The 65,050-nt window shown below is 46.1% G+C and overlaps 3 protein-coding genes across 3 annotated transcripts in view; all 3 read right to left on the reverse strand.

Annotated features, from left to right (window-relative positions):
• Positions 1-32,420: 32,420 nt before the first annotated feature.
• On the reverse strand, positions 32,421-41,671 carry LOC138771669 (Golgi apparatus membrane protein TVP23 homolog B-like). The gene is made up of 7 exons (XM_069951545.1): positions 41,593-41,671; positions 40,330-40,412; positions 39,553-39,697; positions 35,700-35,789; positions 35,486-35,614; positions 32,974-33,102; positions 32,421-32,812 (listed from the first exon to the last, which is right to left on the reverse strand). Exons 1-7 carry the CDS (start codon positions 41,602-41,604, stop codon positions 32,780-32,782), a joined length of 621 nt encoding a protein of 206 aa, XP_069807646.1. The 5' UTR covers positions 41,605-41,671; the 3' UTR covers positions 32,421-32,779.
• Positions 41,672-44,275: 2,604 nt separating this feature from the next.
• LOC138772079 (F-box and WD repeat domain containing protein 10B-like) lies at positions 44,276-58,246 on the reverse strand. The gene is made up of 13 exons (XM_069952190.1): positions 57,639-58,246; positions 55,047-55,223; positions 54,831-54,958; positions 54,082-54,201; positions 52,974-53,083; positions 52,687-52,890; positions 50,684-50,805; positions 50,235-50,383; positions 49,176-49,318; positions 47,659-47,817; positions 47,283-47,575; positions 47,001-47,180; positions 44,276-45,757 (listed from the first exon to the last, which is right to left on the reverse strand). Exons 1-13 carry the CDS (start codon positions 58,147-58,149, stop codon positions 44,883-44,885), a joined length of 3,171 nt encoding a protein of 1,056 aa, XP_069808291.1. The 5' UTR covers positions 58,150-58,246; the 3' UTR covers positions 44,276-44,882.
• A 5,466-nt stretch (positions 58,247-63,712) lies between these two features.
• The window catches only part of LOC138772337 (cytochrome P450 2F2-like), an 8,188-nt gene continuing 6,850 nt past the window's right edge, over positions 63,713-65,050 (reverse strand). The window contains exon 9 of the mRNA XM_069952660.1: positions 63,713-64,812. Within this exon, the coding sequence (XP_069808761.1) occupies positions 64,634-64,812 (179 nt within the window). The 3' untranslated portion in view covers positions 63,713-64,633. The remainder of the gene's footprint in view (positions 64,813-65,050) is intronic.

Here is a 65,050-nt window from a genome sequence, read left to right on the forward strand (position 1 = left end):
GTGGGATGTGCCCAGGGTGGCGGAGGATTGGCTGTATACACTGTATACCACTGACTGGACACTATGGGGGAGATTTATCAAACATGGTGTAAAGTAGAGCTGGCTCAGTTGCCCCCTAGCAACCAATCAGATTCCACCTTTCATTCCTCACAGACTCTTTCGAAAATGAAAGGTGGAATCTGATTGGTTGCTAGGGGCGACTGAGCCAGTTTCACTTTACACCATGTTTGATAAATCTCCCCCTATGGCTCTATCTAGATATTGGAGATTGCCCTCTGAGTATTGTTACTGCCCATATAGTGCCATAGCTTGGCTGTACATGGCACAGTATGGTACTATAGTCTGGTAAGGTGGGAGCACAATATGGCACTATGTGGACGTTACATGGTTCTTCATGGCACTTTTTGGCTGTATGTGGGCATAGTATGTCACTTGGTTCTGTTGGCCCAGTTTGGGTGTATATGGGCACAGTGTGGTGCTGAGTATTGTTTGGCACTTTATGAGCACAGTTTGGCAGTATGTTGGCATTACTTGGCTCTTTGTTGGCCCAGCTTGGCATTGTTTGGGGGTATGAGGGCATAATGTAGTGCTCTCTGGGTATTGTTTGGCACTATATGAGCATTAATTAGCTTTATGTTTGCACAGTTTGGTTGTGTATAGGATTAGTAAGGCACTCTCTGGGTACTGTTTGATACTTTGTGAGCACATTATGGCACTCTATGGGCATTAATTGGCTTTATGTTGAACCAGTTTGGCTGTATGTGGGCATAGTAGGATGTACTCTGGGCATTGTTTGGCACTTTGTGGGCACAGTATGGCACTATATGGGCATTAATTGTCTTTTTCTTGGCGCAGTTTGGCACTGTGTGGGTGTATGTGGGCATGGCGTGGTGCTCTCTGGGTATAGATTGGCACTTTGTGAGCACAGTATGGCACTATGGCATTAATTGTCTTTACCTTGACCTAGTTTGGCACTGTGTGGGTGTATGTGGACATAGTAGGGTACTCTCTGGGTATAGATTGGCACTTTGTGAGCACAGTTTGGCACTATATGGGCATTACTTCTCTCTGAGTGGTCTAAGCCTAGCACTGTTTGTGTGTATGTGGGCATAGTGTGGTGCTCTTTGGGCACTGTTTGGTACTTGGCGCTATGTGGCTACTGTTTGACTATAGGGTAAGGCACTGTATAGTTATTGAGTTTATTTGGGAAAAGTATGGGTCTTAGTTGGTAATGCATGGTCACTGTGGGCACTGTCAAGCTTACAATCTCTCTGCTGCTGTATCGCTGTACTTGTAATGTTCTGTTCATGAACCAGGAAGATCAGGATGAACACAGTTACTGATCCCACTAACATCCATGACCCTGGAATCGTCTCTTTAAGAAAAAAAAAATAGTATTTCTGAGAAATGCATAAAATCAAAGTAAATGACATCTGGGCACCAAAATAGCAAAACATAAAGCAAGAAGGCACAAGGAGCGGCTTTATGTGCTCTATAATTGGGACGAGGGACGACAATGGCGCTTGTGTCCGGCCAGAGAAAATGGAGATGTCCTGTGAAAAAGCCGCGGGCCAACATTGGAGCAAGTGTATTGGACTCCTACTGGCCCCCTACGCTGGAAATTAGCCGCATTCCAGACGGGGCCCACAGGAAAACAACAAGAAGCCTTCAGCACACGCTCCAGTGTAACGGCAGGAACGTATGAGGAGTCGTCAGCGTGTAAAATAATAATGTATAGAAAATAGTCACATCTGATCACTGGGTATCAAGTATTTACCCCACATTGTGCCCCCACACATTAGTCAGGTGCTTCCTTTGTGATCCCACACAGCAGTTAGGCACCCCCTATGTGACCTCATACAGAAGTTCTGCCCCCCTTTTGAACCCCCACACATTAGTTAGGCGCTTCCTTTGTGACCCCACACAGCAGTTAGGCAGCCCCTATGTGCCCTCATACAGATGTTATGCTTCCCTTTGAGACCCCACCCAGCAGTGAGGCAGCCCCTTGGTGCCATCATACAACAGAAGTAGATTAAATGCCCCCTGTGCGGTCCATCCATCCTACCCCCGCCCTCTAACTGCTGCCCCCACAATAGAAGACATGGCCCCCTGACTGAAGTGCTGCTCCTACCATTGTAGACGTGGCCCCCTGACTGCAGTGCTGCCCCCGCCATAGTAGACATGGCCCCCTGACGACAGTGCTGCCCTCACCATAGTAGACATGGCCCCCTGACTGCAGTGCTGCCCCCATCATAGTAGACGGCCCCCATGATTAATATGAAAACATAAAATAAAAAAACTAACTCACCTCCTACACGCTCCTACACGCTACTACAGCTGGCTGCTGGTAATCTTCGTGCGGTAGGTCCTGGTCCTCTTCTGGCACAGGTAGTGCGGGCTGCAGAGATGGAGTGTAAATTCTGTGTGCTCCTTAAAGGCACACACGCACTCAGCCAGGACTGGTATCCCAGATTACTGAGATGGCGATGTGCTGAGTAGTAGTTAATACTTGGTATGATGTGGGTGGTTTGGATGGCCACGGGCCCCCCAGCATCCTTGGTCGGCGACCCAAACCAGCCATATTATAATCCACCACTGATAGGCACTCCCTTTGTGCCCCAAACCCAGTAGTGAGGCCCTCTTTTGAGCCACCACACAGCTGTTAGGCCTCTCTCTTTGTGCCCTAAACCCTGTTTCCGTGCCAAGCAGCCGGGTCATCCTCCTACTGTTAACCTGGCGCAGATGGCGTAAGTCTGTGACATCATCACCACCTGCCCGAGGGCACTTAAGTGCTCACATGCTCCTGATCCCATGTAGGCTGCAGGCCTAAATTAGCTTGTGGCCTACAACATTAGGTTACAAGAGACGCCTCTCTGCTCTGTCATAGTTTTCAACAGAGGAAAGTGGGGCTAGTGATGGTGCCAGTATGCCCCCCCCCCTTGAGATCCTGAAACCACAAACCTTCACAATGACTCGTTGCACCCCCACGATAAAGCTTGAATGAAGGAAGCAAGAACAGAAGTACATAGACCTGGTTATTAACCATTCACAGCTCCTTACATGTGGTTGGGGTTGTACCAGGTTCAGCTGCAGTACCATGAATGGCCTCTACCAGAAGTACAGCACTGTTCCTGGTAAACAGTAAAAAGACCATGGAGTTCGCTCCCATCTGATCTGCAGGGGTTTCAGTTGTCTCACCCCTCAATCAGATACTGATGGCCTCTCCTTGATCCATTAATGATATGGTCTTGGAAAACACCTTTAACAATCTTTTTGTACATTCTTTTTATTGAAAAAAGAAGGCAAAGCTCCTTCTTCTTACAATACAGGTAAAAGTACAACAGTCAACAGTGAGCAAACAAATAGTAAAGACAGAAACCGGTATCTCCAGTTATAACATGACAAAGGGAAATCCCTTTAAGAGTTTTCAAGTTGGGCTCTAAGCTCCCCCTAGTGGTGAGTGCGAGCAGGCAGAATTTTATCATCAGAGACAACCCCTTTTACTGGAGTGATCAGCTGATCTTCTTGGGTCCTTCTCCCAGCAACCACAACTAATTTTGGTAGGAAGACCATGGTCTTCCCTCACAATAGTAGACATGGCAGTTGCAGAAATGGCGTTGCAGGGAAAATGTAGTTACATAGCGCCTACTAAAAAAAAGAAAAAGGTATTCTTTAGGTGGTGAAATGATTCATGGGAAGGTGCAAAGTAATTCTCCTCCAAAAGGAAAAAAAAGTGTGCTCCTCACTGCCACCTATTGAACAGATTGGATATAGCATCCCTTTAAATCAAGGTAACTCTCCCTTCAAGAAGGGCTTCTGGCTTGGCTATAATTCTTGTTCTCTGGGGAGATATATCACAACGGAGGTGTCACTTATGTCCAACTTACTTCCCTTCCCCATTTGCAGCAACATGCATGCTCGGCCAAGGTAAATGCGCATCTACATGGTGGAAACCAGTGTCAGACTGGGTGATCTGGGGCCCACCAGAGGAAATGATCCTGGGGGCCTGCCAATGAAGAACCAGTGAGAAACGACATGTCAGTCACAGTGTTAGTGCAGGTTCTAAAGCTGGGGGCCCACCGGAGGATTCTCCGGTCCTCTGGTGGGCCAGTCCGACACTGGTGGAAACAGGAAGAGAAGCTGTGGATGGAATGAGCTTTTTGGCTGCAGCCATTGAAGGTGTATGGGCCCCTAAAGGCTCAGACTCCTTTTGTCTCCAGATCTATGCACACTTCTATATATACTCTACCTGCCCCGGGGCTCGGCCTAGTCACCACATCAGGAAATAATTTCCATCTGTTCTCTATAAAACCTGGTTAACCCCTTTAGCTAAAGGTCCTTGGAATAAACCTATTGAAATAAGAGCCAGGGGACGGGGGCTGTAAAGGGTTAAAATCATGACTTCTATGAAAGTGAATGGGGGCTAAGCCACAAGTTATAGAACTGTAACAATGTCGGGATGCAACAATGTAACGTATAAGGTCACCTCCATGGTGGCTGCATTGGTTGCCACCCAATATAACTGAGAGCAGAAGAGGTTTTCTACCTGGAATTCTGAATTTGGGGACAAAGAGGTCTCATAAAGGTCCGATAAAGAATTTTAGGGGGAGGGGCGGGGGGGGTTGCAGAGTTAAAAAGTTCTAATGGAAATGCCCCTTGAAGGGATTGCATTTTTTTTAAGTTTAGTTTCTACGTTACTCGATATTCTATATGTTACGTTCCAAATTTTTGGATATTTTTGGCTGTTTATTTGGATCTGGGAAAAGTTCCAGGCCATCTGGAGAGGATGCAAGAGCATTGGGTGCCAGGTTATAGGAGGCCTGCTATACTGTACTGTACTGTATGTTATTCATCAATAATATTTACAGTTATTACAAATAATAAATATGCCTGATAAGGAACATAAAACAATATAAAGAAAGTAAAAATATTAACTGAAAATATCTAAAATTTAACAATGAAAAAAAAGAAAAAATTCTTATATAAAACTGCCTAAAATGTGTGTGTGTGTATATATGTATATATATATATATATGTAGAAAATAAATTCCAAAAAAGCTATAAATAAAATACTGATAATTTTCTCTACCGTGAAATTCATTTCGAGTAGATGGAAATCACTTTGTGCAGGATATTATGTGATATTACATGTGGTTGCGGCGCCTCCCACGGGAAGGGGGGCCCCACATGGCTTTCATTAACCATGCGACTTCCAAATGAAAGCTGAGAGCTGAGAACAGATGGGGGCCGATCTCCTTACATCTATTATCTTATTAAAACACACACATTTTATATAATTTAATAAACCTGGATTATTACATTGTACGAGGAGACCTCCGGAGATTAGTCAGGGGACTATATGGGCATACAGTAGCAGCCGACCACTGGGTTAGTTCTCTGGATGGTCACATGACTTTGCCGTGGCCCATAAATTTTCCTATTAGGGGTTAAGAGGTTAATCTATGGGAGACTATAGGCAAAAGGTTGTTTTAGGGGCCCTAACAATGACCAAATAATACAGCCATCACCATAATAATGCCATATAGTGGCCAATAATGCTAGTTACATACATGGCCAAAATAATACAGCAGACAGTGTCCAAGTAACAATGCAGTATCCAAAAACAAATAGTTTCATACAGTGCCCAAATAATACCAGGCTATATTATATACAAATAGTAGTGCCATACGGTGCACATGTAATACAGCATACATTTTCCGAGAAACAATGTCATAAACAAATAGTTTCATACAGTGCAAGAAATACCAGACTATACTATACACAAATAGTAGAGCCATACAGTGCTCAAGTTATACAGTATACAGTGTCTAAACAACAATACCAGACTGTGCTATACACAAATAATAGTGCCATATACTGCCCAAATAATACAACATACAGTGTCCCAACAATGATGTCAGACCATAGTGTACACAAATAATACTAAATAATGCAGCATACAGTGTCCAGACAACAATACCAGACTATACTGTACATGAATAATAGTGTCATATACTGCACAGGTAATACAGCATACAGTGTCCAAACAATACTGCCATGACAGACATCAGAGTGCCACCCTGTGACCATCTCATAAGCATACAGTAACCAAATAACAATATCGGCCTATACATGAAAAAAAGTGCCATACATTGCACAAAAAATGTCCAAATAACAAAACAGTGATCAAATAATAAGTACCGTCCTCAAATAACAATACCAGCCTATAGACAAATATAGTTGTCATACAGTGCACAAATAACAGTGCCATGGCATATGCAAATAAGAGTGCCATACAATGGCCAATTACAACAGTCCTATATGGTGCCTAGATAATACGGCATACAAGGCTCAGATAATAGTGCCGCCCCAAACGTTCCAATAATGCAAATAATAATTGTACACAAAATGACATAAAAATACTGTTATCATGCAGAATACAAAGAATATCACCATACACTACCCAATGGGGCGTAATAAGCCCACTATACAGTGTCCCAGTGATAGAGTACTCAACAGTAGTGCTATGAAATACCACCAATACAGTGTCCAAACAACACTACCATACAGTAGTGTGCTATATAGTGCCCAAAACAGCTGCAGCACACTATAAGTAGCAGTCATTCTGTAATCGCTATGGTTAACATAGTAGGGATGAACTACAAGTACCAGCTGCATGCTATAAGAAAGTATTTTATGTGAAAAGTTTTCCTTACGTCTAGTCCCATTTCCAGGTAGATTTAGGATCTTAAAAATTCCTCCACCGAGTAAATCTAGAATTTCTAAAAAAAAAATCTAGAGTTTCGGAGTTTGCGTCTGAATACAAGAGTGTTCTTGATGTCATGGATGTCTGGTCAATGTCAGACGGCTGCTCTGTATGGCGAGTCCTATAGTCCTATAAACCTGTCCCGTGTCACTAACTCATTGTCAGGCCTCTGTAAATCAGGCCGACCTCTCCATGTGATCAATCCCACCCTGTGTACGCTCATGACCGGCACACACCAGCTGTGTAACAGCGAAGAGGGGGGTGAAGACTTTACAGCCGCACTAATCTACAGAAAACAAAATGTAACGCCACCAAATCTATATACCACCGGTCACAACAACAACAACAACCAGGGTCGCTATACACCTGCCTGGCTTTGTTAGATTAACACTTATTTTTCTGGCCAGTCGCAGCATAGCACATACTCCTCTCTGCTATACTGTGACATAGTGCTGCACTGATGGTTTACATAGTAATATAGATGGCAGGCGAAGGAAGAAGAGGTTACTGATGCACTGGATTTGATAAAGTGCTTTGAGAGCAGAACTGAAAAAAAAAACAGGAACATGGGGAGATTACGCTGCCATAAATGACAGCTGCCCTGATCTTTATGGGTTGTCAGAGATGAGACGGAAGCCTTGATTTACCTTTAAAAGGGTAGTTCACAAAAAAATTCTTCAAATAAATGGTGCCAGAAAGTGCCAGAGATTTTTAATTCACTTATATTAAAAAAAATCCTCAATTCTACCAGTACTTATCAGCTGCTGTATGTCCTGCAGGAAGTGTTGTTTTCTTTCCAGTCTGACACAGTGCTCTTCGCTGTCACCTCTGTCCATATCAGGAACTGTCCAGAGCAGGAGAAAATCCCTATAGAAAACTTCTCCTGCTCTTCAGAATAGAAAGAATACACCACTTACAGCAGCTGATAAGTACTGGAAGACTTGAGAATTTTGGTGAACTACCCCTTTGAGGAACAGTATTGATCTTTAGAAGCCAGCAAGGCTCAGCTTTCTCTCTCTCTCTCACTCCTGCAAACAGCACATGGTAAATCCAAACACCACTTCCTGTGATATGTCCTGATCCGCCTGTTACTAGAGACAGATTTCTCCTGAAGCAAGGCATAGACGACAGACTGTGAAGAAGTGAGAAGTGGTCTTTAGAGCGGTGTATCTGGGGTAAGGAGTCCTTTTTGGTAATGAAGCGATTTACAGTCAGTTCCTGAGATTTCTTCTCTTCCCTCCATCAGTGGTGAGTGGAACCACAGCGAGACAGCCACAAAGTGGAGACCGTGTAACGTTATAGATCAGGATCACTGAGCCGAGGACTATAGTGAATAAAAGTCACCAACACTGTTGACTTCATAACCGCAGAGACCAAACCTCATCTACAATTCACATCAGCACAAAGATGGTGCTTGATGAGTACTTCATGACCATGGTTTCCTTGGCTAAGCAGCTGCATGCAAGCCTTTCATCACCAAGCACAATGCTAAGCGTCAGATGGAGGGGTGTAAAGCTGGCAGAGGAGACATGTTCTATGAGGTGACAGATCACACTTCTCTATCTTGCGTCTGATGGAGGAGTCTGGGGTTGGTAGGAGGACCTGCCTGACTACATTGTGCTAGATGTAATGTAAGCTGAAGGAGGGATAATACTATGGGGGGCTCCTCAGGGGTGGGGCTAGGCTCCTTTGTTCAGTTTGGTTTCTGCCTTTTCTCCTCCTCCATGTCTGCCCCCCAGTGCACACAGGGAGGTCGGGATAGGCTATAATAGAGATTGTGAGCTCGGCCTCTCCCCAGCATCAGTGTCTGACCTCATGTGGTGGACCACCGGATGATGTTGTGCTGGTGGTTGTGATACAGCTTAGCCAGAGGTGGAAATGTTGGAAAGCCAATGCTAGTCTAGCACACAGGTGAGGTGGTACACCTGATTCTATGTTATGGCTGACTGTATCCCTCTGAAGTGGTCGGTGACCTGCCAGGCTGTGATGGGTATCTTGGGCTCCTGACACGGTAGTCCGGAGTGGCAATTGACCCACCCGGACTATCGGTACCGCCACCCACAGAAAAGGGAAAATGACCCAGGTGTGTAGGGCCAGGTGCCAGGCCCTTGGTTAACCACAGCAGGGATGCCTACTCTGTGCGTCTTCCTCCCACGAGAATCTGTGTAAGACTGCACCTCACTTCCTCCCACCAAATGACTACTTCCTACAAGGGTGTGTAAGGGCCCCTGTGAGTGGTGGAAAGGAATGTGTGCGAAGAGAAAGAATAGTGATAGGCAGAAGAGAAATAAGTATCTCCATTGGTCAAAAGAATACATAATACAGAAGGAACAGTAACCCTTGGTTCACTACAGCTGTGCAATATATGAGTTCACATACAAAACACTGACATCTAGTGGTGAAATTAATAAATACCTTCATCACCCCTTAGCTTTGAGCAAAAGGGCTTTTGCGACAGATGTGACATTAGAAACACCTGTGGTGGGACGCGACACTCACAATTGCTCTTTGGGTAAAAATTGTGCCCACACCCATCTATCTATCTATCTATCTATCTATCTATCTATCTATCTATCTCCTATCTATCTATCTATCTATCTATCTATCTATCTATCTATCTATCTCCTATCTATCTATCTATCTTTGCCCTCTGGATGTCTTCCCTCCCCCGTAGTTTGCACTAGATGAATAGGAGGAGAAGGCTTCCCCGGTACTTGATCCGTGTGTTTTCCTGTGTGTACATCTCTAGCCAAGGCCGGGGCCCTTTCTAATTTTAGGAGCCAGGCTGGTGGTGGAGATAAGGATGTGACTTCTGCTGCTTTGTAAACAGAGTCGGGCGCTCAGGCCAGGAGTCATTGGAGGGCCAGCCCATTACTACTGACAGGAGTGGTGGTGAGATGTTACAGGGAGAGGTTACACAGAGGAAGGGGGTCATCAATCAGATGGGCCTGTCCTCCCTATCCTTTCTATTCTTGAGCAAGATCAATGTGGCTCTTGGGCCAGATCCCAGGGATGGAGCTATAGAGATCCTACTGACTCCAGTCAGGGATGAAGTTATAGAGGGGGAAGAAGTAAAACATGAGTCCCAGGGTTCAAATGCCCCTGTGCCACATAGAAGACATTATTATAAGGGGCACATGATAAGTGAGGCCGAGATGATGCACGAGAGCCGAAGACCTTTGGTTGGAACTTAAAGAGACTCTGTCAGTAGGTTTATGGTGTCCTATCTCAGATCAGCATAAACTAGTGACAGAGAAGCGGAACAGAATGATGCGTCACTTATATTGTTCTGTGCAGCTGATCCAGAGATCTCCTGACTAACATAGACAATAAGTAGTCCTCTCCATTATGTGTGTGAGCTCAGTAGTCCTAGATATCCATGAGAAGCAGAAAACTGCCCACAAGCTGCTGATTGGCAGTTATCTATCCATGCTGTGTATAGGCAGCAACTGTCAATCAGCAGCTGGAGGGCGGGGAGAGGGGTGTGGCAAAAATCCTATTCTCCTGCATATTAGGAGAACAGCTGAACAGAATGGTGTAAGCAATACATCGATCTGTTTAGCATTTCTGTCACTAGTTTATGCTGCCCTCATTTAAGGTGGAATAAACCTAGTGACAAATTCCCTTTAAGCTTTATCAACGGTCTTTAAAGCCACGGGCTGCTCAGCCAAACACTGGCCGTGATGAGGTCCCATCTCGTGACACTATAAATGTTTCGTGACACTATAAACACTCCATTCTTCTCTATAAGTAGGCAGTAGTATAGTAGTTTTGTCCAGGAGTGAGAGGGGTCGGCACCACTGCTATAGCAGCATAATAAATGAGCAATCAGCAAAAAGATTGTGTCTGAACAGACTCCTCGGGTGGTGCACACACGGAGGTAAGGCAGTCTCTAATAGTAAAAATAATGAGACATATGGCACTCACCGAAAAGTAGTGGGGTCTTCTATTTATTTGTGGACACAAAGTGCAGGCAAAGAAGGGGGAAGATGGCAAGCGGGCAAGTCTAGAGAGGCAACGGTTTCGCGCTACAGGTGCGCTTTGTCAAGCCCAGTGCTATCTTCCCCCTTCCTTGCCTGCACTTTGTGTCCACGTGTAAACAGAAGACCCCACTACTTTTGGGTGAGTGCCATACGTCTCGTTCTTTTTACTATTATAGTAGTTATATTCTTGTATATAGGAGCAGTATTGTATTAGATATATTCTTGTATATAGGAGCAGTATTATAGTAGTTATATTCTTGTATATAGGAGCAGTATTATAGTAGTTATATTCTTGTATATAGGAGCAGTATTATAGTAGTTATATTCCTGTATATAGGAGCAGTATTATAGCAGTTATATCCTTGTATATAGGAGGCAGTATTATAGTAGTTATATTCTTGTATATAGGAGCAGTATTATAATAGTTATATTCTTGTATATAGGAGCAGTATTATAGTAGTTTTATTCTTATATATAGGAGCAGTATTAGAGTAGTTATATTCTTGTATATAGGAGGCAGTATTATAGTAGTTATATCCTTGTATATAGGGGGCAGTATTATAGTAGTTATATTCTTGTATATAGGAGCAGTATTATAGTAGTTATATTCCTGTATATAGGGGGCAGTATTATAGTAGTTATATTCTTGTATATAGGGGGCAGTATTATAGTAGTTATATTCTTGTATATAGGAGCAGTATTATAGTAGTTATATTCCTGTATATAGGATCAGTATTATAGTAGTTATATTCTTATACGTAGGAGGCAGTATTATAGTAGTTATATTCTTATACGTAGGAGGCAGTATTACAGTTGATACAATATATTGTGCATAGGTATCACATAAAATATATACTGTTCTTCATCCTGAGATATAACATATAAAACATTGTCTATAACAACAAGTCACTTATTATATAAAAAGTTACTATATGTCACACAAATGATCAATGCACCATTGCCACCAATACTAGCTGGTTGTGGAGTTGCCCTTTAAGCGGGTGACACTTCCCACATCCCAGCCAGTGTTAGATAAGAGAAGTGACCCGTTCTGCACACATTTGGAGAGGAGCGCCGTTTTCTGATGGATCCAGCAGTTGACATTCAGACGGTCTGTGGGACTTCTCAGTCTCTGCCAAGGATTTGACAAAGACGCCATTCTGCTGTCGCGCAGCATCTCAGATGCCAGTAACCTATAGACAGTGAAGACATTGAGGAAAATGCGACCTTGCAGAAAGGAGGGGGCTCCACTCGTCGTCTTCACATTCACAAGCATCCTGAATATTACACGCTATATACTGGGGGGGTGGTCAGCAGATAATAGCCCATATGGGCATGAGAATTAGTAATAGAGATTGATGGCATGTGAGCATTATCTTGGGGTCAAGGTGCAATGGTGCCGTGTTGAAGGGCCGCTCTCTTATTAATCAAAACATGGCTGCAACATAGCGTCTCCTATTGTAGCTTCAATGTGAATGAACCGCAGTACCTCGCACAACCTGTGTGGCGCCGTTTTTGCACACAAATATTACACATGAATCGCCGCCCAAGGCTCAAAACTCATATAATGTGAGTCCTTTTATCATTTGGTAATGGGGTTTGAGCATTTCCAGTACAAGGGGTCATGGTCTTCTAGCTGGCGGTCAAAAAGGATTTTTTAAATTCCTGAATTCTCTGGTAAGGGCCAGTTCACATCACCCTACACCCCCAATTCAAGACCCTAGATTCCTATTATAGGAATGACCACTGACAAGACCCTCAGGTCAGTTTCTTTTTTAACTATAAAAGGACCACAGACATTCCATTTTACCCCATGTGCTCCCATAAAATTGGTACAAATTTTATTTGAAATGGTACGTCGGTGTTATTTTTATTATTATTATTATTATTATTATTATTATTATTATTATTATTATTATTATTATTATGTGTTCATATTATTTATTATTATTATTATATACCTGCAAAGACCTTACAGTATCGTCAATGGAAATTACATGCAATGTCCTATTTTCCCCTGATGAAGCTGTACGTATAGCGGTGAAACATGATGGGGTGGGGGCTTTGCTAATATATTTAACAGAACTGATTGCGGCAATTGGTTTTTCATAGTACTGACTATAACTGCAGGTACTTGGCACTTACCATATGTAAACTGTATAGTCAATCCTGATGGGTTTTTAAAGAGAAAGGCTGTTTTAAATGAAAGTTAAGAATTACCAACGGTGGGACCAATCTAGACTGGGCCTTCTAGCAGATAGTGAGACAGTCTCTGGGCTATGTGTGCCCCTAAGAAGAGTACTTTTTTTAGTGTATGTCCTATAAACAACGTAAGGTGTAGACTAGAGATGTGCAAACTTTGGATATTTTCCGGTTCATCTGAACCCGAACTGTCTGCATTTGATTATCGGTGGCTTAAGAAGTTGGATGCAGCCTTAAAGGCTGCCTGGAAAACATGGATAGAGGCAAGCCATAGGCTGTTTTCCAGGACTCCCAAGGGCTGCATCCAACTTCTTCAGCCAACGGTAATCAAATGCTGAGGGTTCGTGTTTTAACGAATCTGAGCTTTATTGAAGTTTTCTCATCTCTAGGATTGGGGAATACAGGGTTTGGAGCAGGGATGAAGAGAGTAGAATAGGGAAATTGGCACCAGCCACATGGATAGATGCTGGATCTATGTGTATAGAAGGGTAGAACGGTAAGGACAAAGGGGAAGGACTAGATAAGAAACAAGTGGGTACAAGTTTTTTGGACAGGTGACAGAGGAAGTGATCTCCAACTCTGGTCGGGATCACAAATGGCTATTTTGGCCATTTGGAGACACATTGGCATGACTAGCCCTAAAGGTGGGCAGCAAGTTGGGACGGACTAGTGGTGAAGTTAAGCGACACAAAGTAGTGTTGAGCGAACTTACCGGAAGTTTGGCTACGTTCTTCTGAACCCAAACCCTCTTCTTTTGACTCCTAATGTCTGAAGAAGTTGGATGCCGCCCTACAACTGCCTGGAGAACTTCAGAACTCCAACTTCATCCAACTTCTTCATCCACTGGGAGTCAAATGCTTTGGCAAGTTCCCGCAACACTGTCACCAAGGTGACGTTATAATATTTCACAAAAATCCAAAATGGCGGAAATCAGGGCACCGCCTCCAACAATAGACATCAGACCCAGTGGTCGAGCCTTAATTATTAGTTATCACCGACGTACAAGGACCACTATAGGGCATATAAAATATAACTTCAGTCACATTAGCCTACTTTGTGTATTTATTAATATTTCTGCCTTGGAAGGGTTTACTGTTTGAACATCTCATCGACCCACATTGGCTCAAAAATGTCTCGAAGAAACCAGACTAACCCGGAGTATCATTGATTCCGCTCGGGCTTGGGTTCTGTAATAAGGCAGGTGGTTCTATGGCTACGTAGATAAACTTTTCTGAGCAGAAAAAAAAAAAGGACAATTCCTTGAATCATATTTCTGCCGGGATTGTTTATGTGGTGTGGATGTTTGAGAGGGAGAGGACATCTCATTCCCAGATAAGAGGAGTATACGTGTGAGCCGTAGAGGAGGGGGGGCTCTTTGGCACGGGACCTTTGTTCGCGGCTTCCTGTTTCCTTTCCGAAGCAGGCTGGGTCCTGTTTATATTTCGCCTGAGATGGGAGATGTGTGTGCTGGCTGCAGCTTACCCAGGAAGCCAACCTGGGTAGTGCCATGGAAATTCCAGCGCCCATGGCAGAACATTTAAATCAAATGCCAGGCAGGTGGTCAGACGTGACTCCCAGGACTTCCGATCTTCACAGGATCTCATACCACCCACATACGTGGTCAAGCCAAAGGTGTTACTCCACATCATCTTAACTCCAATGATGACTCTATTGCTATAGTAACACGGCAACTGTATCATTGATTACTCATTGCTGCCAATATTCAAAAATGTTTCCAGGGAAATCCTTCCGTATATGACGCTGCAGATTGGTACCCACATCTCATCTTATTAGGAGTGTCCAGAGAACTCATGGAAAGTCTAGGATTGAAGAACAATTCTGGGCGACACTGATTAGACCACTCATGATTCAGTACTCAGCTATTGTGAGTATTTCAGAATGAAGCACAGGAGTACTGGCAAGGAGCTTCTCTAGCCAATTCAGTCAAGGAACAAAGCTACTATAATCTAATTATATACCAACATCCTGGCGTTGTTTTTTAAATGTAGCTGAGAGGCATTAGTATGAGCCATAGGTGTGATGTGCAGCCACTTCTTTTTCTCTATTTTTGCAAAGTGATAAGGCCAGGATATGCAATTTTACCTACCTGCACCGTACCTATATGACTACACATATATATAGGCCTCTTGCTCAGAAGCTCCAGCACATTAGAGAGTCCCTGATAGGGTTAACGTATAGTTGGAACATTTCTTACCTTGGAAAACTTCTGATATGGACACTAGAAAGAATGTTTTGTCTAAAGAACTATTTCACTCAGAGACATGTTTATCAGCGTTCAAGGCCATTCTCAGAGGAAAGTTGACTATCTGTTACAGTGGGAATAATGTGAAAGTATCATTGCAAAGAATGTATTGTTCTAACCTTTTTGAATAATAATAATGAATACTAATATAGATGCCATTGCGCATGACTGAATATCTAAATCACTAGCACCGCCTCATCTATGCCTTATTAGCATTTGTTGCCACCCTATATTTTATCTGTCTATAAAATGTGATTACCATAATAAAACTTGGGCCATTTTCTCCAGGCTTATAATCATGATACAATGTCTTATCTGTGTCCTTGACTTATAAGTGACGAGTGGTAATACTGCAGATTACAACTCTAGATATAATTAAAAAAACATCCTTTACCTGGGTTTTTGTCTTCTCTCCATAGAGAGAGGTCAACATATAAATTTAACCTTAACAAAAGTTACTATAATACTACTCCTATATACAAGAATATAACTACTATAATACTGCTCCTATATACAAGAATATAACTACTATAATACTGCTCCTATATACAAGAATATAACTACTATAATACTGCTCATATATACAGGAATATAACTACTATAATACTGCTCCTATATACAGGAATATAACTACTATAATACTGCTCCTATATACAGGAATATAACTACTATAATACTGCCCCCTATATACAGGAATATAACTACTATAATACTGCTCCTATATACAAGAATATAACTACTATAATACTGCTCCTATATACAAGAATATAACTACTATAATACTGCTCCTATATACAGGAATATAACTACTATAATACTGCTCCTATATACAAGAATATAACTACTATAATACTGCTTCTATATACAAGAATATAACTACTATAATACTGCTCCTATATACAGGAATATAACTTCTATAATTCTGCCCCCTATATACAGGAATATAACTACTATAATACTGCCCCTATATACAAGAATATAACTACAATAATACTGTTCCTATATACAGGAATATAACTACTAAAAAACTGCTCCTATATACAAGAATATAACTACTATAATACTGGTCCTATATACAAGAATTTAACTACTATAATACTGCCCCCTATATACAGGAATATAACTACTATAATACTGCCCCTATATACAAGAATATAACTACTATAATACTGCTCCTATATACAAGAATATAACTACTATAATACTGCTCCTATATACAAGAATATAACTACTATAATACTGCTCCTATATACAAGAATATAACTACTATAATACTGCTCCTATATGCAGGAATATAACTACTATAATACTGCTCCTATATACAGGAATATAACTACTATAATACTGCCCCTATATACAAGAATATAACTACTATAATACTGCCTCCTATATACAAGAATATAACTACTATAATACTGCCCCTATATACAAGAATATAAATACTATAATACTTCCTCCTATATACAAGAATATAACTACTATAATAATGCCTCCTATATACAAGAATATAACTACTTTAATAACTCACAGTGTTGGCAGTGGATGTGAACCTGTATTTGCTGGGTCCCCTGCAGGCCCGGCTCTGGGTGGTAAATAGAGAGGTGAGGTTAGTGAGAGTGTAGACAGGCGGTGGAACCTTGATGTCTCCTTTGTTGTATACTTTGTGCATCTGGAATAACACAATACAAGGGGATGATCTCTCCTCCAGTCTTACTGGCTCGGAGACAGGTTTGATGTAACTTGCAGCCTCCTAAATGTTCTTATGCAATTACAGCCAGACAAGACATGGCAGCCACAAGGGGAATTCATCAGATCCTGTGTTAGAGGATATGACCCTTTTATCCAGCACTGTCTGTACATAGGTTAAATATGGATTGTAATTGAGTAGTTTTACATTAGTATTTGAGTAACCAATGAGAATCGAGGGGGCAGGTTGTGGGCTGGAGGTTACATGTGGAAAGATACTATGATACGTACGGAGGGGGCAGGTTGTGGGCTGGAGGTTACATGTGGAAAGATACTGTGATACGTACGGAGGGGGCAGGTTGACCATTCGTTTGGCAATGGATAGCCAGTAAAGAGACGGGCAGTGTGGGAGACACCTGGGCAGCAGACTGAAGGGTGGGATGGGGAGGAGCTAATGTTGGAAGGGACACAGAGGGGGATCGTGCAGTAGCCCACACGGCAGATGAGTTTTTTGTTGGTTTTTTTTTTTTTCAAAATTGAGAAAATAGCTAAATCAAGAACTGGTTTTACAGTGGAGGTAGTGAAGGCCTGGCTGTGCGACTTAAAGGATAGAGCAAAATGAAAGGTTATATAGGAAGAAATAAAGAGGGAAAAGCAAAGAGGTATGAAGAAGGCAAAGGATAGATCTAGAAGGAGGAGTACAGAGTAATGGAGAAGGAGAAGGACAGGTCTAGAAGAAGAAGCATAGGGCCCTATTACATGGAGCAATAATCGGCTGTCAGCTGATTATTGCTCTGTGTAAAATCATTGGCCGCCCATTATGCATCGCTATGTGCAATAGCGATGCGTGGCAGACAGCTGACGATTGTACAAACAGTTAATACATTACCTGTCCACGTTCCTGGTGTTTTCCTGTGATCTGCATGCGTCCTGTCGCCCGGCTGCAGCTTCAGAGCAGCCTGTCTGAGCTGACAGGCCGTTCAGCCAATCACTAGGGGGGCTGTGCAACCCTTGCTTTAAGGGTATGTTCACACTGAGGAAAACAGGAGGAGTGTGACATGTCAATTCTTGAGCGGAGAGCGGAGGCGCACAAGGCATCCCCACACTCCGCCTGTTCTACTAAGTGTTAACATACCATTAAAGTGTAAAATAATAAAGTATATACATACCTCTTCACTCTCCCCACTGCTTCTGCCCCTGTATCTTCCTGGCTTCTGCCCGCTCCCCTGTATCTTCCTGGCTCCTGCCCGCTCCCCTGTATCTTCCTGGCTTCTGCCTGCTCCCCTGTATCTTCCTGGCTCCTGCCCGCTCCCCTGTATCTTCCCGGTTTCTGCCCGCTCCCCGGTATCTTCCTGGCTTCTGTCCGCTCCCCTGTATCTTCCTGGCTTCTGCCCGCTCCCCGGTATCTTCCTGGCTTCTGTCCGCTCCCTGGTATCTTCCTGGCTTCTGTCCGCTCCCTGGTATCTTCCTGGCTTCTGCCCGCTCCCCGGTATCTTCCTGTCTTCTGCCCGCTCCCCTGTATCTTCCTGGCTCCTGCCCACTCCCCGGTATCTTCCTGGCTCCTGCCCACTCCCCGGTATCTTCCTGGCTCCTGCCCGCTCCCCGGTATCTTCCTGGCTTCTGCCTGCTCCCCGGTGTCTTCCTGGCTCCTGTCCGCTCCCCTGTATCTTCCTGGCTTCTGCCCGCTCCCCGGTATCTTCCTGGCTCCTGCCCGCTCCCCTGTATCTTCCTGTCTTCTGCCCGCTCCCCTGTATCTTCCTGTCTTCTGCCCGCTCCCCTGTATCTTCCTGGCTCCTGTCCGCTCCCCGGTATCTTCCTGGCTTCTGCCTGCTCCCCGGTATCTTCCTGGCTCCTGCCCGCTCCCTGGTATCTTCTTGGCTTCTGCCCGCTCCCCGGTATCTTCCTGTCTTCTGCCCGCTCCCCTGTATCTTCCTGTCTTCTGCCCGCTCCCCTGTATCTTCCTGGCTCCTGCCCGCTCCCTGGTATCTTCTTGGCTTCTGCCCGCTCCCCGGTATCTTCCTGTCTTCTGCCCGCTCCCCTGTATCTTCCTGGCTCCTGCCCGCTCCCCTGTATCTTCCTGGCTTCTGCCCGCTCCCCTGTATCTTCCTGGCTCCTGCCCGCTCCCCGGTATCTTCCTGGCTTCTGCCTGCTCCCCGGTGTCTTCCTGGCTCCTGTCCGCTCCCCTGTATCTTCCTGGCTCCTGTCCGCTCCCCTGTATCTTCCTGGCTCCTGCCCGCTCCCCTGTATCTTCCTGTCTTCTGCCCGCTCCCCTGTATCTTCCTGGCTCCTGCCCGCTCCCCTGTATCTTCCTGGCTTCTGCCCGCTCCCCTGTATCTTCCTGGCTCCTGCCCGCTCCCCTGTATCTTCCTGTCTTCTGCCCGCTCCCCTGTATCTTCCTGGCTCCTGCCCGCTCCCCTGTATCTTCCTGGCTTCTGCCCGCTCCCCTGTATCTTCCTGGCTTCTGCCCGCTCCCTTTTGGGCCCAGAACCTAAAGTTTCACCCTTGTTACAAAGACCATGAGGATGGGAGTGGTCCTGAGATGCCCCCTGCTGGCACTGCTGGTTCCTGCATGGATGATGTGCATGCTGTGACAGGGGCCGGGGGGCCGGCATGCATAGGATTAAGGTCTTGGCATGCAATGCTCGGGGATTTGTTTTCCCTGGGAAGATTCATTGCACAGTCAGTATTTCTGCTCTCAGCCGATGCCGGGATGCTGAACATTACTCTCCCCACATATTTGGCAGGGCCGGCCGTTGGGGCGACCAATCCGGGTCCGTGTACTATAAAAAGGATCCCATTAAGACGGCCTGTAAAGTTCAGGCTGCATTCCTGAGGCCTCCGCCCCTCAGTCCATCTACCCAGGAGGAGACGCAAGGTTCTGGGGGGCTATAAAATCCTGCCTGGAATTCACATTATATAATCAGCCGGGTGAGAGGGGCAAATGTCCTAGTGAGTGCAGCTCTGAAGTATAATGCAGCATGTAACTCAGGATCAGTAATGTAATGTATGTACACAGTGACCCCACCAGCAGAATAGTGATCACAGCTCTGGAGTATAATACAGGATGTAACGCAGGATCAGTACAGGATCAGTAATGTAATGTATGTACACAGTGACCCCACCAGCAGAATAGTGATCACAGCTCTGGAGTATAATATAGAATGCAACTCAGGATCAGTACAGAATCAGAAATGTAATGTATGTACACAGTGACCCCACCAGCAGAATAGTGATCACAGCTCTGGAGTATAATACAGGATGTAACGCAGGATCAGTACAGGATCAGTAATGTAATGTATGTACACAGTGACCCCACCAGCAGAATAGTGATTACAGCTCTGGAGTATAATACAAGATGCACTAATCAGTAATGATTCTAAGTGAATTATTTCTCAATGGCCGACATCCCCTTAAGAGCTCAGCGGTTATAGACATTACACATCTGTGCTTGCTGTACACTCTTTGGCCTCAGGGATTTATTGGTTGCAGATGAGATGAAACTTTACGTTCAGTGCAGAGATCAGCAGCTACGCCCAGACCCCCACTCCGCAGCAACGTGATGGAAAAGTGTTGAACACGTTCTCCTTGGCTGCGGTCCCACGTACAGTCCATGGCCCGGGCGCAGGAAGAGAGTGCGGTGGTCTGGGAGGATAGCCCCACCCGGCCTCACACTCCCCCTGGAATGCTGTTTACATAATACAGCGCTGGGTACCAGTAAGGCGCACCGCTTCTGGGGGTGGTACTGTCCCACGGTGCCCAGGGGGAACTGCACTAAAGATTTTCCCATTGGGTTAACCCTTTAGTTTATGCGAAAATGGATTCCCGCTTGCTGTCAGTGAATGAGAACGTTTATCTGGTTAATTTACATTAGATAGGAAAGGGGAACCTTCGGCCCTCCAGCTGTAGCAAAACTACAACTCCCATCATGCCTGGACAGCCGAAGGCTGTCCAGGCATGATGGGAATTGTAGTTTTGCAACGGCAGGAGGGCCGGAGGTTCCCCAACCCTGGTTTACATCTATGCCCAGCAGGAGCCAGTATTGTCTGACTGCCTATAACCCTCCCACTGTAGGACTACAAGTCCCAGCATGGTGTAGCGGTCTCCTATACCCCCGTACAGTCCTCCTGCCCTCTCGCTCATACACCAGATGAGGTGTGAGCCACATACCGCCTGGTTCTGCTGCCTCATCCCCGCTGGGAACGCGCTGAGTCCCACATTGGGTGGGTTTCCTGAAAAGCTGAAGGAATGTGAATGTTTTACTATTTTTTTTCTTTCTCCAGCCAGGATAAGAGGGATCTATGGGAAATGTGTAAATGTGCAGCGACTCCACCCATCCGGCTGATCTGCGGGGCCAAATCCGTCAACCGTATACACTATATCACGAAGAACAACGGCCAACTATTTTTTGGCGAAGCGGCGGGATCCCTAGATGTAGTTTATTATTCAATGTAGAAGCGACGCGTTTCGGCATCTAACAAGTCCAGACTTTTTTTTTACCCTTTAAGTGCTGGGTATGCCACCTATGCCGCCTGCCGGTACAGCAGGATTCCAGCGTCGGGACCTGCTAACTGAGCCCTAATCTTTTCACACCTTCCGCAGACCTAGGAAACAAGTGTCACATTCACGGCCGGCCCGGAGCACAATCTGCAGCTTTGTTGTCCCGCAGCGATGGTGGGCACTCAGGCTCGCAGCAGCCGCCCCACGCTTTACTGCACCGGTCACACCATGTAACCCTTCCCTGTCTGATATAGGCCCGATGCCTAAATAGTCATGTTGCTGCCCATAGTGAGACCAACAATTTCTTCCCTACTTGTTATTATCTATTCAGTCTCCTTCCCCCAGCTCTCAGCTGCTGCTTTCTACTGAAGAAAAAAAATATCTGTGTGTGAGCTTTTCTCTATGTCTATTCCTCCCTTCTGAGACAGCTGATGTAAACAAGTCCCTGGCAGGCTGTATCTGCAACATTGTAGCTTCTTTGTAATGCTGGTAGGGTTATTCTAAGGTCGAGTTACTGATGACCTCACTGTGATTAAACCTCCCAGCCTTACAAAGAAGCTACAATGTTGCAGATACATCCTGCCAGGGACTTGTTCACATCAGCCGTCTCAGAAGGGAGGGGAGAGGAGGGGGAGACAGATAGAAAAGCTCACACACAGGTTTTTGTGTTTTCAGCAGAAAGCAGTAGCTCAGAACTGGGAAAAGGAGATTGGATACATAATAACAAGTATGGAAGGAATTGTTAGTCTCACCATGGGCAGCAACATATCAAAAGTAATGTTTGAGTGGAATCCCCCTTTAACATTAACCCCTTAACAACCGCGGGCGTAAGTGTACGCCCCCAAAACCCGTTCTACTGCCCCCTAGCGGCTGATAAGTGTATATAATACACATATCAGTAGCTATAGGGTTGAAGAAAGGTTTTTTTGTTTGTTTGTTTTTCTCCAATTTTTTTTTTTTTTCCGCACCCTATCGCCGCTGAGTGCTGATCAGCATTGCACGTAAGTGCGCCGCTGATCAGCAACTCCTCCTTTTTGGCGTAGAGTGTTTTTTTTCCTATATCCTACAGCCACGGTCTGCTTATAAGTGCGGCATTTATCAGCAACTCCTTTCTTGGCGTAGTTTTTTTTTTTTTATACTTAATGTTAAAAAAACATGTAAAAAACACCATTACACTACACGGAATAAAGTTTTACACTACACCACTACACCACTACATACCCCATATACCAATCCCCGTATAAAGATGGCCCCCAGTGTGTTTTCGGTGTCGGACGCATACGCTATTATTGCCTCCGACACCGAAACAGCCAGTGAGGATGAATGGGGGGATTCTTCTTTCCTCCATTCATCCTCATCATCCTCATCATTCAGTGACGTGTCTGGGGGTAACGTAGCGTACGCTGCCCCCCAGACACGTCTTTTCCGCCAGTACCGTCCCAATAAGAGATGACGGTATGGCGCGAAATTCTACAAACTCTGTGACAGTACCTCAGGGTACACTTACAGATTTCGGGTACGTGCACACTGCGGAATGGCGAAGGATAACCCTTTGTGCATTCCGCAGCTGGCACCCACCGGCGGACTGATGCAGGCGCGCATCTCCACCCATGTCATAGACTCCATGTTATGCATGGGCGGATTCCATCGTCCGTCCAAAGAATGAACACATTTGACGGAGAGCGGAATCCGCCCGTGCATAGAATGGAGTCTATGACACGGACGGAGACGCGCGCCCGCATCAGTCTGCCGGTGGGTGCCAGCTGCGGAATGCACAAAGGGTTATCCTTCGCCATTCCGCAGTGTGCACGTGCACTTAGAGTGTATAAAGGAAGGGACACCCGAATCCAGCCCCCAGATGCCCCCTCCCCCCCCCATCCTCGGAGTTAGTGGGGAGATCATTCGGGAACTGATCTTCCCACTGCTGGATAAAGGTCACCACCTGTACGGGGATAACTTTTATACCAGCACCCCCTCTTCCGGTCCCTCGCTGCCCTGTAGCTTGCGGCACGATCATATCAGAAGCAGTAATAGAGCCCTTATATTTAGCAGCCATGGAGCGGACCCAGCGCTTCTGGATATGAAGGACCCCGTATCGCACCAGGGCAACATTCTCCAGGTGACGTCCCCCACACTGTTGAACAGGAGACCCCAGAAGAAGTGCAGAGTGTGGGGTAACAGGGGGATCAGGAAGGACACCATTTTCCAGTGTGACGCCTGTCCTGATCCCCCCGGCCTCTGCATACTGGATCGCTCCAAGGCGCACCACACGTCACTGGGGTTCTACATTATCTAAATTCTGTCCCTTATTCCTATTTCAGGGGTCACGTTGATCCAGGGATTAGTCTGATCGCCATTATGGAGTCGGGAAGGAATTTTTCCCCTGTGATGAGGCTACTGTCGTCTGCCTTACGAGGGGTTTTTTGCCTTCCTCTGGATCAACACAGGTTGAATTTGATGGACACCTGTCATTTTCAACCTTATAAACCAATAATTGGCCTAATACACCCAAATAAATTAGAATTGTCCCTTTTCCCCAGCTAAGTAGGTATGGCCGCCATTCCCATTAGAGGATGCCATGATGCAATTACAGAGCCTCTATGCTGCCGGGACAGAAAATAAAAAACCCACAAGTGACCCCATTCTGGAAACTACACCCCATAAGGAATCTAACAAGGGGGGCAGCGGGTATATGGCCACCTGGTGACGGCCACATTTTGGACGTGAAAATGAAAAAAATTGTATTTTTTATTTTCACATCACATGTTCTACATATGTGTCTGTTACCAGTGGGGTCCATATGCTCACTGCACCCCTTGTTAGATTCCTTATGGGGTGTAGTTTCCAGAATTGTAATTGTGATATGGCCTCTATCCTCCATTCCAGCCTCTAAATGGCGCTCTGTCCCTTTGGTGGCTTGCCCTGTGCCCATATGGCACATTATGTCCACATGTGGGGTATTTTCGTACTCAGGGGAAATTACCCTACACGCTTTGCGTTTATTTTCTTTTTTAACCCCTTGTGGAAATGGAAAAAAATCAAGGCTTGACCAACATTTAGTGTAATTTGTTTTAAATTTTTACTCTAAATCATTAATCTTGTCTTGATTTTTTCATTTTCACAAGGGGCTAAAAAATAAAAAAAACACAAAATTTGTAGAGCAATTTCCCAAGTACGGAAATACCCCACATGTGGACAAAAAGCGCCATGCGGGTGCAGGGTAAGCCTCCGAAGGGAAGGAGCGCCATTTGGTTTTTTGAGGCTGGATTTGGCTGGAATGGATTTCGAGGGGCCATGTTGCATTTAAAAGGCCCCTGTGTTGCCAAGACAGTTGAACCCCCCCACAAGTGACCCCATTATGGAAACTACACCCCTCAAGGAATGTAACAAGGGGTGTAGTGAGCATATGAACCCCACTGGTGACGGGCACAAATGTGGAACAATGTGGCGTGAAAATGAAATATTACATTTTTTACACTATAATGTTGGTCTAGCCTTGAATTTATCATTTTTACAAGGGGTTAAAAGAGAAAAAAACACACAAAATGTTTAGAGCAATTTCCCCCGAGTCCGTAAATACCCCACATGTGGACATAAAGCGCCATGTGGGTGCAGGGCAAGCCTCTCAAGGGAAGGAGCGCCATTTGGATTTTGGAGGTTGGATTTGGCTAGAATGGATGATGAATGCCATGTCGCATTTACAGAGCCCTTGTGCTGCCAAAACACTGGAAACCCCCCACAAGTGACCCCATTCTGGAAACTGCACCTCTCAGGGAATCTAACAAGGGGTGCAGTGAGGATATGGACCCCTTGATGACAGACACATTTGTGCCGTGAAAGTGAAAAAATGAAATTTTTCACTTTCACGTCACATTGTTCCACATTTGTGCCCGTCACCAGTGGATCACAACACAGAGGGTGGGGGCCAGGAGCAGGGAGTGATGACGGGTTGGACTGAGGTTTGATGATTCTATGCGTTTAGTGGGGGTAAATGCATTTAGATAACAGCAAAACTGTGCAGAATCCATAATAAATTGATATTGGAAAGCTATAAGTGGGCAACCTATTAATGCAAAAAATGTTGGGGGGAATACCCCTTTAATGATCCATTTGTCCACAATGACTAAAAGCCATCATGGTAATACAGAGTGTATGATTGAAATGTGGTCCATGTGGTAATGGACAAGGATCGGAGAGGTAACTAGATGAGGCAGAGAGGTAGCAGTAGTATCAGGACCCTGAAGGCGAATAGTTGGATTCTGCATAAGGATCATAGCATTTCCTCCTTCAATAGCCGGGAATAAGATATAAGAAGATATTAGCTGATCCTCCCTGTGGCTGGAGCAGAACATCTGTGTGTAATCCCTGGATTGTTATTCCATGACTCCATGTCATTAGGTGTGTCCTCCTCCCATCCAGCGCAGCATCCAGGAGCCTCTCCCAGAGACGGAAGCACAGAAGTGAAGCTGGGGGGAGACATTCCAGGCGGACACAAAGACCCTCAAAGTGTCCTCTTCCTCTAAGGAGTTCCCTGCTTCCGGGCCTGCTCCTCATAGTCTGGGGCTGACCCATTCCCCAGACCTGCACGGCCACATCTCAGGGATCCTGGAGACTGAGTGACCGAGGACTGAGGGAGTCTCCATCCCCATGGATTTCTGTCATTGTGTCACTATGCTGTACCCCAAGTCTCATTATCCTGTACCCCAAGTGTCAGCGTGTCATTATCCTGTACCCCAAGTGTCAGTGTGTCATTATCCTGTACCCTTAGTATCAGTGTGTCACTATCCTGTTCCCCAAGTGTCACTATCCTGTACCCCTAGTGTCAGTGTCACTATCCTGTACCCCAAGTGTCAGCGTGTCATTATCCTGTAGCCCAAGTGTCACTATCCTGTACCCCTAGTGTCACTATCCTGTACCCCAAGTGTCAGCGTGTCATTATCCTGTAGCCCAAGTGTCACTATCCTGTACCCCTAGTGTCAGTGTCACTATCCTGTACCCCAAGTGTCAGTGTGTCATTATGTATCCCAAGTGTCACTATCCTGTACCCCAAGTGTCACTATCCTGTACTCCAAGTGTCAGCGTGTCATAATCCTGTACCCCCAAGTGTCAGTGTCACTATCCTGTCCCCAAAGTGTCAGCGTGTCATTATCCTGTACCCCAAGTGTCAGTGTGTCACTATCCTGTACCCCAAGTGTCAGCGTGTCACTATCATGTACATTTTAGAACAGTTAGAGTAGTGGTCTTCTACCTGTGGTGAATGTACAACTCCCATCATGTCCTGCTGGATAGAAGATGTAGTTTTATCATAACTGTAACCTACAGAGAACAGCGCCGCTTATCTCTATCCTACAGCTTCCGCAGCCATGTCTCTGGAGGACGCTGTCACATCCTGTATGACCACTCCCAGGGGGAGAGAAGGAGCTTCCACTTATCTCTAGGAAATGACAATTGTTTCTTGCCTAACCTCTGCACTCTCCTCCTGACTATTCAGGGAGACAGCGGGCAAGAAGTGGTCACCTGCCTGAGGAATAGAGGGAGAAAGATCTGCAGACACAACTGAAAAATATCCTGTATTATACTCCAGAGCTGCACTCACTATTCTGCTGGTGGGGTCACTGTGTACATACATTACTGATCCTGAGTTACATCCTGTATTGGCCTCTAGCACTACATTCACAGATCTGCAGGCTTCGGGCCTAATGTCCCAGCATCCCCTGCTTGTTCAGTGTCCTCTCCTATACCTAAGCACGTACATTTCCCTATGTAGCTGACTTGGTAATAAGAAGCAGATGGGCGCTGTGAGTGGAGCAGAGTTGAACGTCTTCTGCAGCGTTATTATTATTATACCGTGTGTGTTCCATATATTAAGCCGCTCCGGTCCCCGGGGCTGGGGATGTATAGTAATACCAGTAATGAAGGATAAAGCTGCAGGGACCGGCCGCCTCTCCTCGCAGGTTTCCTACTGAAATGTGAGACTTTCCAGCTGCAGAGCCCCCTGCACCGTGCTGTCTGCACATGGTGTTAGGAACACGAGACTGTGTCCCCGCCAATACCGAGCACATCAGTCATCTGTGACCAGGGACCCCGCCGACATGTCTGCATGTGACCAGGACATAACACGCTGACACCTGGGGTACAGGATAGTGACAATTGGGGTACAGGATAGTGACACTTGGGGTACAGGATAGTGACAATTGGGGTACAGGATAGTGACACTTGGGGTACAGGATAGTGACACGCTGACACCTGGGGTACAGGATAGTGACACTTGGGTCACAGGATAATGCCACGCTTACACTTGGGGTACAGGATAGTGACACTTGGGGTACAGGATAGTGACACGCTGACACCTGGGGTACAGGATAATGACACTTGGGGTACAGGATAGTGACACGCTTACACTTGGGGTACAGGATAGTGACACTTGGGGTACAGGTTAGTGACGCGCTGACACTTGGGGTACAGAATAATGACACTGACACTTGGGGTACAGGATAGTGACACTTGGGGTAAAGGATAGTGACACTTGGGGTACAGGATAGTAACACGTTGACACTTGGGGTACAGGACAGTGACATTTGGGGTACAGGATAATGACACGCTGACACCTGGGGTACAGGATAGTGACACTTGGGGTACAGGATAATGACACACTGACACTTGGGGTACAGGATGACACTTGGGGTACAGGTTAGTGACGCGCTGACACTTTGGGTACAGAATAATGACACGCTGACACTTGGGGTACAGGATAATGACACGCTGACACTTGGGGTACAGGATAATGACATACTGACACTTGGGGTACAGGATACTGACACTTGGGGTACAGGATACTGACACTTGGGGTACAGGATAGTGACACACTGACACTTGGGGTACAGGATAATGACACTTGGGGTACAGGATAGTGACACGCTGACACTTGGGGTACAGGATAGTGACACTTGGGGTACAGGATAATGGCACGCTGACACTTGGGGTACAGGATAGTGACACTTGGGGTACAGGATAATGGCACGCTGACACTTGGGGTACAGGATAGTGACACTTGGGGTACAGAATAGTGACACTTGGGGTACAGGATAATGGCACGCTGACACTTGGGGTACAGGATAGTTATTTGGGGGCTCTGACATGCCAGGTGACCAGGCCGGCAATGACATAACATGAACATGTGTCCCCCCCTTTATACATTTAGTAGTCGCTGGGGACAGCCGCTCTGGATGACATGGGAAAGTGATTTCAGCTCTTGCTGCCTGCCCAGGATGAAGTCATGTACTTGGAAGACTCGGCTCTCATACAGGAACTGTATCTGTAACACTTTATTCCGTCCAGCAAGAAGAGGAGGAGGAGGAATGCTAAGGAGCTGGAGACTATGGGACCGCACTGTACATATCAAGGCCATAGCCCCCCGCAAGCCCCTCTCTCTCCATGGTCACCCCCCAGAACATCAGGGTATAGCACAGAATACAGCCACATAGGCACAGGTCAGGACTAGAAGTCACTACTATCAAGAGATATTGGAAGGGGCGGAGCTGTGACAACAATATGAAATACATACTAATATGTAGTGTGGTTAAGATGTAACAGCCCCCCCCAACACACACACCACAACCACCACCAGTGTTACTACAGGGGGCACAGTTCTGACCAGGCCCTATAGTCCAGGGGTCCCACATACAGGACAGTTACAATGCTTTGGACTTTCTTGGCTTGTAAGGAATCATACGAGATGGTGCAGAAATTGTTACTGAACAGACGGTGATAAACATCTGACAGGAAAAGTGCGAAAGACGAGAACCAGCCCTCCGCATGTCATCACACCCATCAGGAACCAGTCTATGGCGCCATCTGGTGGCTCAGGCTGGTATAACCTGGCTCTGAAGTATGAACTATGGAGCTCAGGAGGGATCACTGAGCTGGGGTCATCGGATAGGGGGCTTGGCTCCTTCCAGCAACCCCAGAAATTTGGGAGCTCCCTCCACGAGACAGCGGGTGGGAAGAGTCGCCTCACCAACATCCAGTGGCTAAGGGATTGGAGCCTATGGTGGCAAAACTGACTGAGAGCAGCGCCACAGCTTTATGTGTACAGGTACTTTATCGCCCTCTAGTGTCCATAAAGGAGAAGACAGAAGGCTTTCTAGCAGAGTTGTACTTGGGGTGTAACACTTCTTTAGTAAAAGTTTAGCCAATTTTCCATGTACTTTGAAGCTTTTACACCAGATTTCTTGTGAATAGAAACTGTCAGCAGTAATAAAATAAAATATTATATATATATATATATATATATATATATATATATATATATATATACACACACACATCATTGCTCACAGCTGAAGATTTGTTGCAGTCTCATCCCTAACCAGTCTCGCTCCTGTCCTGATAACCTTGCTATATGGAATGAGCCCAATGGGGACCATCTTGATTGGCTGCAACTGTAACAAACCCTCAGCCATGACACGTATTAGGTCTGTGCAGGTTATCTGGATGTAAATAGAAAAATAAAAGGGCGCCCTAGTCTCACGTATAAGCCCTATGGGACCCTGGGGGCGTCTCATGCCTGCAGTCAGTGACAGATGCTCCTCTTCTGCGGTCTGAAGAGACATTCCAGTTATTTCTGTGGTCTCTCAGCTCTGGCAGACACACTTCACAGGTTCTGGAGATAAACAGCGTGCAAGTAGAGAGACATGTGACCAAGAGATGCCCATCATACTCCGACCTTACCCTCATATACATAGGGAGATGCCCCTGCCAGTCATACTCCGCCCTCACCCTCATACACATAGGGAGAAGCCACTGCCAATCATACTGTACTCCGGCCTAATACACATAGGGAGATTCCATTCACTGCCTGTCATACTCCAGACTTACCCTCATATACATAGGGAGATGCCACTGCCAGTCACACTTCGACCTTACCCTCATACACATAGGGACACTGCCAATCATTCTCCAGCCTTACCCTCATATACATAGGGAGATGCTATTCACTGCCCATCATACTCCGGCCTTACCCTCATATACATAGGGAGATGCTATTCACTGCCCGTCATACTCCGGCCTTACCCTCATATACATAGGGAGATGCTATTCACTGCCAATCATTCTCCAGCCTTACCCTCATATACATAGGGAGATACTATTCACTGCCAATCATTCTCCAGCCTTACCCTCATATACATAGGGAGATGCTATTCACTGCCAATCATTCTCCAGCCTTACCCTCATATACATAGGGAGATGCTATTCACTGCCAATAATTCTCCAGCCTTACCCTCATATACATAGGGAGATGCTATTCACTGCCCGTCATACTCCGACCTTACCCTCATATACATAGGGAGATGCTATTCACTGCCAATCATTCTCCAGCCTTACCCTCATATACATAGGGAGATGCTATTCACTGCCCGTCATACTCCGGCCTTACCCTCATATACATAGGGAGATGCTATTCGCTGCCCGTCATACTCCGGCCTTACCCTCATACACATAGGGAGATACTATTCGCTGCCCGTCATACTCCGGCCTTGCCCTTATACACATAGGGAGATGCCATTCACTACCCGTCATACTCCGGCCTTGCCCTTATACACATAGGGAGATGCCATTCACTACCCGTCATACTCCGGCCTTACCCTCATACACATAGGAAGATGCCACTCACTGCCAGTCATACTTCCACCTTACCCTCATACACATAGGGAGATACTATTCGCTGCCCGTCATACTCCGGCCTTACCCTTATACACATAGGGAGATACTATTCGCTGCCCGCCATACTCCCGTGTTACCCTCATACACATAGGGAGATGCCATTCACTACCTGTCCCGCCACCCCCCATGTCACCATTTTCCTGATCTCTGATTGCTGTCAGTGAACGGGAGCAGTAAACTAGATGTCACTCTGCCTCTTATACAGGAAGCTGGAGGACATATTGCTGGACGTGCGCCTTCATCCATTCAGCATAGTAGATAGAGGACATACTTCCCAATGCACCGCCTCAGCTTTTGCAAAACTAAAATTCCCAGCATGCCCTGACGTTTGGAACAGGTAGAAGACCACCCATCTGGTAATGATGCTATAGATGGGCCGTCAATATTATATGTGCAGAATAAAATTGTAAAGGGGTTACACAAGGATAGAAAACCACATGATTAACAACTCCGGAAACAGCGGAAATCAATAGTCCAGGCGATTTTAAGAAACGTTGTAATTGGGTTTATTAGGCAAATCTGCCATTATCTGCATTCACAAAGACTTTCCCCAGGCCCCCCCCCCCTTCTCTCTCTCATTCACTGCTCACTATCAGGAAATCTCCACTCTTTTACATCAGTTGGGCCCTGTCTAACCTATGGAAAGGGGAGGGAGGAGGAGGGAGATTAGTCGCCAGCAGAGAACAAAGGATTACACAGCGGGACCTGTGTGAAAGCCGGTATAGAGAGGTCAGTGCTGACTTCAGAGGAGATAGTCGGTGATGTAGCTGTAAATTAACTCTTTGTTGTCCTGTTTTGGTGCCTCATCTCCCTCCACCCCTCCCCTCTCCATAGAGAACCATGAAGACAGGGGAGAGAGCTTCAAACTGCTTTTTCATGATAAAAATGCATTTTTGGGCTAATAAACCCAACTACAAAGTTTCTTAAAATTGACTGTACTATTGATTTTAAACGACAGTGACACTTGAAGTGACTAGAGCCAAGCTGTAATATCACACACAACCTGAGGGCTGGAGTGGTGCTGTTTTTGGAAGAAACCTTTTAATTTCTGAAAAAACTAAAACCTCATTCACATCTCTATCTAGCAGACAATAGTGCAGCATACTGGAAAAACCTGACAGGACCCATTAAAGTCAATGGGGTCTATTGGTGGGTGTCAGTGTCTGAACGGACATAATTTCTTCTGCCCCTATGATGAAGCAGAACAGGATACTTAACAGAGATGTGAACTAGGCCTTGGTCAGGTATGTTTGTTTGCCAACAATTACAAGATCTGCATCAACCAATCAGAATGCACCCGTAAGCAATCCTTAATTTATTTGCATAAAACATCTTTATAACATCTATATATAGATATTTACATCGGCTCCCACACACCAGCCCCATATGTATTGCTTCAATAGAAAAGCACAGAGTCTCCTATGGCATGTGACGTCACTGCGCTCTCCTCCTCCATAGCGATCCCGGCCGTCATACAGACGTCTCTGCCTGACCCTGACCGAGGGGGATAACCCATTGAGACGGGGAGAGTAAAAAACAGTTCTGAGAGGAAATCAGCCGAAGAGATTAGACTTGTAGTGCGACAAAAAAAATTACTGAAAAACCACTGTCCTCGGTCTCTCAGCGGTAAGTTATAATCCACTTATAGGTGCCGGGGGATTATGTCTCTGCCGCGGGCTCCCTGGAAAACGTCTGGAAACACAGAAAGAATGTTTATAGGTAACAGCGTATGGATGGATAGAGGAGACCCTGCTGTGACTACTGGGAGGACCCGGCTCTAACACATGTATATCACCCTGAAAATAATATGTATGGACATCCCGAACCCCCCGGTGTAGAGCAGTGCCGCTCACCTGTCTGAGGAACTGGGTGCCCAGGTAACTGGTGGCGATGCTGGTCAAGTTCTTGCGGGAGCCCACTTTACATTTAATGTAGCCGTAGAGATTTGCACCTTGTAGAGTGACCCCTAGGATAACCACAGCCTGCGAGGAAAGACGTATAATGCATGAAAAAGAGGTCAAAAACTTGCTGCCTACACACTGACCCCACAGGGTGGCGCTATAATGTCTGTGCTCAGACATTACAATAGATATCTATTGTAATCACTAATCATACATGGTTTACCAAGCTTCATCTAATAGTCAATCGCCAAGAGTCATTTATTTAAAGGCACTTAAAGGGTCACTGTCGTTTTAATTTTATTTAATTTTTTTTGCAGAAATCAATAGTCCAGGCGATTTTAAGAAACTTTGTAATTAGGATTATTAGGCAAATCTGCCATTATCTGCAATCAAAAAGACTTTCCCCAGCCCCCCCCCCCCTCTCTCATTCACTGCTCATTATCAGGAAATCTCAACTCTTTTACACAGTCGGGCCCTGTGTAACCTATGGAGAGGGGAGGAGGGAGATTAGTCGCCAGCAGAGAGCAGAGATCAAAGGATTACACAGTGGGAGCTGTATGAAAGCTGGTATTCAGAGGTCAGAGAGGTCAGTGCTGACTGTCAGAGGAGATAGCCTGGTGATGTAGCTGTAAATTAACTCTTTGTTGTCCTGTTGGTGCCTCATCTCCCTCCACCCCTCCCCTCTCCATAAAGAACCATGAAGACAGGGGGGAGAGCTCCAAACTGCTTTTCCATGATAAAAATGCATTTTTTTCGGCTAATAAACCCAATTACAAATCGCCTGTACTATTGATTTCTGCAAAAAAAAATTATAACGACAGTGACACTTTAAAATGGTATCTGTCACCAAGACAATGCTATCTCATCTATCATCATCATGTTATAGAACAGGAAGAGCTGAGCAGATTGATATATAACTTTATGGGACAAGATTCAGTATAACTTGTAACATGTTGATTGGAATCCCTAATCATTCTGTGTTTAGGAGTCCAGTGGGCGGAGTCACTCAATGGACTGGACTCTTTAGCCTGGAAACATCAGAGATTCCAATCAATAAATTAGAAGTTATATTGAATCTTTCCCCATAAAGATATATATCAATCTGCTCAGCTCCTTCTACTCTATAACATGATGCCAATAGCTTAGATATAGCATTTTCATGGTGACTACACGGTCACTACAAAGATTTTTTTAAATGTGAAAAGTTATTCATCACAGCGGGTCTCAGGCCTCTGATCAGGAGATATAGCCAGGGAAAGATCGCAATCAACTCCTTGGTCGGCCGCTAGTCAGTTTACACTGAGGAATCAGCGCCGAAATTCCGACTGGAAACCCCGCCGCAGACTCCACTCGGAATTCCGCCTGCCTTAGCGCAGAGGTGGCAGAGGGCAGAGGTGCCCAATACCTAACATTGAGGCAGGTGGAATTTCAGTGTGAACTGACCCTAATTCTGTTAACGTTTTCTCATAGACTTACATTGATGTAATGAGCGGCCGGCTGGGGAGTGGCTCACGATGCTGCGATCTCTCCCTGGCGATATCTCCTGATTACAGCGTCTCAGCAGCGAGGCCGGCCGTGATTAACAACTTTTGGACATGTCATCAGACATCACAGTGAAGCAGTGGCTCTTTATTCAAGCAACATACACAGCGGCCAGGTTGTAGTGACAGATACTCTTTAAAGTGTCACTGTTGTTTAAATTTTTTTTGCAGAAATCAATAGTACAGGCGATTTTAAGAAACTTTGTAATTGGGTTTGTTATCATGAAAAAGCAGTTTGAAGCTCTCCCCTCTGTCTTCATTGTTCTCTATGGAGAGGGGAGGGGTGGAGGGAGATGAGGCACCAAAACAGGACAACAAAGAATTAATTTACAGCTACATCACCAGCTATCTCCTCTGAAGACAGAACTGACCTCTCTGACCTCTGAATAGAACTTTTACACAGCTCCCACTGTGTAATGCTTTGTTCTCTACTCTCTGCTGGTGACTAATCTCCCTCCTCCCTCCTCCCCTCTTCATAGGTTACATAGGGCCGACTGATGTTAAAGAGTGGAGATTTCCTGATAATGAGCAGTGGATGAGAGAGAGGAGGGAGGGGGACCTGGGGAAAGTCTTTTTGAATGCAGATAATGGCATATTTGCCTAATAAACTTAATTACAAAGTTTCTTAAAATCGCCTGGACTATTGATTTCTGAAAAAAAAATATGAAACAGTGACACTTTAATGTTGATGGCTGGACATGCAAAGCCTCCGCAGATGTACGGCCTAAAGCCTCGGTGTAGTGGCACTGCCAGGTTACATCCAGTTCACATCCAGTGGCTTCACCACTACACAATAAAAGGAGCCGAGGCTTCTGATGAAAGAGATTGATAGAAATGTATTCTACATACTGGAACACAACTTATGGCGACAAAGAAGCGCCCCTCACTGGCCATGAAGGAGTTTACACCATGAAGGTACTCACCAGCCATTTCACATTGAATGAAAACAAAGCGCTGAAGGCAAAGATGACCCAAATGATGGGGCAGGAGATGAGGCCCAGCCAGAAGATCCGGGACTCCGCTTCAGAGGAGACTTTCTTTCCGGCTCCTGTCTTGGGAAGTGAGTGACCGATCATTAGTTACCATGATGAATAAAGCTGAGACAGTAAAGAATCCACAGCTGGGAGTTACCCCTACCTTCCTGGACTCATACACCCAATGACTCTTCCCATCGTCGTCCACTTGGTTCCACCATCGCAGGCCCACCAGCAACCTCCCGGTGATGTTCTGCAAACGAGAGTGAAATCAGGTTTATGACGCGAAGGAAAGCAATGCAATTACACCGAGCTATGGATTCTGATGAGGATCGCATTAAAAGGGATAGTTCACCCAAAAATTTTTTTTCAAATCAACCAGTGACAGAAAGTGACAGAGATTTGTATATTACTTCTATTAAAAATCTCAAGTCTCCCAATACTTATCAGCTGCTGTATGTCCTGCAGGAAGTGGTTTTCTTTCCAATCTAGAGAGCAGCAGAGGTTTTCTATGGGGATTTGCTACTGCTCTGGACAGTTCCTGACATGGACAGAGGTGGCAGCAGAGAGCACTGTGTCAGACTGGAAAGAATACACCACTTCCAGAGATCTGGGCTACCAATGTACTTGTGTAGGCTGCATACAACTGTATACTACCATCAGCTGTGAGTGTTATAGGGTCACGTGTCAGGCAGCGGCGTGTGCCCCTCCCTCCATCCTGAACCTGTGAATGGTAATGTTTGCAGGGATTGGGAGAGAGCACGGACACCTTTCAGAATACTTTCTGAAGGAAAATAGGTCTGACAAACATAGCAGGTCCTATTGTCAGCTGGAACAGATGCCTCCCAGAACCCTCTGGAAACATCTGGGATTCCAAATATGTACCTGGCTGTGCTCCTGTCACTGTCCGATCGGGACACCTCACAGTGTTACTTCAATGGCCCCGATTGTTTTCCCCGACTGTTGGAGGTAAATTACTTACATCCTGTACAGTCTGATCTGTGCTCCTCTAATAGAGTCTGCCCCAGGCAAACTCAATAGGAAGATCACTGAAAATGCTGATCAATGCTTTACAATAGCATAGCATTAAACAGTATATGCAATCTAATAAATGCATAGAAGGACTTAAATAGTAAAAAAAATAATTAAGTTTTAAAAAATATGGCAAAGCACCTTCCCCAATAAAAGTTGAAATCACCCCTCCTTCCCATTTTATATATAAAACACATAAAATAAATAAACATATTATAAATCGTAGCGTGCGTTATTGTCTGTTCTAGTAAACTATAACAATATTATTCTTGCATGATGAACGGCGGAAATGAAAAGAAGAAAAAAAAAACGCCAGGATTGCAGATTTCTTGTCACATTAGGATAATTTTAAGAGATTAAGAATTCCCAGCTACACAAATATGACACTAATAAAAAAAAACTCCAAAAAGCCTTGTATATGGAAAAATAAAAGGGCTATGGCTCTTAGAAGGCAAGGAGGGAAAAACAAAAAAAGCAAAAGAGAAAAATGGCGCCTAGTCGTTAAGGCCAAAGTAGGCAGCAGAGACAAGGGGTGACTTCCTGATCACCTGTACACACCGTCCTTACTGTATCTCACCTGCGCACACCGTCCTTACTGTATCTCACCTGCGCACACCGTCCTTACTGTATCTCACCTGCGCACACCGTCCTTACTGTATCTCACCTGCGCACACCGTCCTTACTGTATCTCACCTGTACACACCGTCCTTACTGTATCACCTGTACACACCGTCCTTACTGTATCACCTGTACACACCGTCCTTACTGTATCACCTGTACACACCGTCCTTACTGTATATCACCTGTACACACCGTCCTTACTGTATCTCACCTGTACACACCTTCCTTACTGTATCACCTGTACACACCGTCCTTACTGTATCACCTGTACACACCGTCCTTACTGTATCACCTGTACACACCTTCCTTACTGTATCACCTGTACACACCGTCCTTACTGTATCACCTGTACACACCGTCCTTACTGTATATCATCTGTACAAATGGCGCCTGGTCGTTAAGGCCAAAGTAGGCAGCAGAGACAAGGGGTAACTGTATGCACTCCTAATGAGAAGCACATACAGTTAAATGCTGCACTGTGTTTGACAGGGCAAGGAGCCAATGGCTGCAGGCCCTGTCAATCACTCTTCTGGCTGGAGGCAAAATTATAACTCTGACCACAAGAGGTCGCTATCTCCCCCCAGCGCTGCAGTCTAAGGGCAACATCAGTCAAGTACTCGCAGAGCAGGAAAGGAGGAGGAAGAAGCCAGAGGAAAGCACTGTGCAGCAGGTGGGTATGCAGTTTTTTTTACCTTTAGTTTTACGGTCGGGAAATAGTGATGATTTCCTGAAGTCTCCTGAAAGACTTCCTGATCATAAAACTGACACAGATGTGTGCATGAGGCCTTAGGCCCCTTTACACATCCATTTGGACCCATATATGCAGATAGAATAAGGACCTATTTATTTCTATGGCTCCATACACACACCCTTTGGGGCACAGATACCCTCTTCTGAACGAATGGGTACATGCTAATGCAGACAGCTACGGATGTGTAAATGGGACATTGGAGGCATGTTACTAGGATCTACCAACAACGTGTGACCGAACAAGCAGAGCAACTGGATGTTAGGCTTGTGGGGGTCCTGGTGGGCAGTCAGTACGCCAGCACTTAGGATATAATTACACAAAGCGATTACTGGCCAATCCCGACAATAATCGTTTAGTGTAATAGGTCATGCTTTAAATGAACGTGCCGACATGCACAGTGCCCGAGGATCGTTGATTTACAACATGACCTAAAATCCTGCTAACGACAGCAACGGTCTGATGAACACCGCTCCGTGCAATAGGAGTGGCGGCAGGAGACCGCTGCTCCCTCCTATGGGCCACCCAGGCAATCTAATAATTGTCAGGGCAGCCCCTCCCGCAGCTCCCTGCACCACCCCTACTTGATGTTGGTGAATGTAATAGCAGACAGCGAGCGTGGAACAAGGAGCAAGTGAGCGTCACTTGCTGCTGAATATCGGCGGTCTAATACGGTCCTTACTGTTCCATGGCCTCCCTTCCCTGTTCTTGCACGCCTGCGGGGTTGGTGGCCACTGACCGGCATACACCTGTACACACCGTCCTTACTGTATCACCTGTACACACCGTCCTTACTGTGTATCACCCGTACACACCGTCCTTACTGTGTATCACCCGTACAGACGGTCCTTACTGCATATCACCTGTACACACCGTCCTTACTGTATCACCTGTACACACCGTCCTTACTGTATCACCTGTACACACCGTCCTTACTGTATATCTCCTGCACACACCGTCCTTACTGTATATCACCTGTGCACACCGTCCTTACTGTATATCACCTGTACACACCGTCCTTACTGTATCACCTGTACACACCGTCCTTACTGTATATCAACTGTACACACGGTCCTTACTGTATCACCTGCACACACCGTCCTTACTGTATATCACCTGTACACGCCGTCCTTACTGTATATCTCCTGCACACACCGTCCTTACTGTATCACCTGTACACACCATCCTTACTGTATAACACCCGTACACACCGTCCTTACTGTGTATCACCCGTACACACCGTCCTTACTGCATATCACCTGTACACGCCGTCCTTACTGTATATCACCTGTACACACGGTCCTTACTGTATCACCTGTACACACCGTCCTTACTGTATCACCTGTACACGCCGTCCTTACTGTATATCACCTGTACACACCGTCCTTACTGTATAACACCCGTACACACCGTCCTTACTGTGTATCACCCGTACACACCGTCCTTACTGCATATCACCTGTACACGCCGTCCTTACTGTATATCACCTGTACACACGGTCCTTACTGTATCACCTGTACACACCGTCCTTACTGTATCACCTGTACACGCCGTCCTTACTGTATATCACCTGTACACGCCGTCCTTACTGTATCACCTGTACACATCCACTCACCTTTACCGCCCAGAAGTCACATGACAGCAGCAGAATGATGGTCACCATGCAGGCAATGAAGCTCTTAAACACCAGTTCACACAGGAGGTAAACTACGATGGCGCTCACTCGGAAAAACAGATGGAAGAACGACGCAATGGGGTGTCTGCCGGAGAGAAAGGTGCGTTGTGTTATATATAGTGATTAATAACATGTATTTTATTGGCGCATTATACCCATCTATGTTGTCTCCCAATCAAGTCAACAGGACAATCCTGCAGCACCTAGAACCTCCACTACTATAAGTACAGCAACGTTGATCAGCTGATTGGTGAGGTGTCTGGAGTCTAAGGCATTATCCAGGATTAGATATAGCTGCTCCCTTTCAAAAACAGCGCCACCACTTGTTTTCAGGTTGTGTGCGGTATTACAACTCAACTGCATTTATTTCAATGCAATACCCCAGCCAAACTGAGGACAAGAGTGGCGCTGTTTATGGAAGGAACCAGCCATGTTTTTCTAATCCTGGATACCATAGGTGACCTATGCAGAGGGGCTGGTATTATTATATATGTCAGGGGGAGGTTGAAGGGAAAAGCTTAAAGTGGATAAAAGAAATGTCCTGACTAGTTATTTCCACTCATCTAAATCTGGATTGCAGGAGTGCTGCGGTACATCAGTGCTCCCCATCCTGGGTCTCTCCAGCTCTTGCAAAACTACAATTCCCAGCATTTTGGCAGTGCAGACATGCTGGGGCTTGTAGTCCGTCGCTTTTGTCTCCGGGGACTGAACATTCACCTGATCTTTTTCCGTCTGGAACTTCTTGAAGTTTCTTCATCTGCGTCAAACAGGGAGACGTCCTCGGTCTCATCATTACTGTCCTGTGGGGATCAGAGAAGGGACAAGGTTACTGACACATCAGGGGTGCGCGGCCCTGTACCGATTCAGCACATGGGACCCTGAGCGCCCCCTGCTGTCAGGATGTGAAAAATTCTGCTCTGATGTTTCCTTTTGATATCTCCCCTTGGAAAGCCGGGTGACAGTCAGCTGACCTCCCCTGCTGCAAAACTACAACTCCCAGCATGCCCAAGCCTCCCTGCTATATAACTACAACTCCCAGCATGCCCGAGCCTCCGTGCTATATAACTACAACTCCCAACATGCCCGAGCCTCTGTGCTATATAACTACAACTCCCAGCATGCCCTAGCCTTCCTGCTGCAAAACTCCCAGAATGCCTGAGCTTCTCTGATATTTTACTCCAACTTCCAGCATGTCTGAGCTTCCCTGCTATAAAACTACAACTCCCAGCATGCCTGAGCTTCTCTGCTATAAAACTACAACTCCCAGCATGCCTGAGCTTCTCTGCTATAAAACTACAACTCCCAGCATGCCTGAGCTTCTCTGCTATAAAACTACAACTCCCAGCATGCCCTAGCTTCCCTGCTATACAACTACAACTCCCAGCATGCCTGGGCTTCCCTGCTATATAACTACAACTCCCAGCATGCCTGAGCTTCTTTGCTATAAAACTACAACTCCCAGCATGCCTGAGCTTCCCTATTATACAACTACAACTCCCAGCATGCCTGAGCTTCCCTGCTATATAACTACAACACCCAGCATGCCTGAGCGTCCCTATTATACAACTACAACTCCCAGCATGCCAGAGTCTCCCTGCTATACAACTATAACTCCCAGCATGCCCTAGTTTCCCTGCTATACAACTACAACTCCCAGCATGCCTGAGCGTCCCTGCTAAACAACTACAACTCCCAGCATACCCTTCGCCGCGGCTAGCCTCTGCAGGAGTAATAACCCAGCTTTCCCAGGCTCCTGCTCAGCAAATATGACAGGTCCATGAGCTTACAGAACACGTATGAGGTGGCCAACCTAGTCACGTGATCCCGCAGGCCGCCATGACAGCTCAGGTACAACAAGTTGTACACAGCCGCACTAGAAGCCCCAGCATGCCCAATGCGCTAAAGACCTGCTATAACGATAACCCGACAGAAGGTAAGGCACCTATCGGTCAGGCCACACTGCGCGGTACCGCCACTTACCTGCCGCATCATATCAACCGGGAGCAGGATCTCCGGGAGACACTCACTTCCGGTACACGACTCACTTCCGGGATGGTAGAAGCTGAGAGCGCTGGCGAGGGCCTGACGTCACACGGTCACCTGATCGGTCCAAGTCACATGACCAGCCTAAGTTTTGCAAATGTGACAGGAGTTCAGGGGTGCGCTGGGGGGGATGTTATTTACATGGGACTGTATGTACAGGAGGGCAGTGATGTTACTTACATGGGACTGTATGTACAGGAGGGCAGTGATGTTACTTACATGGGACTGTATGTACAGGAGGGCAGTGATATTACTTACATGGGACTGTATGTACAGGAGGGGAGCGATGTTACTTACATGGGACTGTATGTACAGGAGGGGAGCGATGTTACTTACATGGGACTGTATGTACAGGAGGGGAGCGATGTTACTTACATGGGACTGTATGTACAGGAGGGGAGCGATGTTACTTACATGGGACTGTATGTACAGGAGGGGAGCGATGTTACTTACATGGGACTGTATGTACAGGAGGGGAGCGATGTTACTTACATGGGACTGTATGTACAGGAGGGGAGCGATGTTACTTACATGGGACTGTATACTACATGAGGGGAGCGATTTTATTTACATGGGACTGTATGCTACAGGAATGGGGGTGTTACATGGGACTGTATACTACAGGAGGGGAGCGATGTTACTTACATGGGGCTGTATGTTAGAGGTGGGCAGTGTTGTTACATGAGACTGTATGTAGAGGAGGGCAGTGCTGTTCCTTACATGGGACTGTAGGTAGAGGGCAGTGCTGTTCCTTACATGGGACTGTAGGTAGAGGGCAGTGATGTTCCTTACATGGGACTGTAGGTAGAGGGAAGTGATGTTCCTTACATGGGACTGTAGGTAGAGGGCAGTGATGTTCCTTACATGGGACTGTAGGTAGAGGGCAGTGATGTTACTTACATGGGACTGTAGGTAGAGGGCAGTGATGTTCCTTACATGGGACTGTAGGTAGAGGGCAGTGATTTTCCTTACATGGGACTGTAGGTAGAGGGAAGTGATGTTCCTTACATGGGACTGTAGGTAGAGGGCAGTGATGTTCCTTACATGGGACTGTAGGTAGAGGGCAGTGATGTTCCTTACATGGGACTGTAGGTAGAGGGAAGTGATGTTCCTTACATGGGACTGTAGGTAGAGGGCAGTGATGTTCCTTACATGGGACTGTAGGTAGAGGGAAGTGATGTTCCTTACATGGGACTGTAGGTAGAGGGCAGTGATGTTCCTTACATGGGACTGTAGGTAGAGGGCAGTGATGTTCTCTATAATGTTGTCTCCTTTCTCTCTTGCAGCCTCCGCTGGGTCCTAGTGCTGGTGATCTCAGGGTTTATCATCCGGTTCTTTCCTCCCTACACTGACTTACCATTACATTAACCCCTCGCTGTCCTCTCTCTTCCCCTGTATACACATCTACATTGACTTATCACCACATTAACCCTTTGGTTTCCCCTGAGCTCCTCTGGGCTGTCACTGTCTGTGTGAACAGGCAGCAGGATCAGCAGCAGTTTACACCTTGAGGTACGTTCACATGCAGCGAGTCTGCTGTGGATTTGCTGCCCATTTACTTAAGTGAGTAACAAATCTGCCACTAACGCTCAACAAACAGGGAGGGGTGAGTATCGGGCTGTGTTTCAACCTTACGTGTATGTAGCTTTTTTTAGGGACGGCTTTAAAGTGTACTGTCACTTTAAACAAAGCAGAGATTTGTCAAAGTTTTGATCAGCTGGTGCCTGTTTGTTCAGAAAACTGATCAGTCATTAGATAGAGACGGAAGAAGCGCTCAGCCTAGCACTTCACTCTCTGGACTGCCGAAATCTCTGTTTCACTGCGGGAGATGTAAAAGACAGCAAGCTGGGGAGTGAAGTGCCAGGCCGAGCGCTTCTCTTAAAAATTAGAGGGGGGTCTTGTCATGTGATACATATGATATTGGAAACAATTTATTTAATAAAATGTTTTACATTTTCCTTTAAAAAAAAGTTATGTATGTGTACCTGTCGCTTTAAAAAACTTTTGACAGATCAAATAGTGCCAGAGATTTGTAATTTACTTTTATTAAAAATCTCAAGTCTTACAGTACTTATCAGCTGCTGTATGCCCTGCAAGAAATAGTGTATTCTCTCCAGTCTGGAAAGGAAGAGAGGTTTTCTATGGGGATTTGCTGCTGCTCTGGACAGTTCCTGACATGGACAGAGGTGGCAGCAGAGAGCACTGTGTCAGACTGCAAATATATCAACATTTCATGCAAGACATACAGCTGCTGATAAGTACTGGAAGACTCAAGATTTTTTTTTAGAAGTAAATTACAAATATGTCAAACTTTCTGACACCAGTTGATTTGAAAAAAAAAACAAACATTTTGGTCAAAACCACTTTAAACTTCTGACATGTCAAAAGTTTTTTTGTAAAGCGAAGGTAAGGGACCAGACAAACAGTTTGTCGGTACAGTAGCGTGAACATTTAAAGGGGTTACCAGCGCTACAAAAACATGGCGAGACAGCACCGCTCTTGTCTCCAGTTTGAGTGCAGGTTTTGTAACTCTGTTCCATTGAAGTGAATGGAGCGTAATTGCAGACCACACCTGACCTGGAGACAAGAGCAGTGCTGACTCTGGAAGAAAGTGGCCATGTTTTTGTAGCGCTGGATAACCCTTTTAAATAGTTTTGGAGCTCCCGGCATGATACTGAATGCTGATGCCGGGAGGTCGGGTTTGCAGGATACTGTCAGTGCACAGGCCGTATATTGCAGATGTGTGAATAGCTCCTAACACAGTGGACATACTGTACATCATCAGTAGGTATCAGCTGAACGTTCATCACAGGCATGCGAATGCTCAGCTCGGCCCAGTGTCCATGTGTTCTGAATAGGGAGAGGAGGGGTACGCTGCTGCCAGACTTCTATAGCTCTTCAAGGTCTGTGGGATTGTGCAGTTAAAAATAAGGTTGCCCAATCCTTCTCCCCCAAACATTTATCTGTCTAATGAGTCCGTAGACAGGTATACCCCCATATACATTAGAGGTTTAGCCAATCCTGATGAATTGGCAGGTTCCCATGTGTATGGGGGCCTTGTTTCAGTGCACAGTCATCTGCTTTCAGAACATGTTAGATTATCAGACATTCTGGATTATCAAATGTTCTGGATGAAAGGAAATTTATGGTCTATACAGTGCAAACAAACACAAGCTATAGAGGACTTTGGTACTTAAAGTGCCAAAGATTTCCAGTATCAGCCCCGGTTATAGAAACACGTCGGGCCCAAACTCTGGGGCGGCAATCTTTCCGGCTTTGGTGAAGTCGTCTATGCTCTTCCCCTTAATCTTCCTCAGCCAGGCCTTCCTGCTCTCTATGTTCTTCGCCGTCTGTACGTGAGCGTCTGCTTCTTTTTGCAGCGATGTCTTTTCCGCTTGGAATTCTTTCAGCTGCTTCACGGTAAGGAGTCGGAAGCCGCTGCGCTCTCTGTACGGGTCGGCGGTCACGACAGGGTCTGGCGCTTTGCGTTTCGGGATGTTAATTTCAATGTTTTGTCCCATGATCATCCGCGTGGGCCGAACGGTCTCAGGACTTGTGTACAGGCCGATTTGCTTCACGCCGGCTTCGAGGGCAGACGTGGATCTTCTATGGTAGACGTTGCGCTTTTCTTTCCTCTGGGAGTTACAGCTCGTCCGTGGGCGAATTATAGTAGGACAGGGAATGGTGGAGCGGATCTCCGGACCGTGCAGGGACTCTCTCATCTTCAGACCCACTTTTCTTACTTCAAAGACTGTTAGGACCGTCCTCATGTCTACAGGAACCGCAGAAGACTTGACTTTCTGTAGAAGATTCAGGGGGTCAATGTTCTGGCTTTCCATTGGGAGGGAAGGCGAGATGAAGGTCTTTTTTTCGTGACCAGATAGCGTAACCCCCCATTTGTCCCGGATCCTGGAGTTAAACTCCATGTTTGATCCGACTATGTCTGCCTTCTGTAGATTTTGGATCGTACTGACTTTCAGGAGGATTTGGTTGGGACTCATGGGAGTGTGAGGTCCGCGTTGCTTCATACGTTGTAGCGCTGCGCTCTCACTTATGGAAAGAGCAGATTTGCGTCCTGGTGATCCGTAACCTGATTCATCATCTATAATTTCAATGTAAGTAATTAAGATATTAGCCTATACATACTGCCCCCTATGTGCTAGAACATAGCTACTATAATACTGCTCCTATATACAAGAATATAACTACTATAATACTGCTCCTATATACAGGAATATAACTACTATAATACTGCTCCTATATACAAGAATATAACCACTATAATACTGCCCCCTGTATACAAGAATATAACTACTATAATACTGCTCCTATATACAAGAATATAACTACTATAATACTTCTCCTATATACAAGAATATAACTACTATAATACTGCCCCCTATGTGCTAGAATATAGCTACTATAATTAATCCAACAAGGGAGACAAAGAAGCTTGCACTCACCAAAGACCGCTGCGGTATAAGTGAAACGGCTGTAGCCACTGGACGCCCCTGCTTTCACTTCCCCTCCCCACTCTTGTCTATCAAGACGAAATAAAACGGACTTATACCGCAGCGGTCTTTGGTGAGTGCAAGCTTCTTTGTCTCCCTTGTTGGATTACCTATACACTTTGTTACAGCTTTGCACCCCTATGCTGCACACCGTAAGCCAAGTATCCTCACCATACATGTCCTAGCTCGTGGGTACACATAACATGACATTGGACTTTGGTGCTAACTCAGATCTTCTTCCCTAGTTGGATAGCTACTATAATACTGCTCCTATATACAAGAATATAACTACTATAATACTGCCCCCTATGTGCTAGAATATAACTGCAATAATTCTGCTCCTATATACAAGAATATAACTACTATAATACTGCTCCTATATACAGGAATATAACTACATAATACAGCTCCTATGTACAAGAATATAACTACTATAATACTGCTCCTATATACAAGGATATAACTACTATAATACTGCTCCTATATACAGGAATATAACTACTATAATACTGCTCCTATATACAAGAATATAACTACTATAATACTTCTCCTATATACAGGAATATAACTACTATAATACTGCTCCTATATACAGGGATATAACTACTATAATACTGCTCCTATATACAGGAATATAACTACTATAATACTGCCCCCTATATACAGGAATATAACTACTATAATACTGCCCCCTATATACAGGAATATAACTACTATAATACTGCCCCCTATATACAGGAATATACTATAATACTGCCCTTATATACAAGAATATAACAACTATACTACTGTCCTGATGGATAACCATGTGGATCTACATAATAGTTATGGTACCTGAATCCTCCTTTGTCGTTCTGCTACATAGTTCCCGGCTTCTGTCTCCGGCGGTGCGGGGTCTACTTGCAGATGGCGGCTTCTTGTAGAATTCTGGTTGCAGATCAATGTAAGCAAAACTCCTGCGGTAATCTCTCAGCTCCGGCCAAGTGGCTGGTTTTAGGGACTCTATATGTAAGTCTGTGGTGGATAAGGACGGTATATTACATATAGCGCAGTCACACTATGGCGGTCTTATATGTTATGTTAGGGCAATATGTTTATAAGAATTGATCTCCATACCATGCGCTCTCTTCATGCTTCTGGCAGACAGACTCCGAGCATGATGGGACAGCTGGCTCTTCGTCCCCCGGCCGTAATCCTCTTCATCTTGCTGGTAGATCTTCCTATTGCTGGAGCCGACGCGTTTCATCCTCTGGGCGCGCACATAGCTGTACGGCCTCAGCCGGATTGGCGCCTCCTGGAACCGCTGCCTTTCATTTTGGACGTCAACCCGTTCTGACGCCTGCGAGTAATCCCACGAGACCTCCTCGAACTGGAAGATCATGATGCTGGTGAGGACATTGATCACCATCCTAGAGGTGAGATAGATGGGAGGACAGGGATGAGCAGTGAGGTTATAGTGCAGTATTATAGTACTATATTATACCGCCATTACCTGTTGTCGCGGATACACAGTGCGGCCACCGGGTCCGCCTTACTATTGGCTCTCATCACTCGGAGGCAGTCGCCGTTCAGGAAATTGAAGACACGTATTTTGCCGTCGGCGCATCCTGTGATAACCCGCAGGTAGAGCAGCTCCAGACACATCACCTCCCTGCAGCAAGATGGCGTCAGGGATCAGGCCATATTTATTATAACCCCCCCCCACACACACGCACAACCTATGTACTATTCATCTGGGTAACAAACACAATATTCTAAACAATCCCCCTCTTATGCCTAAAATAAATGTATAATCTTGCACCCTTTTCTCATACTTAACCCCTCTGGATGTCTAAAATTATCTTCCCTGTGTCCATTCTGACAACACGCTGCTCCCTCTTTGAGGGGCGGGGTAGCTGTCTATTGACTTGGTAACCCGACCCCCCAGGAGACATTATCTGCCTCATCTCCATGCACCTGTGCTGCTTTCATAGACTTACATGTGTCCCTGAGCCTAGATCTCTGTAATATAAAAAGTTATAGTTCTATCTCTGCTTGCTGTCAGTGAATGCAGGCATCTGTACCTGTGTTTGTGTCACAGCTCGGTATATTGTAAAGGGTATGGATGTTCTTAGAGTCTGGATGGAACTAGAATGTTTTCATTCACAGTGAGCAAGCAGAGATCTAGACCTACACTACGTCCCCCAGTAAACAGATGCCTATTATGCAGCTTATAGCTACACCTTGCGTCTGTCAGCTCCGCTATATCATTAGCTAGTATGGAATACATATTGGGGTGGCATGATGCAAAAAAAACAAAAAAACAAAAACAGTCCTGTGTTTACTGTGCAATAGTAATGACAGGAGTGGGCAGGAAAGAAAGCTAAGGAGGCGAGTATGACAATGGACCAATCAGGGAGATGCATGATGGGAAATGTAGTTTCCAGCTGGCGCCATCTTGGATATAGATCGGCTTTTAGAAAAACTTGTAACTCAGGAATGGCAGCAGCTAGAAAGATGGGAGACGGCTCAAAATACTCAGGGGGACTTGGTGAGTAATGATGTGTTTACACAGAGTGATTTATCTGACAGACTTTTTAAGCCAAAGCCAGGAATGGATATGAAAAGAGGAGAAATCTCAGTCTTTTTCTTTATGACCTGTTCCCTGGTTATAGTCTGTTCCTGGCTTTGGCTTCAAAGATCTGTCAGATAAATCTCTGTGGGTAAATGCACCATAAGACCAGCTAGCATTTCATTTTTTAGCTCATAGGTGGATAACCCCTTTAACTGTGTAATACTTCATTTCTCCTCTGGAGGCGCTGCAGGGTAATCGAGCACATTCTAACAGCAGATTGTAAGTAGTCCCAATGGGGCCTGATCAGCTGTCTCATGTGTATGGAGTCTGCCGTCAGATCATGCTGGGAATACAGAAGGATCAGGCACTTTGGGTTTTAACTGCCCAATCCTTTTGTTGTCTGAGAGGTGTCTGGCAGTGGCTTATCTCCCTATAAACTGTAATAGATTACTTACTTTGGGTGCCTGAAGCTCATTAGGCGTTTCTGAAAAGTTCCCATCATGCTCCAGGCAATGGCGTATCCATCTGAGCTTCCCGATACCAAGTGCCACTGATCGAAGGACAGACATCTGATCGCCCCCTGGTGGCCAGACAGTGTCTGTGCAATACAAGGGTGACATGTGAGGGCTATACCCATATAGCATTCCAATACCTGCTGCTGCTATACCCCCCATATCGCCTATCATCGCACTCTTAAAGGGGTACTCCAGAAAAAAAAAAAACTTTCAAATCAACTGGTGCCAGAGATTTGCAGTTTGCTTCTATTAAAAAATACATTTTCTTTCCAGTCTGGAGAGCAGGAAAGGTTTTCTATGGGGATTACCTGCTGCTCTGGACAGTTCCTGACATGGACAGAGGTGGCAGCAGAGAGCACTGTGTCTGACTGGAAAGAATACACCACTTCCTGCAGGACATACAGCAGCTGATAAGTACTGGAAGGCTGGAGATTTTTAAATATGAGTAAATTACAAATCTGTATAACTTTATGACACCAGTTTATTTTAATGAAAAAAAAAATATATATATGGCTGGACAACCTCTTTAAAGGGATTATCCCTTTCCTCTCAGAAACAGTGCCACCAATGTCCTCAGGTTGGGTGTAGGTTTTGCAGCTCAGTGCCATTAAAGTGAATGGAGCTGACTTGTAATACCACACACAACCTGAGGACAGGGGTGGCGCTGTTTTTGCAAGAAAGTAGCTGTGTTTTTCTAATCCTGGATAATCTTTTTAAAGTGTTACCGTCACTTTAAAAAAGCTTTGTTGCAAAAATTTGATCCACCGAGCTCTGGGTATATGGCTGCTCTCCTCCAAACACAGCGCTATTTCTCTTCACAGGTTGTCTTTAGTACTGCAGCCCAATCCTATTCATTTCAGTGGAGCGGAGCTGCAATACCACACACAACCTGATAACAGGAGTGGCGCTGTTTTTGCGCTGTGATGGCAGCACACTAGATATAGATACCACCCGATGCTGCTGAGTCATGTGATGGTCCCGTATACCATTGTCACCCACCTTGATTAATTCAGCAGATTCAAAGCTCCAGACTTTGACCAGACCCTTCTCACAGCCGCTGACCACCAGCTCATTCCTCCTCTGCACCGCCAGAACCGCGTCCTTATGTTTATACGTCCGCAGACATTTCCCTGTCGGGATGTCCCACACTGTACCGGAGAGAAGACTCCGTCATTGGACTGGTCTGTACATAGTTTTAACTTTTTAATTTTAATATAACTTTATTGACAAGTACATTTTTATATTAAATGGCAGCAATAAAGGGGCAAAATGGCCTCTCTGCTGCCATCAGTGGCTGAGTTGGGAACTGCAGGACTGTTCAAGTCCATCCATGATTTTGTTTGGGGATTGGATATTATTATTATTATTATTATTATTATTATTATTATTATTATTATTATTATTATTGTGACATTATCTTGTATCCCTGTGCCCAGGTTTGGCTTCACCTTTCACCAGTCCGTCTTTGGCTCCAGAAACCAGCAAATCGTCTTGTACGTCCAAACATGTGATGGTCTTCATGTGTCCATGATAGATTCTGAGGCACAGACCCGTGTGCAAATCCCACTGCCTGTAAGACAGGTCGGATGTATAGAAGGATTGATTACAGCGCCCCCAGCAGTCCACATGGTAAGGTCATAGTAAGGTTTTTTTCAACATTTTTACTGGCAGGAGTAATGGAAAACATGGCTTCTCTGCTGCCACCAATGGCTGTATCAGGAACTGCAGGGCCACTCAAGCCCTGGTCCCAAACAGTTACATATCCCCACCTGATGTCTATTTTAATGCATGTTAGCATAGACATTACACTGGGGGAGCTGTCTGTGTCACTAGTGCTGCAGCCTCCCCTGATGTCTATATATTATATGTTACCACTAGAATATACATTACACCGGGGAAGCTGTCTGTATCACTAGTGCTGCAACCTCCCCTAATGTCCATATAATACATGTTACCACTAAAATAGACATTACACTGGGGGAGCTGTCTGTATCACTAGTGCTGCAGCCTCCCCGATGTCTATATATTACATGTTACTATTAGAATAGACATTATCCCGGGGAAGCTGTCTGTATCACTAGTGCTGCAGCCACCCCTAATGTCCATATAATACATGTTACCACTAAAATAGACATTACACTGGGGGAGCTGTCTGTGTCACTAGTGCTGAAGCCTCCCCTGATGACTGACAATCACTGTTCTGCTACAGATAGACAGCTTTCCCTAGTTATAATGTCTATTCTAATGGTAACATGTATTATATAGATATGAGAGATGGCTGCAGCACTAGTGACACAGACAGCTTCCCCAGTGTAGTGTGTATTCTAATGGTAACATGTATCATATAGACATCAGGGGAGGCTGCAGCACTAGAGTAATGTCTACTCTTATGGTAACATGTATTATCTAGACATCAGAAGTGGTTGCAGCATTACTTACACAGACACCTCCCCCCATTTTGTTTTCTTATGGTTCCATGTATTATATAGTCATCAGGAGAGGCTGCAGCACTAGTGACACAGACAGCTCCCCCCAGTGTAATGTCTACTCTGATGGTAACATGTATTATCTAGACATCAGAAGTGGTTGCAGCATTACTTACACAGACACCTCCCCCCAGTTTGTTTTCTAATGGTTCCATGTATTATATAGGCATCAGGGGAGGCTGCAGAACTAGTGACACAGACAGCTCCCCCAGTGTAATGTCTACTCTAATGGTAACATGTATTATACAGACATCAGGGGAGGCTGCAGCACTAGTGACACAGACAGCTCCCCCAGTGTAATGTCTACTCTAATGGTAACATGTATTATACAGACATCAGGGGAGGCTGCAGCACTAGTGACACAGACAGCTCCCCCAGTGTAATGTCTACTCTAATGGTAACATGTATTATACAGACATCAGGGGAGGCTGCAGCACTAGTGACACAGACAGCTCCCCCAGTGTAATGTCTACTCTAATGGTAACATGTATTATACAGACATCAGGGGAGGCTGCAGCACTAGTGACACAGACAGCTCCCCCAGTGTAATGTCTACTCTAATGGTAACATGTATTATACAGACATCAGGGGAGGCTGCAGCACTAGTGACACAGACAGCTTCCCCAGTGTAATGTCTATTCTAATGGTAACATGTATTATGTAGACATCAGGGGAGGCTCAGTATCTGCATGCTGCAGCGTTAGTGATATATAACTTTGCTCGAACCAGGGCTTGAACAGGCCTGCAGTTCCTGACACAGTCATTGGGCAAAGAGGCAATGTCAATATTACAGGTGGGGGGGGGGGGGAGTAAAAAAATTTCTATACACTCTTTTCTATACACTCTGGCTCTCCAGTTGTTGCATAACTACAACCCCCATCATGTTCGGACAGCCATTGGCCATTGGTAGTTGTGCAACAGCTAGGGAGCTGCAGGTCAGGAACCACTGATATATTGTGTTGTACCTTATACTGAGATCAAACCCTCCGCTGAATATATATCCTCTCTCCTCACACAGCCGCACTGCACGGATGCTTCCGGAGTGTCCCTGAATAAGAGGCGGGATCTGTGCCATGTCCGCCATATCATACAGCTTAACTCTGCGATCTCTGGAGCCAACAGCAACCAACCGTCCACCATCAAAGTGGATCACCCTGTGCGGGTCGCCTCTGTAGGTAAAGAAAAGGTAAGAAGAGAGTAGGCTGAAACTACTCCCCCTACTGGTCAGTGTGATATGTGATGGGTCACTTACTGTCCTGTGAGGATGAGAACATTATACGACCCACAGAACAGGTTCCGCTCCTCCAGGGATACGGCTTCCGTCTCTATATCTGTATACGACGCTTCCAGACATTCTCCGGGCTGCCGAAAATAAAATCTTACATAAAGGATATAAAACTGTATAGTGACACTACACCTACATGATGCATTACCAGCAAAACAGGGTAGACCTTGCATGTGGTCTGTGGTTTTGTTCACACTTGGCAGCCATGACATAGGAGCAAGTATTAAAGGGATACTCCCGGGATTTGTTTTGTTTTTAATTAACCAGTCTCTGAAAGTTATACAGATTTGTCATTTACTTCTATTTAAAAATCCCCAGTCTTCCAGTGCTTATCAGCTGCTGTATGTCCTGCAGGAAGTGGTGTCTTCTCTCCAGTCTGACACAGTGCTCTCTGCTGCCACCTCTGTCCATGTCAGGAACTGTCCAGGGCAGGAAAGGTTTTCTATGGGGATTTTCTGCTGCTCTGGATGATTCTTGACATGGACAGAGGTGGCAGCAGAGAGCACTGTGTCAGACTGAAGAGAATACACCACTTACTGCAGGACATACAGCAGCTGGTAAGTACTGGAAGACTGGAGATTTTTGAATAGAAGTAAATTACAAATCTGTATATCTTGCTGACACCAGTTGATATGAGAAAAAATCCGGAGTACCCCTTTAATATCATGTAATAATATTTTTCGCAAGTACATTCATTTGGCAACTTTTCCTTCTTGTCTTGATATGCTGCTCTTTTCCTCCCACCACTCTGCTCTAAAAGCAGTGGTCAGTCTATAGCTGTAGTATACATATTTATATATGTTATTCAGTATATATACCCTATACAACTACATTGTAGCAATTCATCCACCAGACCACTGCTTTTAGAGCAGAGTGGTGGTCGGTAACGTTGACAACCTAGTCTACAATGGGAGGGAAAGAGCAGTATATTTGGAAAAGGAGACAAGTTTGCTAAATGAAAGTATTTGCTAAAATATTCATGTTTAATATAATATGTTTATATGGGAATACCCTAAAACACTCTGTGCTGCTGTGAGACCCTTTTGGGCTGTGACCCCCCACTCTCCATTCTTACCGTTGTCTCTTGGTAGTACTTCTCCAGCCGTGGTAAAGCATTGCCACCTTCACCAATTTTTGGCACCGGGACTGGTTGGATTTTGGCATATGAAACGCTCACACCCTTATATGACGTTCCCTGTGAAAAATGAAAGAATTATTAAAGGAGTTGTGCACCCCAATTTTTTTCTCCTTTCAAATCAACTGGTGCCAGAAAGTGCCAGAGATTTGTTATTTACTTCTATTCAAAAATCTCCAGTCTTCCAGTACTTATCAGCTGCTGTAGGTCCTGCAGGAAGTGGTGTATTTTTCTCAGTCTGAAGAGCAGGAGAGGTTCTCTATGTGGATTTGCTCCTGCTTTGGACAGTTCCTGACATGGACAGAGGTGGCAGCAGAGAGCACTGTGTCAGACTGGAAAGAATACACCACTTCCTGCAGGGCATACAGCAGCTGATAAGTACTGGAAGACTGGAGATTTTGTAATAGAATTAAATTACAAATCTCCAGTTGATTTAAGAGGAAAAACAAATTGGTAAACAACTGGTTACAATTCTTGTTCTAGAACAATTCCTGTTGCTCTCCAGCTGCGGCAACACTACAATACTCATCAGCCTTCGACTGTCCGGGCATGATGGGAATTGTAGTTTCGCCATAGCTGGAGAGACCCAGATTGGAGAACACTGTTCTAGAATAAGAGGATTCCACAAATACACCAGGAGGGTCACCTGACCATAGACAATGGCGCCCCCCAGGGTGTAGCCCACCTACCTGCAGGATCATGGCTTCGTTCCTCACCAGCGTCTCAGCGTTCAGGTCCAGGAGAACGTCCTTGGTCAGGTAACACCAGTGATGAGACACAAAGAGGCAGCTGTAGAGATGCTTCTTCTTCAAGTATCCTACAAGAAACGGGGAGGAGGGAGAGAAGCAATTGACTACAATGGATCCATAGAGGACGACAAGCGGCCATTTTGCAGGATAACCCACCTAGAATCTTCTTGGAGAGATGCACCGGGAGGCAGCAGATGAAGTCCTTGTATTTCCTGACGCCGGATGTGGACTGGAATGATGTCGGCACCACCATCAGAGACGGATCCTCCTGCGTCTCCCGCACCTCGGACTTTCTCTCCTGCGACTCTTGTATTCCTAGAGGAAATGTCTCCGCTTGGAACGATATCGGTTAAGAGGACGTGTCAGTAATGATCAATGTCAGGCAATAGTTCAGATAGAGATAACAGAAAACACTGCTACTTTCTTGCAAAAACAGCACCACCCCTGTCCTTAGGTTGTGTTTGGTATTACTACTCAGCTCCATTGATGTTAATGAAACTGAGCTGCAATACCACACCCAAGAAGAGGACAGAAGTGGTGGTGTTTCTGGAAGAAAGCAAAAACAGTGCCACCCTTGTCCTCAGGTTGTTTGTGGTATTACAAGGCGGCTCCATTCACTTCAATGAAAATGAGCTGCAATACCGCACCCAAACTGAGGACGGGAGTGGTGCTGTTTCTGGAAGAAAGCAGCCATGTGGTTCTAAGCCTGGATAACTCCTTTTAAATGGATTCATTTACCCAAAGCAGGTCTGGGTTAGGGTCTGCTGGGCTGTATAATACAGATGTCTACCCTATGCCATTGAACTGGATTATGTAGGGAACCTGTGGCACTCCAGCTGTTGCAGAACTACAACTCCCATCATGCCTGGACAGCCTTCGGCTGTCCAGGCATAATGGGAATTGTAGTTTTGTAACAGCTGGAGTGTCACAGGTTCCCCTGCATTACCCAACAGGGACATCAAGAATAATGGTGCAGGGAGAAACCAATGACTTGTAATTCGGTCAGCATTATAGGGGTTATACAGCGTTAGAAAAACATGGCTGCTTTCTTCCAGAGACAGCACCACTCTTGTCTCCAGGTCAGTTGTGGTTTGCATTTAAGCTCCATTCACTTCAATAGAACTGAGTTAGGGTCCATTTACACAGAAAGATATCTGACAGATTATCTGCCAAAGATTTGAAGCCTAAGGGCCCTATTCCACAGTAACGATCTTCTGAATGGCCGGTCAGCTGACGGAGCGCTCAGCCAATCACAGGCCAGGACCGCCGCGGCCTGTGATTGGCTGAGTGTGGCCTGTCAGCTGACCGGCCATTCAGAAGATAGAGCGCTGGGGACCCGGGGAGGAGACGGAGCGGAGGACAAGCCCTGCAGCCAGGTAATGTATGATGCTGCATCGGGAACAATGTCCCTGCAGCCCTCGCTCAACGATCATCGGGCCGTGGAATAGGCCCAGTAAACGAGTGCCGATCTAGCAGATCGCCGCTCGTTTACATCGTTGATCGGGCCCTCCTCTGCCCGTGGAATAGGACCCAAAGCCAGTTTCTGGCTTTGGCTTCAAATCTTTGTCAGATAATCTTTCTATGTAAATGGACCCTTACAAAACCTGCCCCCAAACTGGAGACAAGAGCGGAGCTGTCTCTGGAAGAAAGCGGCCATGTTTTTCTAAAGCTGGATAAGTGATGACTGGTTCCCTTTAAATTCAAGAGGGGGGGGGGTTGTATGTGGGTACTAGGTAAGTGCTGAGCGTACCGTGTGTATGTAAGGATCTTGTTTTGACAGGTTGAGAAAAGAACGCTGACAGCCGAGTGAAAGTCAAGCGAACCCAGGTCTCTCCGCCAGACAGCGGATTAAAGATTCATGCAGGAGCCATGACGGCCGCGTCCGCTCCCCAGGTGCCCAGACCGATCACTTTTCATTCCTACAACTGAGTTTTTACCCACTAGAATCCTATGTTCACACAGGGTATGGACAACGGCTGTTGTTAGGCACTCGAAAATTGCATTGAAATCAATGCACAATGCCCAGGACTTATTGACATGTCAATTATTTCCACGTTGTTTGCATTGACTTCAAGAAAGGCCGTATATATATATATATATATATATATATATATATATATATATATATATCTATAACAATAGGCCCGTATATATATAACAGTATGTCTATAATATGTAGATATCGATATGCTCATATATGTAAACCAGTATGCTAGTAGGTGTGTGTATATGTATGTATATATATATATATATATATATATATATATATATATATATATATAAATTTCAATAGTCCCATAAATGAATTTAAAGGGGTAATTCATAAAAAAATGTGTTCTTTCAGATCAACTGGTGCCAGAGAATTGTACATTCTATTAAAAAATCTCCAGTCTTCCAGTACTTATCAGCTGCTGTATGTCCTGCAGGAAGTGGTGTATTCTTTCCGGTCTGACACAGTGCTCTCTGCTGCCACCTCTGTCCATGTCAGGAACTGTCCAGAGCAGCAGCAAATCCCCATAGAAAACCTCTCCTGCTCTGGACAGTTCCAGAGATTTTAAATGAAAATAAATGTGCCACTTTCTGGCACCAGTTGATTTGAAAGAAAATATTTTTTTGCTGAATTACCCCTTAATATTTGGCTGCCCCAAATGCCTGCAGCCCAGACGCTACACGGGGTGTCTCCTGGGGTTAGTACAGATAGAGTATATTATAATGTATGCTCATGCAGGGGCTGGGCGGGTTGCTCACCGGCTTGCTGCCCGTCCTGGGCGATGAGGACGTGGATGAGGTTGGCCGCGCTCTGCAGCAGGTGGGAGCTGCACATCTGGAGGAGGTGTAGGGTGTAATTGGCTTTGGTCCAGTAGGAGGCGCTCCTGAACCATTCCCAGGTCTCTGCCATGAAGCGGTGCAGGTCGTGCTTGTTGAGTGCCCGGTCGGAGCCGCTGGTGCTGAAGTCCTGGGCCAGGCTGGGGTTGATGCGTGAGCGGCTATAGGTAAAGTCCTTGCCCAGAGCCGGCTCCAGCACGTTCTCCATATAGACCAGTAAATCCCGGCTCCGGAACCTCCGGATGACCCCAAACAGGAACTTCCTTTGGGAGCCGTGTCCGGCCCTTATGAACAGCTCTTTGGTGACGGCCAGCTTGTTGGCCAGCGCGCATGTCTGGCACTCTTGGCACATGGGCATCCGTGCCGCCTGGTTCTCACAGCGCAGCTCCGGGGCACATTGCAGTCTGAACTCCGATATCTCCATGGTTTCCATGTCCCAGCTAAAAGATCAAATTAAATAAAAAAACCCTTTGGCTGGCATTTCCTATGGCGCGGCTGGGTCCTGGTCGGTGCCCATTGTGGCCAATAAATCAGCGTCCGCAGCTCAGTCAGATCCAATCTCAGGGCAGCTGCTGTTTGCAGAAATGTCACCCTATTGTTGATGCCTCCAAGGAGACCGAGTACTGTAATTATCCTACAAAAGGCTCCAGCAAGTGCCCTAAGTATTGTAGTAGCAGCTCATTGTTATGTCATTACTCTCATACCAGAGCAGGCGGCAGTAATGGAGGAGAACAGGGACAGATGGGATCCTGTCTATAGAGCTCTCCTCACCACCGACCTGTACCCCGGGCTCCTCTGCTTCATATAGCCCGGCCATGTGTATAGTACTCTCTCTCCCCTGCCATATGTGTAGTGCTCTCTCTCCCCTGCCATGTGTAGTGCTCTCTCTCCCCTGCCATGTGTGTAGTGCTCTCTCTCTCCCCTGCCATATGTGTAGTGCTCTCTCTCCCCTGCCATGTGTAGTGCTCTCTCTCCCCTGCCATGTGTGCAGTACTCTCTCTCCCCTGCCATATGTGTAGTACTCTCTCTCCCCCCCCCGCCATGTGTGTAATGCTCTCTCTCCCCTGCCATGTGTGTAGTACTCTCTCTCTCCCCTGCCATGTGTACAGTACTCTCTCTCCCCTGCCATGTGTGTACTGCTCTCTCTCCCCTGCCATGTGTGTAGTGCTCTCTCTCCCCTGCCATGTGTGTAGTGCTCTCTCTCCCCTGCCATGTGTGTAGTGCTCTCTCTCCCCTGCCATGTGTGTAGTGCTCTCTCTCCCCTGCCATGTGTGTAGTGCTCTCTCTCCCCTGCCATGTGTATAGTACTCTCTCTCCCCTGCCATATGTGTAGTGCTCTCTCTCCCCTGCCATGTGTAGTGCTCTCTCTCCCCTGCCATGTGTGTAGTGCTCTCTCTCTCCCCTGCCATATGTGTAGTGCTCTCTCTCCCCTGCCATGTGTAGTGCTCTCTCTCCCCTGCCATATGTGTAGTACTCTCTCTCCCCCCCCGCCATGTGTGTAATGCTCTCTCTCCCCTGCCATGTGTGTAGTACTCTCTCTCTCCCCTGCCATGTGTACAGTACTCTCTCTCCCCTGCCATGTGTGTACTGCTCTCTCTCCCCTGCCATATGTGTAGTGCTCTCTCTCCCCTGCCATGTGTGTAGTGCTCTCTCTCCCCTGCCATGTGTGCAGTACTCTCTCTCCCCTGCCATATGTGTAGTACTCTCTCTCCCCTGCCATGTGTGTAGTGCTCTCTCTCCCCTGCCATGTGTGTAGTACTCTCTCTCCCCTGCCATGTGTGTAGTACTCTCTCTCCCCTGCCATGTGTGTAGTGCTCTCTCTCTCCCCTGCCATGTGTGTAGTGCTCTCTCTCCCCTGCCATGTGTGTAGTACTCTCTCTCTCCCCTGCCATGTGTGTAGTGCTCTCTCTCCCCTGCCATGTGTGTAGTACTCTCTCTCTCCCCTGCCATGTGTGTAGTGCTCTCTCTCCCCTGCCATGTGTGTAGTACTCTCTCTCTCTCCCCTGCCATGTGTGTAGTACTCTCTCTCTCTCCCCTGCCATGTATGTAATGCTCTCTCTCCCCTGCCATGTGTGTAGTGCTCTCTCTCTCCCCTGCCATGTGTGTAGTGCTCTCTCTCTCCCCTGCCATGTGTGTAGTGCTCTCTCTCCCCTGCCATGTGTGTAGTGCTCTCTCTCCCCTGCCATATGTGTAGTACTCTCTCTCCCCTGCCATGTGTGTAGTGCTCTCTCTCCCCTGCCATGTGTGTAGTGCTCTCTCTCTCCCCTGCCATGTGTAGTGCTCTCTCTCTCCCCTGCCATGTGTGTAGTGCTCTCTCTCCCCTGCCATGTGTGTAGTGCTCTCTCTCCCCTGCCATGTGTGTAGTGCTCTCTCTCTCCCCTGCCATGTGTAGTGCTCTCTCTCTCCCCTGCCATGTGTGTAGTGCTCTCTCTCCCCTGCCATGTGTGTAGTGCTCTCTCTCCCCCCTGCCATGTATGTAGTGCTCTCTCTCCCCTGCCATGTGTGTAGTGCTCTCTCTCCCCTGCCATGTGTGTAGTGCTCTCTCTCCCCTGCCATGTGTGTAGTGCTCTCTCTCCCCTGCCATGTGTGTAGTACTCTCTCTCCCCTGCCATGTGTGTAGTACTCTCTCTCCCCTGCCATGTGTGCAGTACTCTCTCTCCCCTGCCATGTGTGCAGTCCTCTCTCTCCCCTGCCATGTGTGTAGTACTCTCTCTCTCCCCTGCCATGTGTGTAGTGCTCTCTCTCTCCCCTGCCATGTGTGTAGTGCTCTCTCTCCCCTGCCATGTGTGTAGTGCTCTCTCTCCCCTGCCATGTGTGTAGTGCTCTCTCTCCCCTGCCATGTGTATAGTACTCTCTCTCCCCTGCCATGTGTGTAGTACTCTCTCTCCCCTGCCATGTGTGTAGTGCTCTCTCTCCCCAGCCATGTGTGTAGTGCTCTCTCTCCCCTGCCATGTGTGTAGTGCTCTCTCTCCCCTGCCATGTGTGTAGTCCTCTCTCTCCCCTGCCATGTGTGTAGTACTCTCTCTCCCCTGCCATGTGTGTAGTACTCTCTCTCTCTCCCCTGCCATGTGTGTAGTACTCTCTCTCTCCCCTGCCATGTGTGTAGTACTCTCTCTCTCCCCTGCCATGTGTGTAGTACTCTCTCTCTCCCCTGCCATGTGTGTAGTGCTCTCTCTCCCCTGCCATGTGTGTAGTACTCTCTCTCTCTCCCCTGCCATGTGTGTAGTGCTCTCTCTCCCCTGCCATGTGTGTAGTGCTCTCTCTCCCCTGCCCTTCTATCTGCCCTGGTCTCCAGTCTCCCTGATGCCCTGTTTCATTACCTCCTATGTCTATACACTACTCTCCTTTTTTCCAGCCTCCCGGTCTTTTGCTTTCTTTCCTGTCTTTTCTCTTTTCTTCACTTTCTCCACACTTTTCTCCCTTTCTCTTTGTTACACAAGCCTCTGCCTTCCCCTTTTTGCTTGTCCTCTCTTGCCTTCATTTTTGCGGTCCCTCCTGCCTCCATTTTTCCATCCTCCACCTACTTTATCCCTATTCCCCCTGCCTTTCCCTTTTCCCTGTCACCCATCCTGCCATTCCCCCTGCCTTCCCTTTTTCTTCACCCTGACCCATCTACCACTTTCCCCCATTCCCACCTGCCATTTTCCCATTCCCCGTGTTCTCCTCATTTCCTGTTCCTTCTTCCTTCTCCTTTTTTTCTTTAACCACTCTTCCCTTTTTCATATTTTCACCCCCTACCTTCCCCTTTTTATCCTGTTCCCCCTGCCCTCCCAGTTTTTTCTCTTCACCAGTCTTCCTCTTTTTCCTGACCCCCCCCCCCCCCCCCCCCCGCTTCCACTGCCTTCTTTTTTTCTCTACTCCCCTACCATTCTTTTTAGTGTCCCTACACTTGTCTTATTTTTTTTTTTACTTGTTTGTTTCCTCCCATTGCTACCTTCTTCTTTCCTGTCCCCACCAACTGATTCCTTTTCCCATCTGTCTTGCCTTCTTTTTTCCTTACCTGCCCTGCCCCCTTTTCTATACCTGCCCCCTTCCCCTTTTCTATACCTGCCCCCCTTCCCCTCTTTTCCATACCTGCCCCCCTTCCCCTCTTTTCCATACCTGCCCCCTTCCCCTCTTTTCCATACCTGCCCCCTTCCCCTCTTTTCCATACCTGCCCCTTCCCCTCTTTTTTCCTTACCTGCCCTGCCCCCTTTTCTATACCTGCCCCCCTTCCCCTCTTTTCCATACCTGCCCCTTCCCCTCTTTTTTCCTTACCTGCCCTGCCCCCTTTTCCATACCTTCCCCCCTTCCCCTCTTTTCCATACCTGCCCCCTTCCCCTCTTTTCCATACCTGCCCCCTTCCCCTCTTTTCCATACTTGCCCCCTTCCCCTCTTTTCCATACCTCCCCCCTTCCCCCCTTCCCCTCTTTTCCATACCTGCCCCCTTCCCCTCTTTTCCATACCTGCCCCCTTCCCCTCTTTTCCATACCTGCCCCTTCCCCTCTTTTTTCCTTACCTGCCCTGCCCCCTTTTCTATACCTGCCCCCCTTCCCCTCTTTACCATACCTGCCCCCTTCCCCTCTTTTCCATACCTGCCCCCCTTCCCCTCTTTTCCATACCTGCCCCCCTTCCCCTTTTCCATACCTGCCCCCCTTCCCCTCTTTTCCATACCTGCCCCTCTTTTCCATACCTGCCCCTTCCCTTTTTCCCCATCCCCCGCCTTTCTCTGTTTTTCCTTATCCCTTAGGCTGCATTTACAAGTTCAGTGTTTTTCCGGGATTGTGGTCCGGCAGCTACCTCCGTGATCCGTGCAAAACAGTCCGTTTTGCATCCGTGTCTGTTTTTTTTACGGATATGTTTTACAGCATTTTAAATTACATTGATTACATCACATCCATGTTTTTCACGAATGAACACGGATGTCACATCCGTGAAAAACACGGATCTCGTTGGTTTCTATGGGGAATCCGTTCCGTGCTTCCGTTCCGAGTTATGACATGTCCTATTTTTAAATGGGACGGATCACAGATCCGTGAAATCACAGAACGTCTGAATAGCCCAATAGAAAGCAATGGGCTGTAAAATTGTCCGTGCGCATGGATCCGTGAGCACAGACAACTTCCTGGCACGTGTGAATACAGCCTTACCCGTCCTCCTATTTTCCCCCTGCTTCTCTATTTAATATTTTTTTTAATCTCTGTTTCCCTTGCCTTTTACACGGGCCAAATGCATCACCGCAAACAAGGGCCGATCATACCGATCCATTTGCAGAGTCTTCGCAGTTAATCTTGCAGCCGGGCCACACAAGCAGTCACTGGGTCGACTAGCAATAATTTGTCCTCACAAAAACCCAACAAATGGGAAATCTCTATTTCATTGTCTGGCCCTAGGATTGTTCTCCGCAATGAGCATTCCTGCTTGACAGTAGTCTTTATTCCCTTCCCTATGCCTTTGTCTTTTATCCAAAGTCTTCCCCATCTGTCCTGCTTTACCATTTTTTGAGGTAAAAAACAAAACAAAACAGTACTTGCCTCCCCCAGTCCCCCCGCAGCTCCCACTGCAGCGCTTCCAGTCCGTTGCTGCTCATCCCTTCTTCCTGCTTTCAGGACCTGTGGCCAGTGATTGGCTGAGTGGGCATGTCCATATATTGTGGAAACGGAAAAGAAAGAAGACGTGATGGACTGGGAGAAGTATCAACAGGAGCAGCAGGGGACTGGGGAAGGTAAGTATTACTTTTGTATTTTTACCCCAGCATAATTCAAGCAGCTATAACAAATACTAGTGCTCAGGATTCCCCTATTTGATAATCGTAATGATAATAATAATATCTTTATAACGCCAACTTGTCCTTATATTGGGCCCTGTGCCCATTAGGGCTCACAATCTAAATCCCAAATTCACTTATCCTCCCTCCCAATCCTTCTCCCAATACTCAGGTTTCCCATCATACAAGCCGTCCTGGCATCATATTCTTCTTCCCTTTTTCATAAAAATCACCATTAGCAATATCATCATTTGTTTTATTTATTTATTTTTAATAAAAAATAATAATGTGATAAATTGCGTAAACATAGGGAATATAGAGTTTTAGGATACGGTATTATTGATCACGGTTGCTCCATGGCTTATCCAGCACAAAACCGATTTTTCATGTGAATGTACAAATGCAGACAAAAAGCAATTATACCACCAATATAAAAAAAAAAAAAAAAAAAGATAAAAAAATGATGTGCTATCTAGAGACTCAGGGCCGTGTTAGACAGCCCGATCACTATAGTAAATGAGCGCCAATCTGCTATATTGGTGCTCGCTTACTGAGCCTATCACAGGGCTTAATTATCATGTAGCAAGGGATATATATATAATATATATATCTATTGTTAGCGATGTCCATGCAGCCCTAGCTTTAAAAGTGAAATTTATACATTACCTCTCCAGGCTCCCCGGTGTCTTCCTGGCTTCTCCCCGCAGACTCTGATGCAACTTCAGAGCCAGTGAGGTCACTCAGCCAATCCCTGGCCATGGTGTTCCCATCCCGGCCAGTGATTGGCTGAGCAGCCTGTCACTTCAGAGACTGGCTCTGAAGTTGCATCAGAGTCTGCGGGGAGAAGCCAGGAAGACACCGGGGAGCGTGGAGAGGTGGAGATGTATGAATTTTATTATTTTATTTACAGATTCATCACCCGTCGGCAGCACATTTCTATTACACGTAGTACCGCGTGCCCGGCAGCCGATAATTAGGTCAGGACCAAAAGACATGATCAGCTGATCAGCTGATCGTTGTCTTTATTACACGAATCGGTCTGAGGATTATAATTCTGTGTAATAGGGCCCTTACTCATGGCTCCCCAGCTCCAGGCCAATGGTTTTCTCTAGAAGCCTGGTGATTATATAATATAATAAACCATCCCTAGGAAATCACTGGCGTTAATATCTCACAGACGCCATTCAGCACAGACATTAAACGGTTCCGGATCGCGGGTCCCACCCGGCATTAATCCGATCGGTCCTCGTTCTCCTGGAGGAAATTTCAGGTTGAACCTCTGCAGAAAGCTGACCATGTAGATGAAGATCTCCGTCTTGGCTAAGGATTCGCCGATACATACCCTTTTACCTGCAATAAATAGACATTTATGTTCACACTAAGCAAACTAGGCGGAATTTGGCGGCGGGGAGATTTATCAAACATGGGGTAAAGTGAAACTGGCTTAGTTGCCCCTAGCAACCAATCAGATACGACCTTTTATTTTCCAAAGAGTCTGTGAGGAATGAAAGGCGGAATCTGATTGGTTGCTAGGGGCAACTGAGCCAGTGTCACTTTACACCAGTTTGATAAATCTCCCCCTATGTGT

This window comes from Dendropsophus ebraccatus, chromosome 14 (assembly GCF_027789765.1).
Source record: "Dendropsophus ebraccatus isolate aDenEbr1 chromosome 14, aDenEbr1.pat, whole genome shotgun sequence".
Lineage (NCBI taxonomy): Eukaryota > Metazoa > Chordata > Amphibia > Anura > Hylidae > Dendropsophus > Dendropsophus ebraccatus.

Coding starts and splice junctions, on each gene's coding strand:
- LOC138771669 (XM_069951545.1), bottom strand. Junction 33,103..35,485: donor CATTCAATGTGAAATGGCTG/GTGAGTACCTTC, acceptor CTTTCCTCGCAG/GCTGTGGTTATCCTAGGGGT. Junction 32,813..32,973: donor GCACCCAGTTCCTCAGACAG/GTGAGCGGCACT, acceptor CTGTGTTTCCAG/ACGTTTTCCAGGGAGCCCGC.
- LOC138772079 (XM_069952190.1), bottom strand. CDS start 58,149: ATGGAAACCATGGAGATATCGGAGTTCAGACTGCAATGTGCCCCGGAG. Junction 54,959..55,046: donor TCTCTCCAAGAAGATTCTAG/GTGGGTTATCCT, acceptor CGTTTCTTGTAG/GATACTTGAAGAAGAAGCAT. Junction 53,084..54,081: donor AGTACTACCAAGAGACAACG/GTAAGAATGGAG, acceptor TATTTTCGGCAG/CCCGGAGAATGTCTGGAAGC.